The sequence below is a fragment of the Vicia villosa genome, unplaced genomic scaffold (genome assembly GCF_029867415.1).
Source record: "Vicia villosa cultivar HV-30 ecotype Madison, WI unplaced genomic scaffold, Vvil1.0 ctg.000655F_1_1, whole genome shotgun sequence".
Classification (NCBI taxonomy): domain Eukaryota; kingdom Viridiplantae; phylum Streptophyta; class Magnoliopsida; order Fabales; family Fabaceae; genus Vicia; species Vicia villosa.
Genome location: NW_026705293.1, coordinates 170,026 through 242,114, shown reverse-complemented (window position 1 = coordinate 242,114; position 72,089 = coordinate 170,026). Strand labels below are relative to the sequence as shown.

The 72,089-nt window shown below is 33.7% G+C and overlaps 2 protein-coding genes and 1 long non-coding RNA gene across 6 annotated transcripts in view; all 3 read right to left on the bottom strand.

Moving 5' to 3' along the window:
* Positions 1-1,767, bottom strand: part of LOC131630167 (uncharacterized) — a 4,501-nt gene extending 2,734 nt beyond the window's left edge. For 2 of the 3 annotated variants that reach the window (XR_009292262.1, XM_058900961.1), the window contains exon 1: positions 1,491-1,767. Coding sequence is in view for 1 of the 3 variants with exons in the window: in XM_058900961.1 (XP_058756944.1) it covers positions 1,491-1,595 (105 nt within the window). In the remaining 2 variants the exon portion in view is untranslated. The other variant, XR_009292261.1, reaches the window with a different exon arrangement.
* An 8,093-nt stretch (positions 1,768-9,860) lies between these two features.
* On the bottom strand, positions 9,861-10,962 carry LOC131630197 (uncharacterized). Its single transcript, XR_009292277.1, has 3 exons — positions 10,488-10,962; positions 10,049-10,153; positions 9,861-9,966 (listed from the first exon to the last, which is right to left on the bottom strand). It is a non-coding gene; the product is annotated as an uncharacterized LOC131630197 (long non-coding RNA).
* A 4,575-nt stretch (positions 10,963-15,537) lies between these two features.
* LOC131630166 (zinc finger BED domain-containing protein RICESLEEPER 4-like) lies at positions 15,538-40,824 on the bottom strand. 2 transcript variants are annotated; one of them, XM_058900959.1, is made up of 5 exons: positions 40,584-40,824; positions 40,368-40,444; positions 40,121-40,200; positions 39,893-40,034; positions 15,538-15,732 (listed from the first exon to the last, which is right to left on the bottom strand). In XM_058900959.1, the coding sequence occupies exons 3-5, from the start codon at positions 40,169-40,171 to the stop codon at positions 15,683-15,685; spliced, it is 243 nt and encodes an 80-aa protein (XP_058756942.1). In that variant the 5' UTR covers positions 40,172-40,200; positions 40,368-40,444; positions 40,584-40,824; the 3' UTR covers positions 15,538-15,682. The 2 variants fall into 2 exon arrangements, with proteins under 2 accessions (XP_058756942.1, XP_058756941.1); XM_058900958.1 differs by lacking the exons at positions 39,893-40,034; positions 40,121-40,200; positions 40,368-40,444; positions 40,584-40,824 and adding an exon at positions 38,434-38,707.
* Positions 40,825-72,089: the final 31,265 nt, after the last annotated feature.

Genomic DNA, 72,089 nt, shown 5'->3' with positions numbered 1-72,089 from the left:
TCCGATTGGCTAATACTAGATACATTTTCCTAAACAACTATCAAATTTTGACCTTCTTTTGAACACAAATTCGATAAGTAGGTGCTGGGCCATGGTGTTTCACAAATTTGATGAGTATTCCATTGCTTAGCTAGGGAAAGGTATTATGTGAGATGAAAACAAATGGATTTAGTTGTTTAAATAATAATCCTCTAACAGGGAATGTGATAATATTTAATATAATATATAACTATAATTTGTAAACATGAAAATCTAGAGGACAAGGTAAGAAATATAAATATAATCTATAACTATAATGAAATTGAAAAAAAAATTGAGTGAGTTCTTTTTAATTTCATTTCAATACAAGAAGATAAGTAGGGGTGGACAAAAAACCGAATCCAATCCAAACTGATTTAACCAACAATAAAAACCGGTTTAACCGACAACATATATGGTTTGGTTTGGATCTCAAAACTGTTTTACTAAAACCGGTTTATTTTTTTAAAACCGGTTTACATATGATTTGGTTTGGTTCTAAATCGGTTTACATGATGTAGTATAATTGACAACTCTTTAGTTGTTATCTACAAGTTTAATAATAATTAAATAATAATATATTAAATGAAAAGATCTCGAAACTCAAAATTTACTATGACTATATTGATTGAACAAAACAATTAATACTCTGAATTTTGACAGAATAATGTCCTTTGCTTTGGAAAGTTGAAGTGACAATTCAACTATTTTATTAATTAACCTTCTCAAAGATTCATTTACCCAAACTTTTATTTTCTGCTTTTCCACTTTTCATTAGTTTCTAGTTCTACACTCCACCACACATTGTTTAGATAAAATCTAATTGAAATCACTTCTCTCTCTCTAAAGCATATGTTTGCTAATTGCTCATCAATTTCTTCTACTGCTATTTTCTAAAAATCCAGAGACAAATAAACTTCTTTTTCTCACTTGATTTTTCCTACAACATGGTGTGTAAGCAACCAATCAACACATACCATTTCACTTGATACTTTTGCTTGTTAACTTCTTCTCCTGTTATATTCTAAAAACAAGATCTAAGTGAATTTCTTCTTCTGAAATTTGTGTAATGTTATCCCTCCACTGTGTGTTACAACCCTACTATGCCACCATAATTCTACCAAATCTAATGCAAAACTAAGAGCTATACAAAAAAGATGAACCTCTTAAGTGTATTTTGTGAAAAAACTACAATCAGAGATCAGATCTGCAACTTAGAAACCCAGAAGATGAAAACGAAAAATCTATGTAATAAATTGAACTAACCTAACCGAACCACAGTAAATCCTGCTTTTTCCGCAACACTCAAAACCAGTATACATAATTTTTTACAGAACTTATATTTTCAGCAACTACTAGTATAAGAAAGATTTTCACATTTTAAAAATTTATTTATATAGAGTGGAAATTATTAAATCAGATCGATCTTCAAACAGAGTGACAGGTAAAGAATTTTAGGGTTAGTTTTGTACCTGAAGCTTCAGACCTTGATGTCGATTACAAAGCAAAATCCCTTGTTTTAAATACCTAATTGTCAAAGGAAGAATGATAACAAGAGTAATTAGGGCAAGACTCATCACAAACCACTAAGATAAACAATTGTTTCTGATGTGAGGATGGCAACACGTGAAGCAGGAGAACGGTAAGGAAAATCAAAACAGCGGTGAGAACATGAGAGAAAACGAGTTTTGATAATCTATTTTGATTTTAGATTTGTTTGGGATAGAAAAGTTTTTGTTAGGAGCGAAATGAAACGTGGAAATATGGGTCAAGGAGGGAAATCAAAAGACATTAGCGCATATATTTTGGCGGAAGTGGAAAATAAAAAAATAAAAAAGGTTTTCATTATTGTGTTAAAAATAAAGGTACATAGTTAATTTAAAATATAAGTTAATATCCATTTTCTTTTAAAAATTTATTAAATATATTTATTTTATTTATAAAAATTAAATATACTAAAATAATTTTAATTTTTAATTATATTTATAGGTAAATAAATTTAATTTTAAATTATATTGTATTATATAATTAAAATACTAAAAAAATAAGTGAAGATGAATTTTCCTACCATGGAACCTATACCCACGGAACCTTATAAGTTATTTTCTAACATATGATACTGTCATACCCCAAAATTTTCCCAACATACTTATTCATATTTCAGTCCATCTGACTTTCAAACGCTCAAAGATACAAAAGAAGGAAGCATGCAATCTCTCTCTTGAACAACAGCCTCTAAATTAGGGTTTTTGATTTAATCAAGGAATTTGAACTTCTGATACCTCAAGTGGGTTCTATGATCTCTCATATGATTCAAAGTACCCTCATACCAAGTTTCAAGCCCTGATTCAAAAGATTTCTCACTCAAGAGGTTTTGATCCAAAACGATTACGCCATGGTGTTCGCAAGGCTTGGTTTGATGGATCTGGGTAATCTTTGTTTGTGTTTGGTTCACCTTTTGTAGGTTTCAAAGTCGTATGCATGTGGAGGAAGAACCTGCGGAAAAATCCGCAGGTAAATCCGAAGAAAATTTTGCGGTTAAATCCGCATCGTTCAAGGAGGAAGAAGGTGAACAGTGCGAAGCTTCCTCTCAGCCACGCGTGGAGCGTCTGTATTTGCTGGTCAAAAGTCTTGATCCTCTCTCCATTTCTGATTCGCTATTCAGCGCCACATAAGCCCAGTTTGACTCGGTTTGAACCAATAATTTACCTTTTATATTTTTGTATATATTATTCTGAAGTGGTATTTTTAACAAGGAAAAAATGCAGCGCATGTGGTAACGCGCGTGTTTAGGTGACTAAAGGGTCCAGGGATTGATCCCTGGCCCTTGTTTGTTTTTTTTCATGAATTAACATTCTGCAGATCCTACGCAACAAGCCTACGCGCGCTCACCATACGTACTCACATCCAGACCATAGGATCATATCACAATCAGATCTAAAGGCCAGAAGCACGCTTCCCTACCATGCATCTTCAAAGCGAATCACATAGGATCACTCCCAGGTTTATCTTTTTATTTTTATATTTTATTTATATAATTATTTAATTTACTTAATATATTTTTAATATATATAAAATTTTACTTTCAAAATTAATTAATAATAAAATTAATATTAAGATTTTATTTATTATTCGTTTCGATCGAATTAATCGGTCACGATGCTTAATAATCAATTATTTAATTAACTAAATAATCTATCTAAATAGGGTTATTTACTAAAGGGTTTTAACCGATTCAATTGGTTACGATGATTAGTACTCCCTCCTTAATTCGTTATTCGTTTTAATCAAACCTATTGATTATGATGGTTAACGATGAATAAATTACTTCAAAGAATTTTAAATTTATTTGCTAATGGTGATAATCGAATCAATCGGTTAGAATAATTAGCAATACTTTATTTTATTTGTTAATTATGGTGATCAAATCTATTGATCATCGCGATTAATAGAAAATGTTATAATTAGGGTTGTACGCCATATTAAAACACAATTTCTCTTACAAAATTACAAACTACAAATTTCAAAACTGCGATAAGGTAATTCAAAATACCTTGCAAACTATGAATTTCAAAACTGCAATAAGGTAATTCTAAATACCTTCATACCTTCATATTAAATCTAAGGTGTACAACCCTACCCCGAACTACGTAGACTCTGGTCCTCCCTAAGGAGGTACGTAGGCACTTGGATAACCAAGGCGAGTTCCCTTCCCCAAAATTCTAATTACGTTCTAATTTTACCATTCACTCTTTAGCCACGAACCTTTGCCTTAAACTTAAAACCTTAGGAAAGGATTAAGGGTGCCTAACACCTTCCTTTGACCTGATTTTAATAACTCACCCAGAATTGTCTATAACTTCGTAGGGTTTCCTATTCACCCTGGTAGAATAGGTGGCGACTCTAAAAAGCTAATTTTTTAGGGCAGGTTGCTACAGTTATCGCTGAGGCTTTAGGCATGATTGCTGGTGTACTGGGAGGAAATGTCGATGGAGCTGGGATCAGTGCTGACAAGTAATTGGGGAGTTTTCAGATGAACAATCCTCCATTGTTCAAGGGCACTCACGATCCAGAAGTTGTCAGAAGTGACTGAAGGAAATTGAAAGAATCTTCAGAGTCATTGATTGTGCTGATAACCTGAAAGTGAGGTATGGTACTCCATTTTCATTTGTTAAGTAGTGAATAATTAAATACTTTGATGTTTTTAACCCCTAATTCCCCTTTCAAAAGGTAAAATTACATTCTTCCAACTAACCCAAAGAATCTTCCTTTTCTCTTCCACCCCACCGCCTAAAAAAAAATTGCGTTGGATCCTATTAAACTCTTTCACCTCCTTCTTTGGCATTTTGTAAAAAGACATAGTGAATATGGTCAAAGCAGAAATAATAGACTGCAATAGAGTAATCCTACCTCCCAAATTGAGGAAGCAATTTTTACAACCCCCAACCGATTCTTCATTTTCACCAATAAAGGATTCCAAGTCGTATCCTTCCTAGGATCAAAACCAATGGGAATACCAATGAAATAAAATTTTCTCTCCTCCACTTTACAAGTACTGGTGCGGCTTCTAAAAACGGACCCCTTGAACTAATACCTATCAATTTACTTTTATGACAATTAATTCCAAGGCCCGACACAATTTTAAATGCCCGAATCACCGCCTTAATCGCCCAAACATGCTTCCACGTCCCTTCTCCTACAAGAACCTTTTATGGATAAATCCCCAACTTCAGTGGATTTCCTCACTAAGCCCGAAAGACCTTTCGCCTCTAAAAAATAAAGAAAAGGTGAGAGGGGGTCACTTTGTCTCAACCCTCGGAACACTTCGAATTCTTTGGTAGAACTACCATTAACAAGAACCGACATCTTACTATTAAAAACCAATAACTCAATCCATCCCATCCATCTTCCCCCAAAACCCATCCTTTTCATCATATATCGCCAATAACTTCAACTAACTTTATCATAAGCCTTCTCGAAATCCAGTTTAATAAGCAAACAGTCTCTTTCTTCTTTTCTATCATAATCCACCACTTCATTCGCCACTATAAGGAAGAAGATTAACACAATTTGGTTCGCTACTTCTTGGTGTATATGGATTATGTGAAATGCAATAATCTTTGATAATGTTTCATATAGTTTTGATAAGGTGTATTTCAATATTTTGTATTTTTCTTGGAGTTGGTTTGCTAGTTCTAATCCGCTTTCGCCTCCTAGTTTCTACAATTGGTATAAAGTACCAATGGATTGTTTCAATCATGTGTAACTTCTCTGTATTGTAAGGGTTTCACCCCTAGTGCGAGTTCTTATAATCAATTGCCTATTAAAAAAACAGTACTTTGTTATCATCAAAACTCAAGGAGTATCAATAGATTTTGTTCTTACGATAATTTATTTGATTAAATTCTTTGGTAAATTATGCGCGAGATTTAGGGTGTTACAAGGTAGGAGAAGGGTTATATATGATAGACGATATTGGTTTCAAACAACTTGGAATGAACATTTGTGAAACAATAAATATGATTCTTCAGCTTTAGATATTTGACTGGAATAGAACAACATACATTATTTTTTATTTATATTTTCTAAGATGGATAAATTGTAAAACTAAAATAATTATTAATTTTTTATTTGAACAAATTTTAATTTTGGAATTGTTATGATAGATCTGCAATTTATTATTTAATTTATAAATTAATGATAGACACAACTCATTTTACATTCCAAAATGAATTTTTCATTTAAACTAAATCATTATTTTTTGATATATTAAAAGAATATCCATAAAATTTTAGATGATTAACATTGTATTGAAAATAATATTATAATTTAAAAATCATTAAAAAAAATAACAAAAGTATAGGCCGGTTCCTTTTAACTTTAAAAAAATGAACTTTTTTATTTTAAAATTATTTTATAAAATAATTTTATAAAAATTTTAAAAGTATTTTGAAATTTATTTTTTATAAATTGAGAAATTTTAATATCCAAAATCTTACTTTATTTATAAAAATATGTATCTCAAAATAACTTTTAATGAAAACCTATTTTAAAAATGTTTACAAATTTAAGAAATTTTAATATCCAAAATAATAATAAAAATATTGAAATATTCTAAATAATTATTTAAAATATGTTTTTAACAAATATTTGTAATTTTTAAAGAAGAGAAACATACAACACCATACAAATTATTTTTAAAATTTTGAAACGAAAAAATCTTATATAATTATTAAAAAAAATAGCTGAAACAAATTAGAGCTATATATGATATTAATTCATTATTTTCCTTAAAAAAACAAATTATTATAACCTTAATTTTAAAAGTGTAACAAACTAATCCTATAAAATCCGCCTTCTATGTAGATTAAATATTAGACATTCAATCCAAAGTTTTAATAAGGAGTGTTACTAAAAGACTAAATAATAAAATAATATTTGAAATTATTGTAACAAACTATTCCTATAAAACGAGTGTAACAAATTTTTTTTGTAGACTTACTAGCTAAAATACTAAAAAATAAATACGTTTAATATTTTTTATTCAATTTTATAAACCAAAATTCTTTTGAAGTTTATTTTAAATTAACAGTGAGGTAGCAACGACAAACACAGTGTGAAAAAAGATGGTTACATAATTTAAAAGTCAAGTCAATAGATTTCAATTATTTATAATCTTAGTTTCATATCTCTTTAACAAACTTTTCCTTAAAAAAATAACAGCCTTTATCTAACTAATCTACCTATTTAATGGAGAATCACAAAATTATAATTCATTCTTTAAACTCATTTTCATATAAAAAGTCACAAGAAAAAGCCTAATTCAGATAGTTACTACTCGCATACAGTAAAATGAATCCATCCAAAGTAACGTTGTCACCAATATCAAAACCAAAGAAAAACCATGATTACAAAATGAAAGGTGAAAATATAAGTTACACAAGTAACAACATGATACTCTTAAAAACGGCAATGAAGAACTCAATGAAGAACAAAGGAGGGTTGGAGGCTAAGCTTGCAAATAAAATGTTTATACAATCCAAACGTGTATCGAAAACTCAATGTTATCTTCGTCGTCAAAACTTTCAAACCAAGCCGTCTAGATTATCCATCATGTCTACCGTACAAGAAGAAGACCCGTCCGTCTCACCGATGCCATCTAAGATACACAAAGGTGAAAATATAAGATACACAAGTAACGACATTATACTCTTTAATACGGCAATGAAGAATTTAATCAAGAACAAAAGAGTGTTGGAGGCTAAGCTTGCAAATAAGAGGGCTATAGAGTCCAAACGGGTATGGACAACTCAATGTTATCTTCGTCGTCAAAACTTTCAAACAATATCGTCTAGATTATCCATCATGTCTACCATCCAAGAAGAAGACTCGTCCGTCTCACCAATGCCATCTAAGATACACAAGAGTGAAAATATAAGTTACACAAGTAACGAAATTATACTCTTGAATACGGCAATGAAGAATTTAATGAAGAACAAAAGAGTATTGGAGGCTAAGCTTGCAAATAGGAGGGCTATAGAGTCCAAAAGGGTATCGACAACACAATCTTATATTCAAAACTTTCAAACCAGGACGTCTAGATTATCTATCATGCCAACCATCCAAGAAGAAGAAGAAGACTTGCCCATCTCACCATTGTCGTCTAAGCTATGTTAAGTAGACTTAGGAAAGTTTTGATAATATTGGTACCGTCCTAACACCCAAAATTCCCTAAGTATGTGTGTCCGATTTGAATAACCATTATGCCGAGACCTCGAGTTCTAAGTTTTGAAGTAGCCTCTTAAGTAGTTTATACTAGCAGTCGGCACCATCTTAAGCACGTCTACGTTTGGCGGTCGATGAATATAAGTGAATGATCCTGAAAAATAACGAATGAATGTTCGATTAAATTGAAAAAAAAAAGGGAATACACCTTCTAAGTTAGGTGACTCTCACCCGGTCATTTAGCCCAACGGTTGTTGATTCTAAAAAAAAAAAAGTAACGCCCATTGTTAGTTGGTCCATTGGTCTCTGGTATTGGACTCGGTAGGGCGGATTACGGTCCGATCCCCCACAATTGCGATGGGTTATAAAAAGGGGTGTGCCACTTTTGTAACCAGAACCCTGTGCTAATGAAAAGGATCATAGTCGTAAACGGTTTCCTTACTATGATTGTGTACGGATAACGGGCTTAATGTGATTGCACTAGAATGAAAAAGAGGTGAAAAAGAACAAAGAGTGTAGGTCGAGTTACAATGGCATAATTCGGATTGGTTTTGCATAGGAGGGAGTTTTTGTCTGCAAAATGCGGATATGTGTCACTACGGTATCCTTGTTATCAATATCTATTACCTATCTATTTAGCACTAGCCTGACAGCCTCGGGAGAGTTTGGTTTGTTGTTGTTTTTCTAGTATGGAACCTATGTAATGTGCATAATGAGATGAAATAAATTTGTAGAGTTTTATTGGTGAGCCACTTTAATTTTTTATTTAATTTTTTATTAAGCTTGCAAATGCAACCAACAACTTTTATTCATCGAATAAGCTTGGACATTGTTATGAAAGAGTGGAGAAACCATATATAATAAAATGTGTTTTTTTAATGAAATTTGAAGAACACACAAAAAAAGAAAACATTAGCAGACTTGTGGCCTCGCCCTCATGGTTGAAAAACATGATGACTTTGTGAATGAAAAGTTTCCTTAAAAGGCAACATCACTAATTTTGTTTGCAGTTATAGATATCAATAATAGATGTTCCATCCATAATGAAGTTATTCACCGAAAATTGAACGACTTTGTAGCAGTTGAACTGTTAACTTTTAATTCTAACGGAAAAAGCTACAATAACTAACTAATGAATTTGAACACTCCTCGTGCCAAAAGCCAATGCATCTAAGTGATTCAAGAGTTCAGTAATAAAATGCTGACAAATAGAACCGATGATATGCAGAATACTAGCTCGCACTCAACAACACAAACAGCATCATTTAGCCCTTATCAACTTCATTCTACCATACAATAAAATCCAATTTGTGGCAACAAACAATACTTCACATTATTCTCACTTCCCCAACCCAAGACTAAAAATTGCGTAAGTAACATTCATTTGACAATACATCACCTTTCACATTACAACCTAACAAAAAAAAAAACTTGAAAGACTTTACAAACCACCAATTTCAAAAACATGTCAATTTTTGTAATCTGACAAACTATGCTATACTTCATCTTACCTAAACACCAAGAAACAGTTAATGGCTTACCTTAAAAATAAAATTTAATAGGTACATTATATGTTCATACACCAAAACACACTCACCTCTAACCAAGCAAAAAACGAACAATTTTTAAGTCTCTAGTACTTTGGAATGTTAGCATAATATATTTTACAAATTGGAACTCACAATTGTTGAAGTTTTTTGAATGTTGCATAACATACAGAACAAATATATGTTGCACCTCTTATATTCATAAATTTTAACTTAATGTTAAAATGTTGAAGATTGGGAAAATGTTGGAGTATTTCTAACAAGGACCTACACTCCCTCTTCAATAAGCTAATTCAAAAAGTAAGTTCCATGTGAGTCAAATTGTGAAACATGGGAAGTGGTTTCCAAGTCATCCCCCATACCTGCGTGACTTTCACACAATAGAACGTTAAAAATGTATACTCTATTTGATATCTTATGAGCATATAGATTAAAAAATTAGTTAATTAATGTATACTCAATGCAAATAGTGAATATTCAATAGGAAGCTGACTTTAAATCAATATTTTAATATTGGAATTTCGTTTGGGCATATAAAAATCTTAGTTGCAAGTATCAAGATGTTCATTTATGAGACTTACAGGTTACTACAATTAAAAATTGATATCTTCCAAAAGCGATGTGACCAGAATGCCATGCATTTCCTTTACTTGGATCTTTCGAAAGCTTCTCAAGCCTGCAGATAATCAACTAGTGTTTCAATAAATTTGCTTCCCCCACAATGAAAACAAACAAAAAAATGTACAAGTGATTTTCACCTCAAACCATAGAGAATTAACTTGATGAGATCATTTTATTTCAGCTTCAACAGGATGAGAGGGCTGGTCATCATCTGCATCTGTTGGTAAAGTTAATTTCTTATCCTGAAACAGAAAAATAAGACTTTTATACTCTCACAAAACACAAACTAAAGTAGCCATTCCTTCCATTAAATAGATTCATTTCCTTCTTTTTCATTCATTCAAAAGCCACAAAGATCAAGTTCAAAATCAGATATGACAGAATTTGAAAGGATCTTCTAGATTCCATATCCCAGTTTACATTAACACAATTCCGTTTCAAAAAAAAACAAAACAAAACATCATAATTAGAAATCCCTAATTATCAAAAACCCCAATTCCTTAAACAAAATAAGATGAATTTCGAGATATAATTTGGAAAGTACTGTGACATATTCATAGGTGAGGATTTACTTACATATTCTTTGTGTCAGAGTTGTAGTGATTGAGTATTGCAACAAAAGGGTTGTAGTGTTCGAGTATTGCAACAAAAGAGCTAGACAAGAGCGAGATTAGATGGTTTATGGGATTTCTTGTAAGAACAAAATGACGAAGCTCAACCAACAATAATGCAAATGGACAAGGACAACTACTATGGAGGGCAGCATGACAAAATACGGCTACAGAGTAAGGCGAGATCGAATACAGTAACGGCAAGACAGAGAGATACAAGAACCTTTGTAAATATTTCTAGAAACTAATCAAAAGATTTTGGAACGTAGATTGAATTGATTTTAGGATATTTGATTTATGGGTACAGTTCATTTTGGTTTTAGGGATTTTGAGTTTCAAAATTGGGGCTGAATTTGACGGGGAAAAGAGGGCTATGAGTTGAAATGATAAAGAAGGCGAGTGTTCTAAGTTTGAATGATGAAGAAGGTTTGATGCATGAATTTTTTTAGGTAGAAGGTTTAAGGATAGAAAGATGGAAGGGTGAAGTACGTAAACAAGGTGGAATGAAAAGAGTTCAATTCCTAAAGAAATTTGTTTCGTGAGTTTTTGTAGTTTTTTCTAGACATACATGTAATAGCGCTTTTAAAAATCGCTAACAAAGAGGCATTGCTATCATAGCGTTTTATTAAAAAGAGATAACAAAGGGGCATCATTATAATAGCGCTTGATCAAAAAGCGCTAATAAAACCCTTTCTTAATTATTATTATTTTTGTCAACACGCGATTTCAAAGTAAGGGTTAATATAGAGGCCGATATTTGATAGCACCCAACCAAAAAGCGTTATTATTGGTTTTCTTGTCAAATTTTTAATACCGGTTTACTAAAAAGTGCTATTAAAGTAGTGCTATTATAAGATAAAATTGCAGTAGTGTCCCCACAAGACCTTGTAATTTTCTGAACACTTAGCTACGGATGTGCTACGATTCCATTCGTAGCCAATGTACCCGCAAATCTTAAAACCCACATATACGCATATAAATGTTTTGCGACCATACAAATATGTTCGTCCAATTCCTCTGAATATGATGGTACCCCTAATTGCTCCTAATTTTACCTAAACCAGAAAACCCCAAATCAAACTTACTAACCCTAGCAATGGTGGATCACAGTTAAATCACGTAAACGACCAATTTACTGCCAAGAAACAATCAACACACAAAGACAAACCATAATATGCAAACCAATTTCACCATTATATGCAGGTGATTCTGGGGTTGTTGATGTAGTGCAACGATCCAAATAGCTTCAGAATCCTTCAAGGATTGTATTGCAGCCTTTAGAATGCTTCAAAACTCTCCGAAACTTCAAAACAGAATCTATGTTCTTGAGTGAATTTCTGCTTCTTGATTAGGGTTCTTTCTCCAGAAATTCCTCCCCTAATGCATTGCATATGTTATGTATTTATAGGAGAACATGTTAGGTCAACTAAATTGAATCAAATCTTCATAATTTGTGAAATTGATCTTTGATTAAAACTTGAATGAAATCTTTCTAAATTAGACCAATTTTGTTCTTTCTCTTTCCAATATCCTTTCACACGAATTTGATTCATATTTTGGCCCATTGAGTGATTGAAATTAATTGGAATATTCATCTAAACCAAATTTATGATTTTCCCTTGATTTATTTGACTTTTAATCACTTTTTAAATGAATAAAAATCATAATAAATCAAATAAATCATAAATATTCATGGCAATCATATTTGGAGTTTTGGATAACTTGGGGATCAAGATTAAATCCTAAAAAGTTAGGCCCATTTGCAAGAAATTCAATTTGAACCACTTTTGTTTCACATTTTTCCTTCAAATTTGCCCAACTTTGACAAGGCATATCTCCCTCAATTTTTAAGATATGGAAGAGTTCTATGACTTTTGGGAAACCTAAAGATGTCTTCTATAAGCCACTTTGGAAGCTTTTTTTTCATTTGAAGATTTTATCTTGATGATATGGGCTTTGACAAAAAACTGCTTTTGGTTGACTTTTGAAAAGGACCTATAATCTTTTGGACCATATCTCTTGAATGAAGCATCTCTGGTCTTGGCATGTGTGAGACAAAGGTGTAGAGAATCCAATTTACTTCAGAATATGCTTTGGTTGATAAATTTTTATACTCCATGTGAAAGTTATAGCCAGTCAAAGTACAGTTGACTTTTTAGACCAAAAACCCTAATTTAGCAACTTGGAATCTTATTGATTTTGAAGCTTTCCTTGATGAACCATGATAAACCCAAGATCAAATGATAAATGATACTTCAAAATGTTGATGTTGACCAAGAATCAGGAATTTTGACTGTCCTTTGACCATAATTGACTTTTAGGTCAAACTAGTCGACTGATGACTATCTAAGCACTTGAATGAACAATCTTTGGATTTGAAGCTTGAATTTTGGCATGGAGATAATTTTAAACCCAATAAGCTATATGAAATCCATTGGAGGCCTTGATTCATCCATTTTATTGAGAGGATGTAAAACCCTAGTTCAGGAGGTCTTTGGTTATGAGAGTGTGCCTTGAATTAACCATTGAGCCTTGAGTCATTGTATGAGCTTGAAAGTGAAATGAGATGGGAAAATTTTGGGGTATGACACTTGGTATTAAAAATACAATGGTTTTTAATTTAGCTCTTCTCAACAAATGGAGCTGTAGAATTTTCCAAGGGAAATATTCGCTTTAGTACAACATCTTAAAAGCGAGGAATGGTGACATATCTTTTCTTCTATTCTTTGGTGATCGAGGCTTTAAAGCTTTTTCTTCATCTTCATCTTCTTCTTTTTCTATTTGGTGGGGGGATATAGTTAAGATTGATTTATGCTCTTACAAGGATCTTATTGCAAATTGTTGTGGACTGGCATTGGTTCTTTTGTACACAAAAGGTTAGAGATAGTAAATTAGATATTGTTTGGTTGACTACAACTTGGACTTTATTGCTTTTAAGGAACGGAGTGTGTTTTCGGGAGGAGGTTTTGAACGTTAACGATACAGTTTGGAACATAAAGCTCCTTGTTTGGAAGTTGTCATTTTATGGAAAAATGACTCATTCCAATTATTTGTTTGACAAGTTTAGTAAGGCTCCGCTTCTTTTTCTCTCTTAATTGTAATTGGTTGATATATTTTCTTTTTTGCGGTCGAGTATTCCCGTATTTTGTTTAAATAGGTTGGAGAATCCTTAGTTCTCTATTATATTATATCTTGCTTACATAAAAAAAAAATTGTCAAATTGGTCGCATATCAAAATTACAAATAAATTTAAAATACATTTGGGTGTTCCAATATTGTTTGGAGTCTAAATAAAAAATCAACTAATAAAAGGTATTTAAAATATTTATAAAAAAACCATTGAAATCAAGTTTTATTTAAAACATTATTTTATTTTAACAAAACAACAAACATGAAGTGAAAAAATATTAATTATAAAATCTAAAAATCAATGAATAGATTTGCAAATCAAATCAAAATCTTAATATTAATATTTTTAACATACTTTTCCTTAACAAAAGTATCCACTTTTTCCTACCACTTTTATCTATTTAATGGAGGAGAACCACAAAATTTTAATTCATTCATAACACATTTAAATATTTCACATTACAAGAAAAAGCCATACATCATCTAGCTACTACTCGTATACAAAGACATGAATCCATGCAAAGCAACATTGCCACCAAAATCAAAGAAAAAGAATAATCACAAAAGTGAAGGTAAAAAAATAAGATACACAAGCAACAACATGATTCTCTTAAAATTGGCAATGAAGAACTCAATGAAGAATAAAGGAAGAGAGAAGGTTGTGTTTGCAAGAAACATGGTTGTAAAAGCTAAACGTTTATCAGAAAAACAATGGAATCGTCTTCGAAACTTTCAAACCACGCCATCTAGATTATCCATCATGTCTGATTCTCAAGATTTGTTCGTCAAGCCAACTATAATCGATGATCGATTTTCTCAAAATTTCTTAAGTAGTTCATTTGGTAGTTTACACTTAAATTGATCACTTTATCATTAGTCTTCAAAATTTTCTAAATAATTCATTAGGTTCTTTATACTTTCTAAATAATTGAATTTATAAATATTATAATTGACAATTAATTTAATATAATAAATTACTTCCAATAAATTTATGAAAGAGTTGGTTACACTTTATATTTTCTTTAGAGAACAACATTATATTTCTTAAACTATGTAATTTACATGATCCTACAAGTTCCATAGTATTAATATTTGAATACATGAAGGATTTCATTGCTTATAGATTTTTTTAATATATTTTCTTCATGTGAGAATTGTTTCAACGAGATCTTGTGATATTGTAGAAATATTGTTTTTTGTTTTTATTCATTTGTTAAATTTATTTTGAAAGTAATCAAAGGAGAGACATTTATTCATGAATATTCTCTTGTTTCAATATTGAGATATGATATTGTTGTATTTCAATTTGATTTTTTTTGTTGATTTATTTGTTTGATAAATTAAATCATCCTATTAAGTTATTTTTCAAATACTGGTATTATACCTAGCCGTTAAATTTTTATTTAAAAGGGAAATCGATTCAATAGGGGTGGGAAACGGTTCCGGCCCCCAAGAAAAAGTTTGTTTTACCTGTTATTTTTTCGGGCCGAACTTGACTTTTGAACCTGCATATTTAAGTATGTCTGTCTAGAGATGCTCGCGGTGTGACTTTGGCGGTTTTAGGTTAAAAAATCATATGAACCGCAAGAGAAAAAAGCATATGGTTCGGTTTGGTTCGGTTGGATTTAAATCAAACCAAACCAAATCAAACCAATACGGTTTGGATTGGTTCGATTGGTTTGGTTTGGTTTTTAAAAAAAAAATACAAAATTTTATTTGATATAATCTAGTAAGTTGTAATTTTTGTACCTCTTCATAATCAAAGCTTACACAATAAAATCTTACTAAGCCACAACAACAAAAGTATGCGGGCATTCAATATATTCTTAAACTACACAGTAAAATCTTACAACAAACCAAAAATTATATAATAAAGTCTTACAAAGTCACAAAACCAAGCAATTTTGTTAAAGTTTCAACATGTAGACAAAACTGCAAATTAATACATAAATTAAAGTTCAACCATTCAAATCATAAACCATTCAAAATTCAATTTAACCATCATGTTTGTTCCACCATTCAAAATTCAGTTCAGCCACTCCATAATCCATATTGCTTCATGTTATCTTCTAGCATCCATCCTGATTGTTCACAAATACAACATTTAGTCAAAATTATTTCAAATAAACATTTTCTACTGTCAATTGCAAATAAAGTCAATTACATTTCCTTCAATCAATTACATTGCCTACTGTCAATTATTTCAAATAAACATTTTCTATTGTCAACTACATATCCTTCCGTCAAAATTATTTCCTACTGTCAATTGCAAATGAACAATTACATTATACATTTCAAAGGTACAATAATAATTTACATTCAAGTTTCCTAGCCTACAGATTCTTAAATAAAACTTTAGGTTCTATATTTTTAGCCTACAGATTCTTAAATAAAACTTTAGGTTCTATATTTTTACAGGATAACAAAGGCTTTAAACAGTTGTAGTGCTAGCACCGGTGATGATATGAGTACCACGGAAAGGCTCAAACAAGAACTTGAACCTACTACACAAAGACAAGAAATTGTAACATGTTTCTTACGGTGATATTATAAGTACCATAGAAAGGCTCAAACAAGAACTTGAAACTACTACACAAAGACAAGAAATTGTAACATGTTTCTTACAGGAAATTGTAACATTTTTCTTACGGTGACATTATAAGTACAAAAATATTTTAATAAACATTTACATTCATCCAAAATATTTTAATAAACATGTTTGGTGGACTAAATTTGAGATCAAAATCTAATAAATTCGTACCATTTTTTTCAAGCACGTTTACTAGTACGATTCTGTTACCCTAGGATTTCGACTTATTAAATAATGGTAAATAATCCCTGAAACAGGTGAGATTATTAAAGAATCTAAAGAGAAAAGTCTGACTAAAAGGTCTTGTTTAGTCAAAGCTGACGTTCGACTATCTATAAATCATCATGGCCAAGGTTCGACTAGAATTAGTCAATATGCATGTTCGACTAGAACAAACAGAAAAAACTTAGACGTTTTGTTTAAGTATAGCCCTGAAGTCGGAAGGCATCAGAAGTTAAGAGGCAGTTTCAAGCAGTTTTCTGGCAGTTTTCACAGGACGCGTGGAGGTCTCACAGTTGAAGATCTTGATGTCGAAGACACGTGTTGACTGATAATCAGTCGACCGTTAGTAGTAGTTATTTTATTTTTACTATTTAAGCAAGTTCCATAGGAACAGTTTAGGGTCCGCATTTTCTACAAAACACAAGTAAACTCAAATCTCTGTGCAATAATGAGTGACGAGTGCAACTTTGGAATGTACGTATGCGTACCAGTTTGATTTATGCAATCATTTTACGTTAAATCTCATTTTCAGTGCACATTTACTGCTCTTTTATTGCTTTTATTTACTTTAAAGCCTTTAATTTCAGTGTTTACTTTTACTTTAAAGTTATTGCTGCATTTAATACAAACCAGATACACGTAATAAACAAATTAAAGCAATTAGTCCTGGAATATTCTAGTTGATTCCGCAAAAGTAACCTTTAAAAAGGAAACTAGCGCTTGTTTACCATTTTTCTGGGTAAACAAATTGGCACGCCCAGTGGGACCCGTCAATTGCTGTTTGTTTTATATTTGTTAGTGTAATAGTTATGCATGATACTAAGAAGTGGTCGAAAATTAACTAGCATGTCTGAAGTTAATGCAAATGATTCTGACCTTTCTGGAAACCAAGGAGTTGTTCTAACCGGAACAACATCACAAAATGCTGCAAATTCGTCGCCAGTTAGAACAACAAATATTAGTGGATCAACGGCAGCAACATTGGTATCATCACCAATGAATGTACGGTTACCGTTTAACCCATTACGACCGCCGTTTCATGGAATGCTACCTCCACCAGGTTTTAATCCTCAGTTTGGAATGCCTACGTCTATGATGCAAGGATTGCACACAAATCCTTCATTATATTCCGACAGCATGATGGCAACAAGCACATCAAATCCAGGGGGTCGACCTATGGGCATAGGTTACAATAATCAAGCTTTGCCATCGTTAAGTACTACGTCAATGTTGTCAATTCGACAACAAATAGACGAAAGTAATCATGAAATGGTGAATGCCCTTACTCAACAAATGGGAACTGTTTTTACTCCCATGATAAACAACACGAACCAAAGTTATGAAATATTGGCTAGACAAATGGCCAGAATAGCAGATTTCTTTGGAGCACCCCCACAACCAAACCTTTCGACTCCACAAGGGTCAAATGTTAGAGTAGTTGAAACTCCTAGAAATGGGGAACAAATTGAACAAGAAATCCCTAGAGTAGTACAAAGGCATCAAGATGCTGATCAGGTTCTTAGAAACATCCAGCAAGATGTCAATGTTGGACACAATAATATCTCTAATGTAGTCGAAAAAATCTTAGTTCAGAATGGAATAAATGTAGGTTTGCACAGACCAAATTTTGTTTCCCCATTGTCAGAGTACGTAAGGCAGACAGAATTGCCTAGGGGTTGGAAAATTCCAAAATTTACCAAATTTGCTGGTGAGACTGGCGAATCGACAGTCGAACATATTACTAGGTTCCAGACAGAGGCTGGAGAATTAGCAAACAATGAGAATTTAAAAGTGAAATATTTCCCAAGTTCTTTAACAAAAAATGCCTTTACTTGGTTCACGACCTTACCTCCACAATCTGTATTTTCATGGAGTCAGTTAGAACGATTGTTCCATGAATAATTTTATATGGGACAGTCGAAGATTAGTTTGAAAGAATTAGCTGGAGTTAGGCGAAAGGGTACAGAGACGGTCGATGACTACCTCAACCGGTTCAGGTTATTGAAAGCTAGATGTTTTACACAAATTCCTGAATATGAGTTAGTCGAAATGGCTGCAGGTGGGTTAGATTATTCCATAAGGAAGAAATTAGATACCCAACATTTAAGAGATATGGCACAATTGGCAGACAGAGTGCGCCAGGTCGAAAGGTTAAAAGCTGAAAAGGCCAGAGTTAGTAAATATCATAAGAAAGAAAAGATAGCTTATGTTACTACAAATGAGTTCGACTCTGATAGTGATAGTGAATACGAAGAGGGAGAGGTCAATGTGGCTGAATTGAAGCCGGGACCACCATATATTTGTAAATTACTCAAGCCCTCAAAAGATAAAAATCCGATTGAAAGTAAAAATGATAAATTTTCTAGTAAAACGTATTCATTTGATATAACAAAATGTGATGAGATATTTGATTTGTTAGTAACTGATGGGCAAATCATAGTACCCCCAGGACTTAAGAATCCTCCTCTTGAACAAAAGAAAAAAAGAGGATTTTGTAAATTTCATAATTTCCTGGGTCATAAGACTTCTCAATGTGTTCTTTTCAGGGATTTGGTGCAGAAAGCTTTGAAAGAAGGAAGGTTACAGTTTGGAGAAAAGCCAAAGTCATCAATGCAAGTGGATACTGATCCCTTGCAAGTCAAAGAGGCTCACTATACTGAACTTGCTGATGTGAAGATGGTCGAAACTACTGATGGTTTCGGCGGAAAGCAAGATGGTGCTACTGATGGCAAAATCTTGAACATGGTCTATCCTGAACCAAACGAGAGCCTTTTGAAATTCCTTGAGAGGTGTCACAACAACAACTCTCAAGTTGGATTATGTCCAAGGTGTGATGCTGTTTTCAATGTTGACGCTGCAAACAAAGTGAGGTTCGACCCTCGTCGAGGCAAGAATCGTCAGTTCATGTATACAGGAGAAAACAGTGGTCGAAGGGCTGGAGAGTACAGGAAGAGGTTTGAAAAGCCAAAGACTTTTCGACCCAAGACGGATGTCCCTGAGGACAAGTGGGTGAAACCTATTAACTTTAGAGGAGGTAAGCGTCCAGAATGGCAGATCCAAGGTACTGGAGCAAATGCTGAAGGCTCTTGGACTGATAGTGGATCTAAGAGGAAAGACTATATATCTCCAAATTACAAAGGAAAAAATCCTATGACTCGAACGCAGTGGAGGCGTTACCAAAGAAGCCATAAGAATGGCCAGGAAAACTCAAAGATGATGCAGGCAGGTTTCTCTCACTACCAGCCGAAACCTTTTCAGAGGAGATTGACTGAAGAGCAGGCCAAAGTGGCAAATGAGAGGTTGGCTGCAGGAATGATCCTGGGAAAGAAACTCATCAAAGAATTAGTTGATGATGATGCTCCGATTCTCAATACAGAAAAAGAGCCTGAGTATTCTCCACTGTCGGATGAAGAGGTCGACGACAACTTTGACATAGAGTCAGATGAGTTGTTAATTGACTGTGGAATTGTATCTGTACTTCTAGCAGAGTTCGACAGAGTATCTGAGGTGTCTGAGAATGAAGATTATTTTCTCCCTGACGAGAATGTAGAAGAGACGCCTGTTTGTTATTATGTAATGGGAAAAGGAGTAGTGGAAGAACAAAAGGCTGTGTTTGAGAAGCCAGATCGAGGAATGATGTATCATTTGAAGCCTTTATTCATAAGGGCAAAAGTGGATGGGGTTCCAATAAACAAAGTGTTTGTCGATGGTGGGGCTGCTGTGAACTTAATGCCCTATTCCTCACTTCAGAAAGTGGGAAAATCTGACAAAGATTTAAGACCCCACAATATGGTGCTGTCTAATTATGAGGGTAAGACAAGTGGAATACTTGGAGTGATTCAGGTGAAATTAGCCGTTGGTTCGACTGTCAGGTCAACCATCTTTATGGTGATTGCATCTCAAGCCAATTTCAAGTTACTTCTAGGTCGAGAATGGATCCATGGTATAGGGGCAGTTCCCTTTACTTTGCATCAGCGTGTGGCCATTTGGAGGCCAGATGGTATAGTGGAGAATGTTGAAGCTGACCAAAGCTATTACAAAACTGAGAGTGGTCGCAAGCATTTCGACCAGCATCTGGCAAATGTAGCTCCTTGCTACAAAGCAGAAGAGGTGTATTCTTCTGATGCAAGTGTGTCTAAGTATTTGAACTTAGACCCAAATTATGGTTTCATTTGGAATAAGGAAGATCCCAATGAACCATTAAATCATGAAAGTCCTCCTGAGCAGGGGACAACAGTCAAAGATGATGACCACTGAGTCAGAATACCTGGCTCGAATAACGGCTTATTTGGCCGAGAACAAGGAAAAAACGGCTTTAGAAGCCAAACTAGAGAAAAATATGGCCATTGAGGCCATGATGGTAAAAAATGCAAACAATCAGGAAGTCGATCACCAGGTCGAAAGGTTTGATGGGATATACGATGACGAACCTTTAGGCTTCGAAATGGATCCATTAGGATCGGTAAAAAGAATGCAAGCTCAAGATCCTCTTGAGGAAGTTGACTTAGGTGACGGAGTCACTAAAAGACCTACTTATATAAGTACAAAACTTACAAGTGATCTAAAGGTTAAGTTGGTTCGACTGTTGAAAGAATATAAGGATTGTTTTGCATGGGATTACAATGAAATGCCTGGTTTAAGTCGAAGTGTGGTCGAACATCAATTACCTTTACACCCAGGAAAGAAACCTATCAAGCAGCTTCCTAGAAGATTTGCGCCAGAGGTTATGGAAAAAATCAAAATAGAAATTGAAAGATTACTGAAAAGCAAGTTTATTCGAACTGCGAGGTATGTCGAATGGTTAGTTAATATAGTGCCTGTAATAAAGAAAAATGGTAGCCTCCGTATATGCATAGATTTCAAAGATTTAAATAAGGCTACCCCTAAAGATGAATATCCCATGCCTGTTGCTGAAATGTTAGTCGATTCCGCAGCCGGATTTGAAAACCTCAATTTATTAGATGGATATTCAGGTTACAACCAAATTTTTATAGCTGACGAAGATGTACCTAAGACGGCGTTTCGATGCCCAGGTGCTTTAGGAACTTATGAATGGGTTGTAATGCCCTTTGGTTTAAAAAACGCTGGGGCTACGTACCAACGAGCTATGAATTCCATGTTTCATGATTTTATTAACAAGTTTATGCAGGTCTATATCGATGATATTGTAATAAAATCTAACTCTGAAAATGGTCACTTAGACCATCTTCGACAGTCTTTTGAACGAATGAGAAAATATGGACTCAAAATGAATCCTTTAAAATGTGCTTTTGGTGTCCATGTAGGGGATTTCCTGGGCTTCGTGGTTCACAAGAAAGGTATTGAGATAAACCAGAACAAAACGAAAGCAATCTTGGAGCTAAAGGCGCCAGAAACAAAGAAACAACTCCAGTCATTGTTGGGGAAAATTAATTTCTTGAGGAGATTTATTTCAAATCTATGTGGCAAAACGATGATTTTTTCACCACATGTGAAGCTCAAGAATCAAGATCAATTCAAATGGGAGCCAGAACATCAACAGGCGTTCGACCAAATAAAAGCTTATTTAACTAAGCCTCCTATTTGTTAGAACAAGATTTGTTCTGATCAATTATCTTAGTTTTGATGATAACAATAATATGAATTTTGCTTAAGATAATATGGTACTCTAATCCAATGCAATTTCCTTTTCAGGAAATATATAAAGAGTATGCATAATTCAGCGCTCAGAAGCTTTGTCTCAAAGGGTTCAGCATGCAACATCAGAACATGGTCTGGCAAGACATCAGAAGATGGTCGAAGCAGAATCAGAACATGGGTCTATGGAAGCATCAGAAGAACAAGAGAACAGAAGCACTGAAGTTCTGATGGTATCACGCTCAGAAGCACTTCAAGGTCAGAAGATCAGAAGATGCTTTGCACCAAGCTGTTTGACTCTGATGATATTCAAACGTTGTATTCACAAACATCAGATCAGAAGAAAGTACAAGTGGCAAGCTACGCTGACTGACAAAAGGAACGTTAAAAGCTATTAAAGGCTACGTCAGTAGACACAGCGTGAACAAGGCTCGAGGTAGTTGACAAAAGCGTATAACATTAAATGCGATGCTGTACGGAACACGCAAAGCATTAAATGCACTCAACGGTCATCTTCTCCAACGCCTATAAATATGAAGTTCTGATGAGAAGCAAGGTTAACGATTCTGCACCAAAAACAACTCATATTAACTTGCTGAAACGCTGTTCAAATTCAAAGCTCAGAATCTTCATCTTCATCAAAGCTCACTACATTGCTGTTGTAATATATTAGTGAGATTAAGCTTAAACGTTAAGAGAAATATCACAGTTTGTGATTATAGCTTTTTAAGAAGCATTTGTAATACTCTTAGAATTGATTACATTAAGTTGTAAGGAACTAGAGTGATCGTGTGGATCAGAATACTCTAGGAAGTCTTAGAGGTTATCTAAGCAGGTTGTAACTAGAGTGATCGTGTGGATCAGTATACTCTAGAAAAGTCTTAGAGGGTATCTAAGCAGTTGTTCCTGGAGTGATCAGTGTGTGATCAGAAGACTCTGGAAGACTTAGTTGCTGACTAAGTGGAGAACCATTGTAATCCGTGCGATTAGTGGATTAAATCCTCAGTTGAGGTAAATCATCTCTGCGGGGGTGGACTGGAGTAGTTTAGTTAACAACGAACCAGGATAAAAATATCTGTGCAATTTTTTTTATCTGTCGAGTTTTTTAAAGCTACACTTATTCAAACCCCCCCTTTCTAAGTGTTTTTCTATCCTTCAATTGGTATCAGAGCACCGGTTCTAAGGTGCAAGCACTTAACCGTGTTTAGAAAAGATTCAGGAAGAGAAAAACGCTTCAGTAAAAGATGGTTGATGAAAGTGAAAAGTCTACACCTGCATCTACATCTGGCTCTGCTGAGCAATACAACGGTAACAATGGTTATACTAGACCGCCGGTATTTGATGGTGAAAACTTTGAATACTAGAAAGATAAACTGGAAAGTTACTTTCTTGGTCTAGATGGTGATCTATGGGATCTTCTGATGGATGGTTACAAACATCCAGTAAATGCCAGAGGCGTAAAGCTGACAAGGCAAGAAATGAATGATGATCAGAAGAAGCTTTTCAGGAATCATCATAAATGCAGAACTGTTTTGCTGAATGCTATCTCTCATGCTGAGTATGAGAAGATATCTAACAGGGAAACGGCCTATGACATATATGAGTCCTTGAAAATGACTCATGAAGGAAATGCTCAAGTCAAGGAGACTAAAGCTCTAGCTTTAATCCAGAAGTATGAAGCCTTCAAGATGGAGGATGATGAAGACATTGAAAAGATGTTTTCAAGATTTCAAACTCTTACTGCTGGATTGAGAGTTCTTGACAAGGGATACACCAAGGCTGATCACGTAAAGAAGATCATCAGAAGCTTACCCAGAAGATGGGGTCCTATGGTGACTGCATTCAAGATTGCAAAGAATCTGAATGAAGTTTCTCTGGAAGAGCTTATCAGTGCCTTGAGAAGCCATGAAATAGAGCTGGACGCAAATGAGCCTCAAAAGAAAGGTAAGTCTATTGCATTAAAATCCAATATCAAGAAATGCACTAACGCTTTTCAGGCTAGAGAAGAAGATCCTGAAGAATCAGAATCTGAAGAAGAAGATGAACTGTCTTTGATCTCCAGAAGGCTAAATCAACTCTGGAAGACCAAGCAAAGGAAGTTCAGAGGCTTCAGAAGTTCAAAGAAATTTGAACGTGGAGAATCTTCTGATGACAGAAGATTTGACAAGAAGAAAGTCATGTGCTATGAATGCAATGAGCCTGGACACTTCAAGAATGAATGTCCAAATCTTCAGAAGGAAAATCCCAAGAAGAAGTTTCATAAGAAGAAAGGTCTTATGGCAACCTGGGATGAGTCAGAAGATGATTCAGACTCTGAAGATGAGCAGGCCAACTGTGCGCTGATGGCGACAGAAGATGACGGATCAGAATCTACATCAGAATCAGATTCTGAAGAGGTATTTTCTGAACTTACTAGAGATGAGTTAGTTTCCGGTCTAACTGAACTTCTGGAACTCAAGTCTCAGATTAGTCTCAAATACAAAAAGCTGAAAAAGCTATTTGAATTTGAAACAAAGAAGCTTGAGTTGGAGAATTCTGAATTAAAAGAAAAACTTTTAAAATTATCCAATAATGTTGGATCTCCTTCTGATTCAGAAAAATCCACTCCTAGTCTAAACCATATTCTGAAAGAATATGATTTAAGTTTCAGGAAGTTCTTATCTAGAAGTATTGGCAGAAGTCAGCTAGCCTCTATGATATATGCTGTGTCTAGAAACAAAAGAGTCGGCATTGGTTTTGAGGGTGAAACCCCATACAAACTTGAACCTGTTGATGAAATGAAATTCACATACAAGCCATTGTATGATCAGTTCAAGTATGGCCACTCCCATGATATTAGGCACACTTCACATGCTCAAAGTTTTCACATAACACACACCAAAAGGCATGTGACACAACCTAGGAAATATCATGAAACTCACATTAAAAATTATCATGCTGTTCCTCCTATTGCTTACAATGTTAAACCCAAGTTCAATCAGAACTTGAGAAAATCTAACAAGAAAGGACCCAAGAAAATGTGGGTACCTAAGGATAAGATTATTCCTATTGCAGATATCCTTGACTGCAAAAAGGACAAAGCACAACATGTCATGGTACCTGGACTCTGGATGCTCACGACACATGACAGGAAGAAGGTCTATGTTCCAAGACCTGGTGCTTAAGTCTGGAGGAGAAGTCAAGTTTGGAGGAGATCAGAAGGGCAAGATAATTGGCTCTGGAACTATAAAGTCTGGTAACTCTCCTTCCATTTCTAATGTACTTCTTGTAGAAGGATTAACACATAACCTCTTATCTATCAGTCAATTGAGTGACAATGGTTATGATATAATCTTTAATCAAGAGTCTTGCAAGGCTGTAAATCAGAAGGATGGCTCAATCCTATTTACAGGCAAGAGGAAGAACAACATTTATAAGACAGATCTGCAAGATCTTATGAGTCAGAAGGTGACTTGTCTTATGTCTGTTTCTGAAGAGCAGTGGGTCTGGCACAGAAGATTAGGTCATGCTAGTTTGAGAAAGATTTCTCAGATTAACAAACTGAATCTGGTCAGAGGACTCCCTAATCTGAAATTCAAATCGGATGCTCTTTGTGAAGCATGTCAGAAGGGCAAGTTCTCCAAACCTGCATTCAAGTCCAAGAATGTTGTCTCTACCTCAAGGCCATTAGAACTCTTGCACATTGATCTGTTTGGCCCAGTCAAAACAGCATCTGTCAGAGGGAAGAAATATGGATTAGTCATCGTAGATGATTATAGCCGCTGGACATGGGTAAAATTCTTGAAACACAAGGATGAGTCTCATTCAGTGTTCTTTGATTTCTGCATTCAGATTCAATCTGAAAAAGAGTGTAAAATCATAAAGGTCAGAAGTGATCATGGTGGTGAATTTGAGAACAGATCCTTTGAAGAATTCTTCAAAGAAAATGGTATTGCCCATGATTTCTCTTGTCCTAGAACTCCACAGCAAAATGGAGTTGTAGAACGAAAGAATAGGACTCTGCAAGAAATGGCCAGAACCATGATCAATGAAACCAATATGGCTAAGCATTTCTGGGCAGAAGCAATAAACACTGCATGCTATATTCAGAATAGAATCTCTATCAGACCTATTCTAAATAAGACTCCTTATGAATTGTGGAAGAATAGAAAGCCCAACATTTCATATTTCCATCCTTTTGGATGTGTATGCTTTATTCTGAACACTAAAGATCATCTTGGTAAGTTTGATTCCAAAGCACAAAAATGTTTCCTTCTTGGATATTCTGAACGCTCAAAAGGCTACAGAGTATACAATACTGAAACATTGATTGTAGAAGAATCAATCAATATCAGGTTTGATGATAAGCTTGGTTCTGAAAAACCAAAGCAGTTTGATAATTTTGCAGATTGGGATATTGATATATCAGAAGTTGTTGAGCCAAGAAGCAACGCATCAGAAGCAGAGCTTCTCAGAAGCAAAGAATCTGAAGATCAAGTATCAGCTTCTCTGGAGAATCTAAGCATTTCTGAAGAACCATCTGTCAGAAGATCATCCAGACTCATTTCTGGTCATTCAGAAGATGTCATTCTTGGAAAGAAGGAAGATCCAATCAGAATAAGAGCATTCCTTAAGAACAATGCAGATTGTCAATTAGGTCTTGTATCTTTGATCGAGCCAACTTCTATTGATCATGCTCTAGAAGATCCAGACTGGATAATTGCTATGCAAGAAGAACTGAATCAGTTTACAAGGAATGATGTTTGGGATCTTGTTCCTAGACCAGATGGATTCAATATAATCGGTACAAAATGGGTCTTCAGAAACAAGCTCAGTGAGAAAGGTGAAGTGGTAAGGAACAAAGCCAGACTGGTGGCTCAGGGTTATAGTCAGCAAGAAGGGATTGACTATACAAAAACCTTTGCACCAGTGGCCAGGTTAGAATCTATTCGTCTATTAATTTCATTTGCCACTCAACATAACATCACTCTCTATCAAATGGATGTTAAGAGTGCCTTCTTAAATGGTTATATAGATGAAGAAGTTTATGTCCATCAACCTCCTGGTTTTGAAGACTCTATGTCTCCTAATCATGTTTTTAAATTAAAGAAATCGTTATATGGATTGAAACAAGCTCCCAGAGCTTGGTATGAACGCTTAAGTTCTTTCCTTCTGGATAATGGTTTCACTAGAGGAAAAGTGGACACTACTCTCTTTTGTAAAACCTTTAAAAGGGATATTTTAATTTGTCAAATATATGTAGATGATATTATTTTTGGAACATCTAATGCTACACTTGGAAAGGAGTTTGCTGAGTCTATGCAGGCTGAGTTTGAAATGAGCATGATGGGAGAACTTAAGTATTTCCTTGGAATACAAATAAATCAAACATCAGAAGGAACGTATGTTCACCAAACCAAGTATGTGAAGGAACTTCTGAAGAAGTTTAATCTTCTAGACTGCAAAGAAGCCAAAACTCCTATGCATCCAACATGCATCCTAGGTAAGGATGAGGTAAGTAAGAAGGTAGATCAGAAGTTATACAGAGGTATGATTGGATCTCTTCTATATCTGACAGCTTCTAGACCTGACATTCTGTTCAGTGTTTGTTTGTGTGCTAGATTCCAATCAGATCCTAGAGAATCTCATTTAACTGCTGTTAAGAGAATTCTAAGGTATCTGAAAGGTACTACTAATGTTGGCTTAGTTTACAGAAAATCTAAAGAATACAACTTAGTAGGATTCTGCGATGCTATCTATGCTGGAGACAGAATTGAAAGAAAGAGTACTTCAGGAAGTTGCCAATTTCTTGGAAGTCATTTGATCTCCTGGTATAGCAAGAAGCAAGCAACTATTGCTCTATCAACGACAGAAGCAGAATATGTCGCTGCTGCTGGTTGCAGTACACAGATGCTCTGGATGAAGAGTCAGCTGGAAGATTATCAGATATTTGAGAGTAACATTCCTATATTCTGTGATAATACTTCTGCTATATGTTTATCTAAGAATCCTATTCTTCATTCAAAAGCTAAACATATTGAGATTAAACATCATTTCATAAGGGACTATGTTCAGAAGGGTGTTATATCTTTAAACTTTGTTGATACAGACCATCAATGGGCTGATATCTTTACAAAACCCCTGGCTGAAGATAGGTTTAAGTTCATTCTGAAGAACATCAGTATGGATTTATGCCCAGAATGAGAAGATGAGAAGTTCTTACGTATGAGTATCTTCTGAAATGAATGTGGATTTCTTTTTATATCAGAAGTTCTGATTGAAATCTTTTAGAAATTATGATTCGGTTATTACTAACGTTTCATTGTCTAAGTTGATTCAGAACCTCTTTTAAAGCAAAACAGCTGTAACGTTTTATCTCGGGATGGTAAACCTGTCGTTACTGTTCATGGATAAGTGCGCGTGCAGTTGAAGGGACGCCGACCATAGGTAACTGTGCTAGTCACCTCATTCGTCTTTATTATCTCTCCTCACGTCACGTAACATTAAATGCTTTTCATCATTTACTCTCTTTCAGTTTTTTTTTTATGTTCTTCAAACGTTTCTTTTCCCTCTTATATCTCTCTCACTTTGCATTCCTCATCAAGTTATTTCTCTCTCTCTTCCGTTTTCTTCTCTTGCTCAAACAAGTTTTTCTTACTTTTAAAAAAAAAAAAAAAAAACTTAGCTCAAACCTAGCGTTCATCCTAAGTCTGTTGAGGATCTATGACTCAAAGGCGACAGATCTCTGCATATCTCGGGATGGCTCTCCTAATACCTCTCAAGTCAGACCTCTTCTTTGATGTTGTTATCAACTTTCACCCAAAGACAGAAGACTTTCTTGAGTTATGGGAGGAGGTTAAGAATGATATTCTTAACTTCTATGTTAAGGGAAAGCCCCGTTTGCAACATTAGCTCTCTGTCTGTGAACTGTCCCTCTCTTCCTCTTTGGTCACTTGGATCTCTCCTACAGTGGAGGTTCTAGTCTGGAAGACAAGAGTCCACAGGGATTCTTGATGGGTTGACACAGAGTGTGTCCTGCTAGGGTGCTGTTTTTAATTTTTGTAGTCATTTCCTCTTGGGATGACTTTTTATGTATTTGCTAGGAATGTTTCTCATCTTGTTAAACATAGGAACCTTTTGTAATATCTTTTGATTATCAATGAAAAGTTTCTTTGTTTTTACATTCCAGTGATTTTATTTGTCGTTTTATTCATCTGAATCTTTTGAAATATTCTTTTTGATGTTATGACAAAAAGGGGGAGAAGATAAATGATAAATGATTTGAGTAATCTATCAGTTGCTGGGTAAAGCTCCCACACATTCACTAACAAGAACTGCAAGTTCTATATGGTTTAAGTGTTTTGCAGGTATAAAGAAGTGAAGAGAATCTTCAAAGCAAACACAAGAAGCAAAACCATGGAAACTGAAGCAAGCTGAGTGCTATCAAGCTTCAGAGATCAGAAGCAAGAAAGAAGAAGGAATCAGAAGCACTGATAATAGAATTTGATCCATATTTGTCTATTTGATCTGACAAAGTTCTATTTGCTCTGATACATATAATGTGTTCAAATATACATTTTATGTTCTGACTCGTTCATGCTGACTTTTGTCGTTTAGTTTTTGTTCTGTAACATTTCAGGATGTAGAAGATGCTCTGATGATGCTCTGGTACATTCAACAATGTTCTGATACAAATCTAGCATGAAGTGATGTTGGTAGAAATTCAAAGCTCTGAAGCTATCCGAGGGAAGCAGAAATCAGAAGCTGCGAATGTTCTAAAGATCCAGAAAACTCAAGTTCTGAAGCTATCCTAGATGGAAGCAGAAGTCAGAAGCTGTGAATGTTCAGAAGATCAAAGAAATTCAAGTTCTGAAGCTGTCCTAGATGGAAGCAGGAATCAGAAGCTGTGAGTGTTCTAGGGATCTAAAGAAATTCTAGTTCTGAAGCTGTCCAATGGAAGCAGAAGTCAGAAGCTATGAATTCTCTAAAGACAGAAGCTTATATGATCGTCTCTACCGAAATAATCAGGGAAGTCTTTTAGTTCTTCGAGTATTTATTTCAGGGGGAGATTATTTATCTCAGGGGGAGATTGTTAATCTCAGGGGGAGACATATTCATATGCTTATGCTATAGCTGTGTAATTTGTCTTTTGCCGTCTGCTCTTTCTGATCGCAAATTCATATCATTTATATATGTTTTTGTCATCATCAAAAAGGGGGAGATTGTTAGAACAAGATTTGTTCTGATCAATTATCTTAGTTTTGATGATAACAATAATATGAATTTTGCTTAAGATAATATGGTACTCTAATCCAATGCAATTTCCTTTTCAGGAAATATATAAAGAGTATGCATAATTCAGCGCTCAGAAGCTTTGTCTCAAAGGGTTCAGCATGCAACATCAGAACATGGTCTGGCAAGACATCAGAAGATGGTCGAAGCAGAATCAGAACATGGGTCTATGGAAGCATCAGAAGAACAAGAGAACAGAAGCACTGAAGTTCTGATGGTATCACGCTCAGAAGCACTTCAAGGTCAGAAGATCAGAAGATGCTTTGCACCAAGCTGTTTGACTCTGATGATATTCAAACGTTGTATTCACAAACATCAGATCAGAAGAAAGTACAAGTGGCAAGCTACGCTGACTGACAAAAGGAACGTTAAAAGCTACTAAAGGCTACGTCAGTAGACACAGCGTGAACAAGGCTCGAGGTAGTTGACAAAAGCGTATAACATTAAATGCGATGCTGTACGGAACACGCAAAGCATTAAATGCACTCAACGGTCATCTTCTCCAACGCCTATAAATATGAAGTTCTGATGAGAAGCAAGGTTAACGATTCTGCACCAAAAACAACTCATATTAACTTGCTGAAACGCTGTTCAAATTCAAAGCTCAGAATCTTCATCTTCATCAAAGCTCACTGCATTGCTGTTGTAATATATTAGTGAGATTAAGCTTAAACGTTAAGAGAAATATCACAGTTTGTGATTATAGCTTTTTAAGAAGCATTTGTAATACTCTTAGAATTGATTACATTAAGTTGTAAGGAACTAGAGTGATCGTGTGGATCAGAATACTCTAGGAAGTCTTAGAGGTTATCTAAGCAGGTTGTAACTAGAGTGATCGTGTGGATCAGTATACTCTAGAAAAGTCTTAGAGGGTATCTAAGCAGTTGTTCCTGGAGTGATCAGTGTGTGATCAGAAGACTCTGGAAGACTTAGTTGCTGACTAAGTGGAGAACCATTGTAATCCGTGCGATTAGTGGATTAAATCCTCAGTTGAGGTAAATCATCTCTGCGGGGGTGGACTGGAGTAGTTTAGTTAACAACGAACCAGGATAAAAATATCTGTGCAATTTTTTTTTATCTGTCGAGTTTTTTAAAGCTACACTTATTCAAACCCCCCCTTTCTAAGTGTTTTTCTATCCTTCACTATTTTGTTACCCCGCAATAGGACAAAGAGTATGAAATTGTACATAGCTGCATCATGTTCGACAATTGGGAGTATGTTAGCCCAAGAGGATGATAATGGCTTCGAAAGAGCTATATATTATTTAAGTCGAACCTTAGTGGATGCTGAAACTAGGTATAATGATATTGAAAAGTTATGTTTATGCTTGTATTTCTCCTGTAACAAACTTAAGCAATATATAAAGCCTGTTGATGTGTATGTGTCCTCTCATTTTGATGTTATTAAACATATGTTGTCTAAACCAATTTTGCATAGTCGAATTGGTAAATGGGCCTTAGCGCTAACTGAATTCTCCTTAACATATGTTCCTTTAAAAGCTATGAAAGGACAAATCGTGGCCGATTTTATAGTCGAACATGAGTTAGTTGAACTATCAACAGATCTGGTCAATCAATCTAACTGGAAGTTGTTTTTTGATGGTTCTAGTCATAAAAATGGATCAGGAATTGGAGTCCTGATTATTTCTCCTGAAGGACTTCCAACCAAGTTCCACTATAGAATGAAGGATGTATGTTCTAATAACGAAGTCGAATACGAAGCTTTGATAACTGGTTTGAAAGCCCTAATAGACTTGGGGGCAAAGCGAGTTGAAATTCGAGGTGATTCTGAGCTGGTAATTCGAAAAATCAAGAAAGAGTATAAATGCATCAAAGAAAATCTAATAGTGTACTATGCAATAGTGGTACGCTTGTTAGAGAAATTTGAACATATCGAGATCTTGCATGTACCAAGATCTGAGAATTACATTGCTAATGAATTGGCACAGATTGCTTCTGGTTATAGAGTTTCTAAAAATAAGTTAGAAGATATGGTCGATATCAAAGAGAAAGAAACTCATGAAATATCAGACAAGTTAGGTCAATTGTCGATGTCAAAATTTGGGGGGGTAGATGACAAAGTTGAAAGTAAAGATTTGTATGCCTTAGAAATTTTTGCCATCGACAATATGACAGATTCTGACTGGAGAAACCCATTGGTCCAATACCTAAATAATCCAGTCGGAGGAACCGATCGAAAGATTAAATACAGAGCTCTAAACTATGTGATATTAGGAAATGATTTATACAAGAAAACAGCTGAAGGTGTATTGTTGAAATGCTTAAGTGAAGTTGAAGCATATTTGGCTGTGTCAGAGGTTCATAGTGGTGTTTGTGGAGCTCATCAGTCAGGCCATAAGATGAAATGGTTGTTGTTTAGACAAGGTTTATATTGGCCGACAATGCTAAAAGACTGTATTGAATATGCAAGAGGATGCCAAGAGTGCCAGAAATTTTCAGGCATTCAACATGTTCCAGCCAGTGAATTGCATGCCATTGTCAAACCTTGGCCTTTTAGAGGATGGGCTTTGGATTTAATAGGAGAAATCAAACCTGCATCTTCTAAGCAACAAAGATTCATTTTAGTGGGAATAGATTATTTTACTAAATGGATAGAAGCAATTCCACTAGTCAATGCTGATCAAGAAGCAGTGATTAGTTTCATACAAAAACACATTATTTACAGATATGGGATTCCAGAAACTATTACTACTGATCAAGGATCAGTGTTTGTTGGTCGAAATATGCAAGCTTTTGCAGCAGAGACAGGATTTAAATTGCTAACATCCACTCCATATTACGCTCAGGCTAATGGTCAGGTCGAAGCTGCTAACAAAGTTATTATAAATTTGATAAAAAAGCATGTGGGGAGAAAGCCAAAAAATTGGCATCAAACGCTCAACCAAATCTTTTGGGCTTGTCGAACGTCACCAAAGGAAGCAATAAATACTACCCCATTTTGTTTGACTTTTGGGCATGATGCTGTGTTGCCTGCAGAAATTCATTTACAGTCAGCTAGAATTCAACGACAAAACAGTCTTTCGTCTGATGAATACTGGAGTATGATGTTAGACGAATTAGTATAATTAGACGAAGAACGACTAATAGCGTTGGATAGGTTGATAAAACAAAAGAAAAAAGTGGCGAAAGCTTACAACAAGAAAGTCAAAGAAAAAACATTCATGATAGGTGATTATGTATGGAAAGTTATTTTACCCATGGATCAAAGGAATAAGTTATTGGGCAAATGGTCCCCAAGTTGGAAAGGACCGTTCAAAATTTTGCAAGTATTTTCAAACAATGCATATGAAATTGAAGAACTAAATTCAGATGGTCGAATCTTGAGGATAAACGGTAAATATTTGAAGAAATATAAACCTATACTTCAAGAAATTCGCATAAAAGAATAAAACCAAAAGATTATATTAAAATGGCTAAAAATTTGGCCAATCATTACAAAAAGTTCCTTATAAAGAGCATTGGCAGACATTACAAAATATAGCCAGTTAGTCGAAAACAAAATTACAAAGTTGGAAAGTTGTTCCTAAAATAAGCTAGCTTGGCTGACTCAAAGTCAATCTTAGAATCAAGTCGAGACAAGTTTTGCTTAAGTTGTCGAATGTTGCTTTCCAACTTAAGGGCATTTTCTCCATGACCAAGTCCTTTCAAGACTTCTTGGTTAATAATTTCAGGCGAAGGGATTTCTTCAGTTTGGGCTAAATTGATTTTCTCTTGTTCAAGACCTTGAATCTTCTTGTTGAGAGCATCAATTTGAGCTTTGTAGTCAGCAATCTTGTTGTCGATCTCTCCTTTCTTATCAGAAAACTTTAAAGTTTTCTCCTGAAATTCTTCAACCTTTTTGGTCGAAGCTGCACTGGCATCCCATTCCCTCTCCATTTCACGCTCTTTGTTCTTTGCCTGACGAGTAATGTTCTTCTTCGTCATAAGGTCCCTCCAGAGCTGGTCGAAGTACGCCTCAAAATCAAAGAAGAATTGAACAACAACTGCTGGAAGAGAAGCTTTGATTAGTAAGTCTAGGATCTTACGAATTTCTCCACCAAGATGTTCAGAACTCTCAAGAACAGCGAGGAACTCAGGTTCGTTCAGATGGGTTTTTAGCTGGCATATAGCTTCGACAAGAGAAGCATCAATCTCAGCATCAGGATTGGTCGATTGAGCAGGAATCTCAAAAGAACTTGGTCGCAGCTTCTGAAGTCGAAAGAGAGCTTCTAAAGGATTAGTCTTCTTTAAGTCCAGAATTTCCTCCTGACTAAGAGAACTGTTGGAGTTAGTATCATCAGCAATAGGATGTTGTCTGGACTGAGAAGCTGCATTGTGTTCTGGTCGAGGGACATCTTCAACATTTTTTGTGACAGGTGTTTTTTCGACGATGGGTTTATCCTGAGGATCTGTTCAACTTCGACCTGGAGTGTTAGCCGAATCAGTGTTACTTCTAAAAGCATCAGTCCTCTGAGGGCTAAAAGGGTTGGAGTCAGGAGTAGCTTCAGCAATCTTTTCAGCAACCTCGACAACTTTCTCCTGAGTGTGGTCGATGGTTGGTGCATTCTGTTCAAGAAAAGTGTTAGAAAATAGAGATATTGAGAGATTTATTGGAAGAGAATGTTAAGTTACCTCAGGAAGAGTTTGAGACGAAGAAATTGTTGGAGCTGTTTGAGGATTGACAACCACTTTGGGAATGTTCTTCACAACTTTTCGTCTTTTTGGTGGAGTCGGAAGCGGGGGTCGTGAAAAGATCTCACTTTCCTGATTTGGTGGAGATGTAGTTTCGTCTGATTCAGTAGGAACTACCAACTGAAAAGGAAGAATAACAATTAATGAAGGTTAAGGTAGATTTGACAAGATTAAAGATCAAGTTAAGTACCTTTCTAACAGTTTTGTTTTTCTTGGTGGTGGTGCTGTTCGATGTACTGGGGCGCTTTCGACCTGGCTTAGGAGCAGGAGCTTCGATTTGATTGGTAAGATCAGGCCCTGAAAGGTCTAAAATTGATATTAGAATATTGCTGTTGACAATGAAAAGAAAATGAAAGCAGATATAAAATACTTACTTATGGTAAGTTGATCCTCCAACTTGTCGAACGCAGTATTCAGTTTCTTAATAAAAGAATCTCGATCAAATAGTTAGTAGTATTCAGACCACCACTCACTAAACTCTTTAGTTGTAAAATAGGAATTTTGAAAGGTTAAAGTTGGGTGTTCCAGAGATTGTTTGTTATGAAACTTTAAACAGTCAAGGTGTTGACGAGATGTAAACGGTCGACCGGAGTAACAAATGTCATTGTCATGAGAATATAGGCTTTTGGGCAGCATCTGGCTCAAACCAAATTGTCGAGAGACCAAATTTGGTTGATAACTTACAAACCCAAAGCACTTGCCTGTCGACTCAATACGATGAGAGAGAAGTGTTGGGGTCAGAAAAGCAGCCCAAATAGCATTCAGTTGAGCTCGAAGGGTTGGAGTGTTCCCAGGGAAAATAGCTTTGAACCAAGTTGGCCCAAAACATCGATTGGAAAAAGGGGCCATAGAAGCTATGAATGTTTTACATTCAGAAAACAATCTCACATATTTGAGAAGGTTGGGCCTGTTAGACTCATCTTGAGGAGTTTGAAAGGCAAGTTTGATGCCTTCGACCCTCCTGTCATACATGACCTCTAGAATGGACCTGGAAACAGTGTAACCTATATGTGACTCGCAGGTGGCATTCAACCAGTGTTGCAAGAGCCAATAAGGTTCCGACAAAGAGAGTTGTTTTGGAGTTTCGTGCAGACGTTTGATCCTTAAAGATGCTATGCCTAGAGTATGGTAAAGATAAGCAAGGAGAAGCTTACCTAAAGAGACCTTTCGACCTTCATGAATCTGAATAGCCAAAGGTATGTAAGCTTTGGCAATCTGAACTGATCCTGGACAAAACAGATAGTATGAGAGCCAGTAGGTGAGGAAGGCAACATGCTCTTCGTCAGAGACTTCTTCTGTCGACTTGTCATAATGATATTGCATATACTTGGTGATGGTAGCGTTGGTGAAGTTGAAATTCATTTCTGTGGGAAGAGTTGGGTCGAAGATCTCACCCAATGGCAAAAGCCCTGTGATGGCAGCCACGTCGAAGAGAGTGGGAGTCATCATTCCGCAAGGAAAGTGGAAGGTGTTAGTCGAACCTTCCCAGAAAAATATCGAAGCAAGTAACATTGGAGGACAAACCCTATGACCAGTTCTGGATAGTTGTATGGCGTCGAAGATGCCCAATTCCTCCCATCTTTGTTGCTTTTTCGCTTGAACTTTGTTAAGCCAAGCCAAATACTCTTTGTTGCTAGGAGCTGGAGTCGAACGAAACACCCTAAGTGAAGGGTCCATAAACTTCAAGTCGAGGGGACGTGGTTTGTCGAAAGCTACAGGCATAGTAGTTTGGAAGCAAGGAAAGAAACCAGTGGTTTGTTCTGGATGATAACGGTGATCTGGTAATGGCCCTGAGAAGGCCATTAATCTATCAGTAATCTGAAAAGGGATTAACATCTAGTGTTGCCAAATAATGGCTTTGGCCTCTGTGAGGTTGGGTTGAGGAACAAAATCCAACCCTTGTTCTTCTTCTTCACAAGACATAATAAACCCTAAAGGGTTAGTACCTGTAGCGTAAACGGTTGTGTTGGTGGTTGCAGCAGCCATTGTTGTGTATGGAAGGAGAAGAAGAAAATGGTGAAAGGTTAGAAAAGAGGGGTATTTCTTTCTGAAACGTTTGAGAAGAGAAGGAAACGAGAAGAAAGAAATAAAAAGGAGAAGGAACCTGCACATATACATAAGCTGGTAGGGACGTCAGCAGAAAACGTGCAAAAAGAAGTTGTAGAAATCAAAGGTCATGTCAAAGAAACACTTTGGAAACTGGTTTTTAGAAAGTGGGGAGCAGTTATAGCCCACTACCTAAGATTTAGGTAATAATTAGTACCTAGGGATGCGCAAAGTAATCATGGCGTCAGAAGGGAACAAAAGTCGAAACCTAAGAAAGAACTGAAACGCCATTTTTTCTCTTTCCTGAAGTCAGTCGAAAGAAGTCGCTTGGGGGGCAATTTGTTACCATAGGATTTCGACTTATTAAATAATGGTAAATAATCCCTGAAACAGGTGAGATTATTAAAGAATCTAAAGAGAAAAGTCTGACTAAAAGGTCTTGTTTAGTCAAAGCTGACGTTCGACTATCTATAAATCATCATGGCCAAGGTTCGACTAGAATTAGTCAATATGCATGTTCGACTAGAACAAACAGAAAAAACTTAGACGTTTTGTTTAAGTATAGCCCTGAAGTCGGAAGGCATCAGAAGTTAAGAGGCAGTTTCAAGCAGTTTTCTGGCAGTTTTCACAGGACGCGTGGAGGTCTCACAGTTGAAGATCTTGCATGTCGAAGACACGTGTTGACTGATAATCAGTCGACCGTTAGTAGTAGTTATTTTATTTTTACTATTTAAGCAAGTTCCATAGGAACAGTTTAGGGTCCGCATTTTCTACAAAACACAAGTAAACTCAAATCTCTGTGCAATAATGAGTGACGAGTGCAACTTTGGAATGTACGTATGCGTACCAGTTTGATTTATGCAATCATTTTACGTTAAATCTCATTTTCAGTGCACATTTACTGCTCTTTTATTGCTTTTATTTACTTTAAAGCCTTTAATTTCAGTGTTTACTTTTACTTTAAAGTTATTGCTGCATTTAATACAAACCAGATACACGTAATAAACAAATTAAAGCAATTAGTCCTAGAATATTCTAGTTGATTCCGCAAAAGTAACCTTTAAAAAGGAAACTAGCGCTTGTTTACCATTTTTCTGGGAAAACAGATTCAATGTCAGAAAGTCCCTCATTTAATTGTGGGATCGGAGCCATTTCTACAAACATATTAACAAACATTAGACAAATGAAACAAACATATTAACAAACGTTAGACAAATAAAACAAATATATTAACAAACATATATATATATATATATATATATATATATATATATATATATATATATATATATATATATATATATATATATATATATATATATATATATATATATAACATATATACCTTGTTCGAGCTGCTCCAATACTTCCAAGTGCTCTTCAATATCCACTTTCAAAAGGGAGGATCTTAACCAATTTTGTACACATATTAAAGCTTCAACAGTGTGTGGTGTAAGCGAGCTCCTATAACAACTAAGAACTCGACCCCCGGTAGACATTGGCATAGCCAAGATATCTCTAGCCATTATACCAAGCGTAGGGTATTTGGTGGAATTTACCTTCCACCAATTCAATATGTCAAAATCTGGACTTTTCTTATCCCTCGTCTCCATGAGATACAAATCCACTTCGTTTTTATTCAAATTCGGATCTTGATCCATGTCCTTCTCAAATTCATTATCCAAATGATCAGAAGATGTAACAAATTCGGATGGTTCTATTTCTTGTGGTATACCATCTTTTAACATCGCATACTCAACACATTTCTCGCCTAATCTCTTAAAGGCCTTTTGAAACTTCAATGCACTTTCAAGCATAAGGTACGTGGAGTTCCACCTAGTGGGACAATCATATTGCACTGTAGACCTGTCTTGTATCCTAACTTCTTTAATACATGTTCTAAACCTATCTAAACGGCCAGGTGACTGACGATCATATCAAACCGCACTCCTAATTTTGGAAATTAAATCATGCATGAACTTCAACTTCACCCCATCATTGAAAACAAGGTTAAGAATGTGGGCACAACATCTAATGTGCAAATGCCCCCCTTTTAAAGGATGAGAATTCCAATCCTCCATTCTATGTTTTAGGTAATTCCTAGCAACATCATTTGAAGACGCGTTATCCATTGTGATGGGGAAAACCTTATCTACCATCCAACCCTCCGAGCACTTTTCAATGTTATATAGAACCCTTATGAGATGTTATAGGACAAAAATTAAGAATTTGTTTATGCATCTTCCAATCTTGATCAATAAAATGTGCAGTAAGAACCATATAATTAATATTTTGCACAAATGTCCAAGCATCAGTTGTTAGACAAACACTTTGTTTTGTTTTAGTAAACATGCTTATTAACTTATGTTTCTCACTCACGTAAAGACTCAAACAATCCCTAGCAATTGACATACTTCCTGGAAGTGGGAACCTAGGTTGTGTAACACTCGTAAAATGATGGAATCCTTCATTTTCAACAAAAGAAAAAGGTAACTCGTCCACGATTATCATTCTAGCTAAAGTTTGCCTACACTATTCAACATCAAAATGAATACCAACAAGTGCAGTAATAGATCCTTTAGAGCCTTCTTGAAGGAAAAGAGTGGTTTGTGTAGGATCAAGAACACTCTTGGGAATTTTTTCACATTGATTCATCAAATGGTTATTTAAATTTGTGGTTCCATTCTTATGTGAATCAGCCGCATAAGATTTCGTACACCAATTACATTTAGCCCGAGTACCCGAATCATTTCTTGTAAAATGATCCCAAACCTAAGATTTAGGCCTACAAGGTTTTTGTTTACCTGAATTTTCTGCATTAGCATTAGAATCATCGACATTAGAATCCTCGGGTTCTCCAACTTTCCTTTTCTTCTTGTTTTGAAGATTGTCAAAGTAAATAGTTTGTGGTGGATTTGTTGTTGGCGTCGGTGGATCATTTTGAGTCTGCAAGTACATAATGGACACCAATCAATTACACCAAACTTATGTAATTAAAGGACATTCAAAACAATAATAATAACAAAAGTTACCTGATTTTCTGCCATAGAAATGGAAAAGGATGCATCAAAATTTAGAACCATCCTACTTCTTTGTCAAAAGCCGTATTTAACTATAACAGTAGATGAAAATATTGCATCACTTTAAAATCATGCATCACTTTGTAGATGAAAATATGCAATCAAATACTAGGATTTGACACAGAAGAAAATGGTGCAGAATTTCAAATAACACAAGCACTGTTTTTCAAACAAAAACAGGGCAAAATTTTCAAGGTACCTGTTTTGATAATGATTGAATAAAACTGTGAAGATTTCAAAACCTTCTTCCCACCGCAAGATCGAATCGAACAAAGTCTAAAAGATAATAAAAAATACATAATCAGAAACGGAAAGTTAATCGAAAACGAAAGATAATAGAAAGATAATCGAAGTTGAAAGATAATCGAAACCAAAAGTAGATCGAAACCGAAAGATAATATAAATTTAAAATAACCTTCTGTGTTTCGATTTGGAGCTGAAGATAACAGAAACTGAGGTCACGAACTTTTGGTTTCGAAACATAGAAATTGTGTTTCTTATTAACAGAAGTCGAGGTCGCGATTTGGACTCGAGTTTCTATTTTGAACGATTGTGCTTGTTTCGTCTTTGGTACTGAAGGTAACGATGGTGATGGAACGGTTTGGAACGATGCTTCGTGTTTGTTGTTTGTTGTGGAACGATGGTAACCTAGTGTAATACTATAAGCTACGCAATGGGTCGGTTTTGGAAACTATGGGCCTTGAAGTGTAAGCAATGGGTTGTACACTGTAGTTAGTTACTAGGTAAGTATATAATTAAAAGCAAAAAAGTTAAAATATGGGGTATTATGTAAGTTCAACGGTTTAGTTTGGTTTGGGCCGGTTTCAACATGTAAACCGCAAATCAAAACGAACCGCACGGTTTTGCCACAAAATGATCCAAACTCATCCGAAACAAATGCGGTTTTTGCGGTTTTCGATCTGATTTGGTTCGATTTGCGGTTTTTTATTGGGTTATGTAATACGGTGGCAGAACTGACTTTTTTAAAATGTTGCGGATAGCAAGAGTCGCCACCGACTTATATTTTATCCAATATATAGAAAGGCTAAAAGAACGAAAAAAAACCTTTTTAAAAGACTTTGAGTTCGGGGGGTAAGTTATACAAAGAGAAGGTGTAAGCACCCTTTGTATCCATGGTTATCTGTAACACCCTTCTAAACCCCACGGCAATTAAATAAATAAATCAGAGTAACATGCACAAGGGCGTCACAATTCATAATAAAATAAACACCATCTGTCATATGTCATGCATTCACTGAGAAACATTTAAATCATAACTCATAATTCCAGATCTCGTGTTTACACAGCGGAATAGATCATCAACTAGCATCACGTCATCGATACTTTAATCCTCACAATAAATCAAATAAAACAGAGTTATTATCATAAACTTAAAAACACGCGTTCCCCAGTGTTACATCAATCAGAGCACGACACCTAACGCTAACACACGTATTGACTCATGAGCTAATCCTCACCAAGTCGAAGCCGCTATCCTCAATCTAAAAAATATAGTGTAAGTGTGAGTCTCATTCGCAATTAACAAATATTATTGCATTATAAATGACAACACATCAATAGTTATATCATTCACCCAATCCATCTATATCAAGATAGTCCACCATCACACAAACACACATTACCAATCATAATAAATGAAGTACATTCAATCATATTATCAAATTCATGCATATGGATGCAACTGACTATATGCATGTGGTACCAAACATCATCAATGGGAATAACCCACCTACCGATCTAACATCGTCCAGATACGGCCCTACCAACACAAATTCCACACAATGGGAATTATGCCCTTCACTGAATCCTCTCATCATTAGGATTCACCCCTCATCAAATGAGTATGAAATGAATGCAACATACACAACATGCTTATATCATCATCATCATCATTAAGCATGTTCACATGTATATCAGCAATCATTCAATATAATTCAAATCATTATTAAACACAAGATTACATCGCAAGGTTCATCATCATCAAACAACACTCAAAACAGGCCTACAGATCAAAAGTTACACATCATTGAACTTTCGAAGAAAAATCACAAAACATAAAATTTTAGCACACAGCGGACATACGCGTATCACCTAGCCCATACGCGTATCTCCCTTCATCATACGCGTTTCACCAAAATAAAATTTTCCCAGAAAGCATCTCATACGCGTATCAGCCTCTTCATACACGTATCATCAGAACTAAAATCCTCTTTAAAATTTCTCATACGCGTATGGCCACTCTCACACGCTCCTCATACGCAAATCACTAGCACTTGGCCTTTGGGACGGAGCAGTTGCGTATCATAGGCGTATTGCCCATGGGGATTGCCACGTAATTGGTTCAGTCTTCGATCTTTAAACCTCGTAGGTAAAGTCTCAACCATCAAGTTGTCTTTCACCTGTATATCATCTACTTGGATCACATGGGACGGATCTGAAATGTATTTCCTCAACTGAGACACATGAATACATCATGCAAATTTGCAAGCATCGGCGGTAAAGCAATACGATAGGCCACTTCTCCTACTTTTTCAGAAATTTGGAACGAACCAATGAAACGCGGTGTCAACTTCTTTGACTTCAATGCCCGACCAATACTTGTCATTGGAGTAACCCTCATAAACACATGGTCTCCTTCTTGAAACTCAAGTGTTTTCATCCTCTTGTCATGATAACTCTTTTGTCGACTCTGAGAAACCTTCATCTTTTCCTGTATCATCCTAATCTTTTCTGTAGTCTGTTGCACAATTTCTGGCCCGATCACAACACTCTCACCAGATTCATACCAACATAATAGTGTTCGACATCTTCTACCATACAAACCCTCAAACGGAGCCATACCAATAATCGAATGATAGCTATTGTTGTAGGTAAACTCAACCAAATGCAGATAACTATCCCAAGCACCTCCTTTTTCCAACACACAAGCTTGTAACAAATCTTCCAACGATTGAATCGTCCTCTCAGTCTGTCCATCCGTCCAGGGCCGGCCCTGGGCCAGGGCAACCAGGCCCACAGCCCAGGGCCTCAAAAAATGAAGGGCCTCATAATTTCTTTTGGGCTTTAGAAATTTTAAACTAAAGCATTTATATATACATGGCCTCTTGAAATGGAATAAAGCAGCTTATCTGGCGCAGCGGTGCAACGCTTTTATTTTCAACTTTGAAACTTGTGTTCGACCCATGCACGCTGCCACAGCAATATGCAATTTTTTTTCCATGTGGTTGCCAAAAGAAAAGTTACAACAACCAAAGTCTAAGTCAATAAGTGTGATATACTGTATTATTTTATAGTCACATAAATTTTATAATAATATTATTTTTAATTAAATCATTATAAATAAGTATATATAAATTAAATTAATAGATTTAAAATATTTTTGAATTAGAACGAATTTAGTCTAGGTCTTATAATTATTTTAATCAGTTTTATTTTCTTCACGTAACTCTAACAAAGTTTTAAATCATTTATCACGTTGTCTCAAATTATTGAAAGTCTCATAAATTTAAGTGTATATATATATATATATATATATATCAAAACTGAGCCTTACTATTTGAGACGGTCTTGCAGTTGAATATTAATAAACATAAAACATTTTTATATTAATTATACGAATAAATGATTAATTTTGATGTTGTTATTATTTATAATTTAAATAGATGATGTTTTTTCTTAAAAAATTATATATTTTATTAGAGGTCCATTTTTATTATTGGCCCGGGGCCTCTAAAATGTCGGGACCGGCCCTGCATCCGTCTGTGGATGAAATGCAAAACTCAATCTCAACTTATTACCCAAAGCCTTCTGCAAACCTTCCCAAAACTTAGACATAAATCTCGGATCTCTGTCTGACACGATGCTCGAAGGAATACCATGTAAACTAACTATCTTCTCAATATACAACTGAGCCAGCTTCTCCATCGGATAATCCATTCTTACTGGTATAAAGTGTGCAGACTTCGTAAACCTGTCCACAACGACCCAGATAGCTTCACAATTCTTAACACTTCTCGGCAATCCAGAAACAAAATCCATTGATATACTATCCCACTTCCACTCAGGAATAAACATCGGTTGCATAAACCCAGATGGCTTCTGATGCTCAGTATTTGACTTCTGACACGTCAAACAAGAATACACAAACTCAACAATTTCTTTCTTCATTCCCGGTCACCAAAACAACTTTTTCAAATCATGATACATCTTGGTAGCACCAGGATGAATACTTAAACTACTACGGTGTCCTTCTTCCAGAATACTCTTTCGAAGCTCAGCAGCATTGGGAACACAAACTCGAATACCAAACCTCGATATACCATTCTCGTCGATTCTGAATTCACTGCCTTTACCTTGGTTATTCAAAGTCATCTTATCGATTAACTCAACATCAACTTTCTGACCTTCCCTAATCTCTTCAAGAATACCGCTAGTCAGTTTTAGCATACCCAACTTAACACTCTTAAGAGTATCTTCACACACCAAACTCAAGTCTCTGAATTGTTCAATTAAATCCAATTCCTTCACCATTAGCATAGTCATGTGCAAAGACTTCCTACTCAACGCATCAGCAACAACGTTTGCCTTACCAGGATGGTAATTCAAACCAAAATCATAATCCTTAAGAAATTCCAACCACCTCCTCTGTCTCATACTAAGCTCTTTCTGATCAAAGAGATACTTCAGGCTCTTATGATCACTGAACACCTCGAACTATACAAGTAGTGTCACCATAACTTCAAAACAAAGACTACAGCCCCTAACTCTAAATCATGAGTCGGATAATTCTTTTCATGCACTTTGAGTTGCCTCGACGCATAAGCGACCACTTGTTGATTCTGCATCAATACACCACCTAAACCCATATAATATCTCTCGAGAGTTCTTGTGTTCAGAACCTGTTGATTTTTTTATTGATTTGGTGCCTGTTATTAATAGATTAAACAACAAAGAAAGATAAGATATTATGCTAAAAATCTTATCAAAGAAGTCAAATATGAAGAGCTACATAACAGAGACGAGGAAATAATCAAAACGCAAAAGATAGCTCCTACCGTTGCTTCACTTGTTGTTTTCAAAGGGCTAAAATTTGTCTTACTTTTGAAATTGATCTAAATTACAACATAATAGTTAAAACTACAATGCTTCAAAACTACTCCCTCCGTCCCAAATTATAAGAGAAAATCACTTTTTAGATTCATTGAAGAATTAATGTATCTGGTCTTTATATAGACCAAATACATTAATTATTCAATGAATCTAAAAAGTAATTTTCTCTTATAATTTGGGACAGAGGGAGTATTTATTATGGGTGGCTTTATTAATATTATTGGGAGGGAGAGTATAATAAGATAATTCTTTGCTTAAGTTGCATATATATCATGGGGTTTAGCGATGTAGAAAACTTATATACACTTTTGTAATGTTTTGTATTTTTGTTTCAATGCTGAAAAAATAGAAAAAAATGACTAATATTTGTTATTGATGCATAAAATAAAATAAAAGTTTATTTAAATATCTAAATAAAAAAATTTATATTTTTATTATCCACTATTTTAAAAAAAATCTACAAAATTATAACTTATAGATAAATATTCAATTTTATTAATTATTGTGAGTAAAAATGATTTTTCAAGTATAAATAATGTGTCATTAAAATTGTAAGCATTTAATGACATTAAATTTATATGCTAATATAAACAATACATAAAATAAGAAGTGTAAAAAAGGAAAAGCAATCGATAAAAAAATGGATTAAAAAGTGAAACCACAATAAATGCTATTAAAAATTAAATATATGGTAAATTAAAGAAATTATTTTAGAGTTTAAAGGTAGTACAGTGACATGTAAACTAATTTTACACATACAACCAATCAAAATACTTACACTTGCCATGTCATATTAGTTTTTTAAAATTAAAATTGTGTTTTAATTGGATACATAGTTGTGATTGGGCTTTGACTAATATGCCTAAGGATTTTTCTTATGCACCATGCATAAGCCTATATAAGTCATTGGATCATGTTTTTAATCCAGTATTGAGTATTGAGTGGTGATTATTGAGTATTGAGTAATAATAATTGATGTCTAGAATTTGATCTAACGGTCTATAATAATCTATGCATGGTGCATAGATTTTTATCTATGCACGGTAACTGCACCCGTTGTGATTGGTTGACAGTGTAAAAAAATTTTATACTGTCAGTGCATATCCCTTTTCTCATTATTTTATATTACTTTTATTTACAGTAGTTTTAATTAATATATGATCTTATTTATAGGTTTTTAAATGAATTAATTCACTTATCTTTGAACATTATTATAATTTATTTTAAATAAAATTAAAATCTTTATTATAAAAATTACATTCCCATATTAAATTTTATTTTTTTGAGATTATAATGTAGGGAATTGGATCTCAACGATGATGCTTTCTACTATATGTTCGCTGCTTAATAATAATAATAATGAATGAATTATTTAGATTGGATAATAAATTTTATAAAAAATTTAAAATCAACCTTAATTAATTTTAAACTTAATTCTTTTATTTATTTTAAAAATTAATAATTAATATTGGTATATAAAAAATATATTTGCATAAATTTATATTTGTTAACACATATAAAAAATAAAAATAAAAATATTTTAAATAATGTATGAATTGAAACATTGGCAAAACGTATGTATTTATGTTACTAATATTAATTTATACAATTAAAATAATATTTTTAACTACTATGTTATTAGTGGATATTTATAAAATTAAATGATTGCGTAAATATTTTTATAAATAATGTAAAAAAAATTAATATTTAGCTATGGAAAAATATACGATTGATCCAAATATTTGTATATATAGAAAAACTATATTTATATTTGTGATCCAAATATAAATAAAAATATGTTTTTCTTTTGAAAATAATAAATTTTTTTGGTTAAATAATTTCGTCTTTCTATTTTTTCATTCTTATTAATTTTAGAAACATATGTGCGTAACACCAGTACCCGTACGAATGCACGGGTATCCATACTAAAATTCATACGAACCCACATTTTATTACATTTGTTGTACAATTAAAAAAAATAAAAGTAAATATATTTTAAATATTATATGAATCCAAACACAGGAAAACTGTATTTATTTACGTTACTAATATTTATTTATACAGTTAAATTAATATTTTCAAATACTAGATTATTACTTGATATTTATAAAATTAAATGATTGCGTAAATATTTTGATAAATAATGTCAAAAAAATTTGAATATTTACATATGGGAAAATATACTGCTGATTCAAATATTTATATATCTGATATTGGATAGTATTTTTTTTTGGTATAACAAAAAAATTTAATCTGGAACTACAGCCATAGGAAAGCAACGACATTAGTTTCTACATATGTGCATAATGGATATCTTTATACTAAGCATATTGTATTCTTCGTTTTAAACGGATGATCTCATTTCTGCGAAACATGTTTTAAAGCATGTACGAGTGTTTTTTGTTTGCAACTCTAAGAAAGAAAGGGTTGTGGATGATCGCAGTGAAGCCGACTCTTCAGCCGTTGAAAACTATTGCACTTGGAGGAAGGAAGTGAAGGATCCGAAGACTTTTAAGAGAAATATTCGGGTAAGTTAGTTGTTACTATAATATCTAAGCTACATATTAGAAGTTATATATTATTATATAATCTCATGTTGTTTGATATGCAAATGTACAAGAAATACCTAAACATGTGATAACGACATGCGACTTAGCGGGAATCGTTTGCATACTGCTCTTTCACTCTGACATCGACAATTATTATAATGGTGTAGTTCACACATACGTGAGGAACAACTATGTCGAAAAGTATGTATGCCACGATTGGTATGAACTTACAAAGAAAAGACGGTCCGAGAAAGGAGGTATTGTGGAATTTAGGATCAGGTTACCTCCACGTGTCCACGTGTCCGTCTTGAACGGTTGACATGCTAAGATGTTTTTTTGGGTCTGTTAGAAGTTTGTATGGTAGTGTTCATGAAGAATGTTCAATGTGTTTGGTTGAAGTTGGTTCAAATAATATTGTTGTCCTTTTTGGTTCTCTGTTTTTCTAGCAACAAATTGACGAAATTGTTATGATCCATTTTGTTTTGATGCGTAAGTTTGAGATGTTGAATTAAAGTAATGCTACATTAACTTATTATAACCTAATGTTAGTAGAATTATGATTAAATTAGGATGTTTGACAATAGTGCTACATTAATTTATTAAAATTGGTAACCTTTGATGTTTTTACAAACATTTTTTTAATTTTTCTTATTTAATTTTTATTATTTACATTTTTTCTAAATTCAAATTATATATGTCTTATTAACTGATTTTTATATAATAGATTTATTTTTAAATTTGTTTTATTATTACATATTAATATATACTTTTAAATAGTATCCTTACTATTATTTAGGATTATTTTAAATATAAAATTAATTTTTGAATCAAATACGCGTAACATAGCGGTACACGTGCGAAGACACGGGTATGCCACTAGTTTAAAATTAAAATATTTACACATAACAAAAAAATTGTTAACATTGTTATAATAATAGTAACTCATGATTTTTATTTCTGCAGAAAAATTAAACATAAATAAAATTTATACTAAAATAAAACCAAAGTATAGAACTTGGCAAAATAAGTGAAAAACTCCCACTAATCTTAAGGCAGTTTGAAAACTAAGATTCATATTAGCAATATGTTCGTGAAATGTCTTTGGTGTCAAACCTTTAGTTAAAGGATCAACTAGCATTAAGTCTGTGCCCGAAAAAATGGAGGTGTTTGGGTGGAGAACAATTATGAACAAAATAGCAACAAAGGATCAATTAAGGAAGAGGGGAATAGCTTTGAATATTATTCATCCGGATTGTGTATTTTATTCGACGGTGGAGGAAAATCTCGCGCATCTTTTAGGCCGCTGTACTATAGTGTCGGCCATTTGGCGAAAGATATTGGAGTGGTTGGGATCGCTAAAGGAGTCGTCTTTGGCAGAATTCCAAAATTTATTTTTCCACTTTGACAAGGTGAAAAGTAATTCTAAAAGAGCGATTATGGCTGTTGTTTGGTTATCAACGGTATGGAGTATTTGGTGGCTGCGTAATGCGATCACCTTTAAGGGAGAGGCTTTTAGCTTCGATGATTGCATCTCTAAGATAGTCGGTGATGTGTGGGTGTGGTTGAACTCTTCTGGAAAAATCAAAGGTTGTTGTTACTTCTATTGTTGGAGTATTTTCCCGCTGTGGTGCTTTACGTAGTAGTCTTGTGTTGTTGTTGCTAGGGCCTGTTGTCGCCAAATATGCTTCATTTTGTAGCTTGGTCTGCGTGGCTTTTCTGTCTCGTTGTGTCAGTAGTTTGTCTTTGTTTTTGTCGTGGTTGTTCTCTTTGTTGGCTGGGCGTGGGACGGTGGTGTCATTACTGTTAGTCGGGGTGTTGTTGGCTATGTTTTCCTTTTCCCTAGTGGCTGCTGGTTTTTTCTTGTATGGGAGTGTTTTCATGTTTGTTTTACCTCTGCCTGCAGTGTGTTAGCAGAGTTTTCTTATTGTTTATAGATGTCTTAGGCTTTGTCCTTAGTCTTGGCTCTTGTTGCTTCCGTATGTTCGGAGATTGGGAGTCCCGAATTTTGTAAATTGGCGGAGTATCCCTTATACTCCTGTTATATATCATTGCCTATTAAAAATATACATATTCTATCAAAATTTTCTTCTCATGAACTCTTTCTTTCACAACATTGATATAAATAAACTTTGATTTTGTAGAACTCATATTGTTGTCGGAGTAGAGCAAAGTTTCATTATTCTCACTATCTTAGGGATAAGTTTAAGGGTATGACACCCTCCATTTTTTAAAATATTCTAATTATATCTTTTTTATTTATTACTTTTTTTTAAAATCGAAATTTTTTGTATCCCTAAACCAGTGTACTGCAGAATGTCACTTAAAAAATTGTCGTACATAGTTTCTCTTTGTTAAATAACTTACAATGAATTTTTTGATATTATAATTTTTTATTAAATTCTTGTTCATTGAATAACTTGCCATAAGTCTTTCACTATTATAATTTTTTAATCAAATTTGTGTTTAGTGGATAACTTGTTACAAGTTTTCTAATCTTTTTTTCATTTCGCAATGACATAATGGACAACGATTTGAAAATCGTCGCAAAAATTAAAGCGACCGTTTTACTTTAGTCCATAATTTTAGAAAATTTCTTTAGCCACCTCCCTATGGGGGTCACCCCCAGCAAAAATCCGAAAATACCCCTGCTTCGGAAATGAACTTCCGAAGCGCTTTTTTTTTAAAAAAAAAAAATTCCATAATTCGGAAGTGCATCTCCGAAAACACCTCATGGGGGGTGTCTTCGGAGATGAACTTCCGAAAACACCTCATGGGGGTGAATTCGGATGTTCATTTCCGAATTATGCAGAAACTGTGTTTTTTTTTATGTTTTTTCTTAAACAGTCTCGCATTTTAATTAAACGCAAACGGCAAATAAAATAAGCGACATATAAACAGAAAATACTAATATGATAAATAAAATCCAAAAACACTGTGCGAAAGATACAATCCGAAATCAAAACAAAACAAAACAAAACACGTCAAACAAAACAAAAACACGTTATTTTGCCCGACGAGCGTTAAAAAATACACATCAAACAAAACAAAAACACATTATTCTACCCGACGAGCGAACTCCTCCGAATGAAGATACTGATACCAATCGTCATCCCACTCAGTCTCAGAACCATCAGCATCAACCACGACTCTCACGCCAGATAGTTGAGCTTGAGGATCCGGGCCCCGGGCCCCTGGGAACGAGAAATAGAGCCGGTCGAAACCTTCTTCTTCTCCTTCACCTCCCTTTTTCCCTTAGCGCCACCCATTCCTGCGTAAAAATGAAGAAAGAAAGGTCCATGAGACCTCCTTTTATAAAAGAAGAAAGGGGACAAAAACGCTTGGGAAACGGACAAGTCATTAAAGAACAAAGGAGGTGAAGCAGAACGCATGCACACAAACTTTAAAGAAACAGGCACAATAAACAAAGGCGTTAAAAATAAAGTACTTGCAAATTAAAACGGACACTCCCTACCCTGTGTAGCCGACGCAGTCTGGGTCTCCCTACCCTGTCTGATGCATGCTGGTTGATTGCCTGACATGTTCCTGTAAACAATTGAAATCGATTAATATGCGAGACAAAATAAAAAACTAAAAAATTTGAACTTCTGATACAATTCAGAAGTTCATTTCCGAAAACTCCGAAAACTGGGATGGAGGTGTTTTCGGAAATGAACTTCCGAAACATCCGTGCGATGGAGTTTTCTGAAACTTCCATGGCAGACCCCAAAATCAAACATAAAACCAATTCAAAAAGCTTCTAAACAACCTAAATACTACTAACAACCAGTCGATATATCATTTATGCAATTGAAACCCTAAATAACATGCATTTGAATAATGAATCTAACAAATTTAAAACTTACAAATTGAGTGATTTGTGGGCTTTTGAATGTTGTATAGCAATGTGATTGGAGCCTTGATGCAGCCTTGGAAGTGTGTTTGCACAAATTTTCGCCTTTGCTTGTTTTTTATTTGAGTTAGGGTAAATGAATGGTAAATGAATGGGGGAGGGGGAGTGTTTTAATAAATCTGCAGAACGCGCAGTATTTCGGAAGTTCACTTCCGAAATGATGTTTTCGGAAATGAACTTCCGAAATAAGACAATTTTTTCTAAAAAAAAGGCGTTTTCGGAGATGCATCTCCGAAAACACCTTTTTCTTGCATTTCGGAAATGCATTTCCGAAGTCAAGGGTAGTATGGGGTTTTCACCAGAGGTGGACTAGAAGGTAGGGAGGTTGGCAAAGAAATTCTCTAATTTTAACTGTTGACTAATGTCATCTTTGTTTTAGTCACTAGATACTTTAACATGAGTCATTCGAAAGTTCTATTGAGGTTGTGGAGCATTTGTTGGATTTTTCTACGGGGTTGCTCGGGATGGTTTGTGCGAGAAAGCGTTTGATTACGTGACTAGCCATTTTTTGGACAATATGAAACATGCAGAATGATATGTATTTTAATGCAGTGGTATTTCAAGTCGCCGAAGTGGTTCATAGGGTAAAACTTTTGTCGTGGTTATTGAACATTTGTAGGAATTCTGGGGAAAGTTTATATTGTACTTATACTCTTTGGTTCAATCGGCCCATCGACATTCTTAATTGTTGATTTTGTATGTGTCGGGGAGTATGTTTTGTACTCAATCGTTTCTAATGAATCTCATTGCTTATAAAAAAAATAAAAAATGAGTCATTCGAAATGCAATTTTTGTAATTCTTTTTCACATAATATAAAAGTATTTTGATCAAATCAAATAAATGTTAGGGTATGGCCTAAAAGTTTTCTGTTTATTATATGATGGGGGCTAAGTTTTGATACAGGTTGGATTATGAGAACCAATTAGGCAGACTGGTTGTAGACTGGTTGTTCTTGGTTTGATTTTCTTTGGGTAGTCTAGACCTATTTGCATTGGGGTGAAGTACCACATTTACTCGTGTTTTCAATATATTTTTTTGCTTATAAAAAAAATTCATCTGATATTCCAAAAAAAAAAACTTTATACACTGCTCCAAAATAAAACGAATTAACACGTTCATACTTTATTTTTTAAAAATTAACATATTCATGTGAACATAGTTATATACATATCATTGGTTCTTAAAAAATTAAATTAGGTAATAATAATAATAATAATAATAATAATAATAATAATAATAATAATAATAATAATAATAATAATAATAATAATAATAATAATAATAATAATAATATTAATAATAATAATAATAGTAATAATAATAACAATAATAATAATAATAATAATAATAATAAATCCTTATAATCAAAATATATTTTTTCAAAACAAATCCGAAAAGTGTGTAACAGCAACGAACATGAAGTGGCAAAATATATAAAATTAAAAAAAAATCAAATGAAAAGATTTGCAAATCAAATCAGAACTTTAATTTTGATATTCTTTAACAAAAATCTCTTTACCAAACTTTTCCTTACCACTTAATGGTCAACTGAAAAATTAATACTTTCAAACAGAAATCACGAGGGAGAGAAAATACATCATCTTGCTACTAATCGTATAGAGACATGACTTCATGCAAAGCAACGTTACCACCAATATCAAAGAATAATCACAAAAGTGAAGAGAAAAAGACAAGCAAAAACAAGAATCTTTTGAGATTGGCAATGAAGAATTCAATGAAGAATGAAGGAAAGGAGAAGGTCGTGTTTGCAAGAAAGATTGTTGTAAGACCCAAACGCTTATCGCCAAATCAATGGAATCGTCTTCATCGAACCTTTCAAATCATGCCTTCTAGATTATCCATCATGTCTGATTCTCAAGATTTGTCCATTATGCCAACTATAATCGATGATCAGCTTATTACTAATCCTCAAGATTTTCAAAGTTCTATTGGATTTGGACCCAACAAAAGTGAAAATAAAAAGATAAAATACTCAAGCTACGACATGATTTTCTTGAAATCGGCAATTAAGAACTCAATGAAGAAAGCAGGAGCTGAGAAGGTTGTATTTGCAAGAAAGATGGTTGTAAGAACCAAGCGCTTGTCGCCAAATCAATGGAATCGTCTTCATCGAACCTTTCAAACCATGCCTTCTAGATTATCCATCAAGTCTGATTCTCAAGATTTGTCTGATTCACAATGAAATTCGTATTCTTGCATATGAAATTTTTGTACAAACTATTAAAGAAAATTTCTTTCTTCACCTCCCTATGGAGATGACACAGCGAAAACCCCTAAATACCCCTATTTCGAAAATACATTTTCGAAATAACTTTTTTTCTAAATTTTCCCAGAATTCGGAAATGCATTTCTGAAATCCCATTTTTTGAGATTTCGGAAATACACTTCCTAAAAAACAAGTTTTGAAGTATACAATTATTTTGAAATAGTGGTTTAAAATTAAGATCTTCAAAGATTTATACTATTTATTAGTTAATAAATTGACAATAATGTTTCTTATGACAAATATGTCGATTTTAATTATAGGGAACAACTATTTCAAATTTTTCACCGATCAAATAAAACATCTTATAAATGGAATATTTTAGAATGAAAAAAGATATTTTAATAATTTTGGAAATTTGTTATATTTAATTAATAATGATACACAAAATTAGAATGAATTTATTATATTAGAATGACTCAAAAACTGTCCTATTCAATTCATTTTATTTCTATCAATTAATTTTTTTTTTATTTTGATGCTTTGTTACTTTATTCTTTTGAATCTATCAACTATTATTTTTAGTATATTAAAAAAATTATAAATTTTGATTCCTCTAAATTATTTGCTACTATTTTAATTAAAAATTTTTTTTGCAAAGTTTCACGTGGTGCACTTGTGTATTTCATATGATTTTTTTATGACCTTTCATCAATACAAATTTAAATTATTATTAGTTTAATAATTTTCTATTTAAATTTTAAATTTTATTAATTTATTTATAAATTTGAGTTAAGCTTTAATTGTTAAAATTAAAATTTTAATTGAATTTTTTAATAAATTTTATTATTTTTAGATATTTTATAATTAACGTAATAAATTTTAATTAAAGTTAAAATTATATTTTGTAATTAACTATTAAACTATTTATATTTATAAATTAGCTATTTTATAATTAACGTAATAATTTTTAGACAATCTCAATAGTTAAGTTAAATAGTTACAATTTTATATATAATTTATTTAATAATTCAACCTTTTACTTTTTAAATAGTTAACAATCGTTAAAAAATAAATTAATAAAGATTAAAGTTATAAATAATTTAATTAGTAAAATAATAATATTTTAAAGTTTTATCAATGATATATAAAATACTCACATTACTTGTATATTTAGTATATTAAAATATATATAAATTTTTTTGATTAATTATATGTTCTAATGATTATTTAATGACATATCATTGATAAAATATATATTAAAAAAATAAATGAAGATTAAAAAATAAACAATTAAATTAAGAAAATAATAATATTTTAAAGTTTTATCAAAATGAAAAGAATTAATATTTAAAAAGAAAAAATTGAATAATTATTTTTACTAATTTAAAGTTTTATGTATAGAATTAAAGTACCAAAATTAAAAAAATTAGTAATTGGCAGACGTAAATATAATTAAATACAACTTTTAATTTTTTTAAAGAACACTTAATATAATATTGGAAATTAATCAATTAATTTTATTAGGCAATTATATAATCAATTAATTTTAATCTAATTTTGGTAATTATATAATTTTAATTAATACAATTGATTCACCTTGATTTTTGTTTTCTGTATCAGACAATATTTCGGAAGTGTACTTTCGAAATATCCAGGGGAGGTGAATTCGGAAGTGCATCTCCGAATTCACCTTTTTATTGGAAAAAATGGTGTTTTCGGAAATACATCTCCGAAAATACTTTTTTTCATAAAAATAAAGTGTTTTCGGAAGTGCACTTTCGAAATCAGTCTTTTTTCAAAAAAAGTGATTTCGGAAATGCCTTTCCGAAATATAGGGGCATTTTGAAATTTTTGCTGGAGGTGACCAAGAAAGTTGGGAGGTTGATAAAGATATTTCCCTATTAAGAGCTGCTTTAATGAAATTCATATTAACTTTTGTTATTTTGAACTTGGTGCTTTTCACCTCCTTATTAATACTCCCTCCGTTTTTTATTATAAATCGTTTTAGACTTTTCACACAGTTTTACAAAATTATCCTTCATTAATGACATGTGGAAGATAAATTTATATAATTAAAAGGAGAGAAAATAATAAATATTTAAGGATATAATAGGAAAAATAACATTAATTATGCATTGGAATTGTAAAGCGACTTATATTTAAATACAAATTTTTTTTCCAAAACGACTTATAATAAAAAACGGAGGGAGTATTATATTTTGTCATTAAAAAAATTATTAACGAGGTTATTACTAATCATCAAAATTTTCTAATAATTAATTCATTAGGTTTTTTACAATTAAATTCTTTTGATGCACATTAATTTTTGCCTCCTTCGTAACATTAGGGAGATCATTGATTTGCATGAGACCGTTGTTGTTTCCCATGCTTATAGATCCACAAGTATGTGCGCAGTTGCTCTCGCAAAGTGTGGTTGTAACGACATGAGTCATACCCTGCACGAGGATTCAAATCTCCTAGTGACGCGCTCTGTTGCATCTATGGCCCTCTTTTAAATATTGTCCCTCGCCTTTCACATAACTGTATGCCCTAGCCGTGATTTTATTCATTGAGTTTGTGGAACTCTAGGCCGAGGACTTGTAGAAGTGTCCGACCTTAAGCCTATTTCGGAAAAATCCTAAGAATACCTGTTTGTTGAATTTTATCACATTGATGATGACCTTATATAATCTTGCCACGTATTCTTGTAGAGACTCAAAGTGTCACCGACATATATTTAATAAACTACAGGTAGACACCTAGAAGTGTTTGCTCGTCGGGACTTGATGGAGAAACTACCCAATAAGATCTTAGTATTTGGTCACGAAACCTAGGATTGTTCATGTATTAACGCAAGACTGTATCCTCCAGCGTTGGAGAAAGGTGCTTATATTTGTCTAACTTTTCAGAAAGCGTAGTTCGTCCATAGTGGCCAACATCCTCGCTTGGATCTCATCGCTGCCAGAATTATATGTATTTCCCGTGTCCATCATTGAGAAACAATAGTGAAGTTAATCTAAATAATTATTTAAAAGAAAACATTGTTGTTTAGGTTAGTCTTACCAGACTCACATTCAGCTCCAGTTGTAATTTTGGTGAGTACAATAAAGGTGACTATTATGTGATTAAGTAATGTTGAGACCAAATTATTGAGTAAAATATTTATAGTTATTGTCCTTTCCAAAGAGAGACTGATTAATTCCTTTGCGTTATAAATTCAACCATATCCAGTCCAACCTTGACCTAGTAGTGAAAGTATTGGACAACTCATCCCTTTAATATATGAGACATGGATAATCAATCATTGAGGCTTGAAGTTCTTAGGCTATGATAAACAAAGCCTCATTAATTGCTTGAAACGCGTTTGACACATCATCCCTATAATGTATCTGTGAGTAATGAAGAGGCTCGGATGGCTGTTTTTGATATGAAACCTTGGAAGGCACCGGGTCCCGACGGTTTCCCTGCAGGGTTTAATCAAAAGTCTTGAGGAGTGGTTGGTGACAGTGTTTGTGCTTTTGTTAGTAATGTATGGGAGAGACCACATGAAATTTCTCAAGTTAATCAAATAGATATTTGTTTGATTCTGAAGGTGGATAATCCAACCATGGTGACTCAGTTTAGACCGATTTCTCCGTGCAATACTATTTACAAGGCGGTGAGCAAGATCATTGTGGGAATGTTAAAGCATCTGATGGATCGTCTTATTTCCCCTTACCAAACTGGTTTTGTCCTTGGAAGATTAATACATGAGAATATCATTATTGCTAGGGAGGCTATGCATACTATGGAAAGGAAGAAAGGTAAGGCAGGATATTTTGCTATTAAAGTTGATCTCTCTAAAGCCTACAATAAGTTAAGCTGGGAATTTATTTGGCGTATGTTGAAAGAGATAAATATTAAAGATACAATGATGAATGTAATCAAGAATGTTGTTAGTAGTGTTGAAACAAATGTAAATTGGAATGGAACTCGTAATGCCTTCTTTCGGCCTCAAAGAGGGATTAGGCTAGACCCGATATTTTCGTATTTATTCGTCCTCTGCATGGATAAGTTGTCTCATCTTATTTAAGAGGAAGTGGATCAGAATAGGCGGAGAGGTGTTAAGCTTGTAAAGAACGGTGTTTAGGTGTCACATCTCATGTTTGCAGATGACCTTCTCTTATTCGGTGAAACTACAAAACGATAAATGTCGTGTGTTACAAATACTCTTGATACTTTTTGAAGAATGTCAGGGCAGGAAGTAAGCCAAGATAGTACTAGCATTCTTTTCTCCATCAATGTCTTGAGAAGTATTCAAGCAAAGTAACTGAATTCGTCCAAGTTTCGGCGGACAAAAAATTTCGGTAAATATCTTGGAGTCCCCTTAAGTGATAAAAGACTTGTAAAGGAGGACATCCAATATGTTGTGGATCAAGTGGCGGCAAAACTAAGCAGCTGGAAGAAAAAAACATGACTTTGGCTGGAAGATTAAATCTAGCAATAATTGTTATCGAGGCAATCCCAATTTATCTGATGATGACGAACAAACTTCCAAAGAAGAGTATTGATGATATTCATGCACTACAAAGGATGTTTGTCTAGGGGGAAACTAATGAAAAGAAGAAGAAGAAGAAGAAGAAGATTCATGTTGTGGCGTGGGATACAATCCTTAAACTGAAAAAGTTTTGAGGCACGGGATTAAGGGATCTAAATATTTTTAATGATGTTTGCCTTATGAAGTTGGGCTGGAAATTATATACAGATTCTAATGAATTTTGGTGCACTATTATGAAAAGTAAATACAATATTGAAGCTGCTAAGGATTGTTTGAATACGAGGCCTTTGGACTCGAGTCTTTAGAAGGATATCTCAAATACTATTCCTCTCATGCTAACTATGGGACAATGGATAGTAGGAGACGGGAGAAGCATCAGTGCGTGGGAGGACAATTGGTTAGGCCATGTTTATGTTGTGAATAACATGGAGGTGCATATTCCTAATGATATATGTGGGGCTAAAGTTTGCAACTTAGTAAATGAGAGAGGAGAGTGGAGAATAAACAGTCTATCTCATTGGCTTCTGGAATAGTAGATTAGCAAGCTGAGAGCTTGTGTACCACCCTGTTCAGGGCAAACTTCTGACCTTTTTTTTTTGCAGGTGCGTGTGACGGAAAATTCTCGGTGAAATCTATGTACCAAGAGCAGGATGGCCATAAGGAAGATCGGGGCGGCGGTTCCGGAGAGCTGTAAAGGTTTTCTGTGGCTCCTTAATTATGACGAATTCTAACGAACTATAGTAAGAGCAGAAAAGGGATTGGAAGTGCTTGGTGCAAATTATATGGAAATGCGTGTGAATCTATGATACATGTTGTGTCTGACTGTCCTAAATGTTCTCATGTTTGGAGAAGTCTAGTTCCTAGTGAGATTAGAGGACATTTCTTTACAGCTGATTTGAAAAGCTGGATCCATATCAATTTAAATTAATGTGGTGCTGGGAATGAGGAGTTGAAGAATGTGTGTATTATTACGTGTCATCAGCTGTGGACTTGGCATAATCTGGAAGAGCATGATGTTTAGTTTGAGAGGCCACAGGATTCTATTTGCCATATTCTAAGAAGACACAAAGATTATAAGCAAGCGTTAGAAGCATCTAAGAAGATTATTGTGGTGAAGGATGGTAGCAAGTTCATGGGGTGGAATCCTCCTGTTGTTGGCATGATGAAACTTAACACAGATGGTGCGAGTAAAAATAATAGTGAAGTTGGTTGTAGGGGGATTATTAGGATCATAGAGGAGTTTGGAAAGGAGGTTTCTCCAAGTATCTTGGAAATTGCAGTGCAGTGCTCGCTGAATTTTGGGGTGTGTTGAAAGGTCTAAAACTCACTAAATTACTAAATATTCAATGAGTTGAACTTAATATTGATTCGGTCATTGTGGCCAAAGCAATAGAAGAGTTTAACTTATTATTATTATTATTATTATTATTATTATTATTATTATTATTATTTCCGATTATTATTATGTAATTAATTTAATTATTAATAAAAAATATTACAAATTGTAGTTTAAATTAATAATTAAAAATATAATGACATAAATTAACAATAATTTAATAATTTGTATGTCTTAAAAAATAACCATGTATATTAACAAAAATGATAAATAAATCATAGAGTAAAAATAATGAATATTAATTGAGTAAAAATAATAAAATTAACAGCGTAAAAAATATTTAAAATGTTGTCATTGTTATTATTGGTATAGAAAAAAATCCATATGCTAATTAACAACCAATAAATTTAAAAACAAATATAAATGTTATAGGTGGTATATCATAGTAAATTATGAGTTTGTAAAAATAATAACTATTACATTATTTGATCTATGATTTGACAAAAATCAATACTTTTTAACTTAATCAGTAGATAAAACAAAAAATAGCAATAATTTAATTGCTTGCATGTTTCAAAAATGAGAAAAAAAATTTATAGTGGGGTTATGCAAGTGAAAGATGTTGGTTTTTATTGTTTGTAACGGAGAGTTATTATTTATTTATTTATTTTAATATTATTATTATTATTAAATTATTATTGTTACAAATTAAATAAAAGGCGGGTAAAAAAATATCATAATCCACCTTCTATCACAATGCAATGTCTTTAGCTATCAAAAATCCAAAACTTTGACTTCTAAAAAATGTCAATGTATGTAAGATAATAAGTTGACTTCTAAAAAATATGTATTTATGAATTTTGGTTTATATACGATTTGATTTTTTTAATTATCTTATAAATATGTATTTTATTTTTTCATTTTACTCAAACTATTTAAAATAAATAGAACGAATACAATGTCTTTAATTATTGCATCGATCTATTGCATCCACCTTCTATCATGATACAACGTCTTTAGTTATCCCACTAATCTAAAATTTCTTTTCATTTTTTATTATTCTTTTCATTTTTCTATTATTCATTTCTTATTTTGTTTATCATGGTTTTTCTAATTATTATAGTTTAATTTTGAATTTTATTATTTAAGTATGTAAGATAATAAGTTGATTTTTAAAAATTAAATAGTATATGATTTTTTTATATACAGTTTGCATTTTTTAATTATCTTATAAATAAATATATATGTTATTTTTTAATTTAATTCAAACTATTAAAAAAAATTTTTTCATAAAATTTATACTTATTAGAAAATACTTAAATAATTTTTTTAATATATATATATTTTTAATAAAATTTAATAACATTTACCGTACATCACACAGGTAGACAGCTAGGTCTTATAAATATTCATATGTACATTATATACTATATTGAGGAGGGATATATTTACTCCAAGAGAAAGTGTTGATCACTTACTCCAAATCTTAACCATTGATTATCGAAAATATTTTCAAAAATAATTAGATTAAATGATCAATTAAAACCATTATTTTAATTAAAAAAATTGAAAAAATTTGAAATAAGTGTTCAACTCTTACTCTTGAAGTATATATATCTCTCCTCATATATATATATATATATATATATATATATATATATATATATATATATATATATATATATATATATATATATATATATATATATATATATATATATATATATATAATCCCTTTGGGAGCAAGACCACTCGAACAGTTCTCTAGACCGAGCAAGACCACCTTTAGGAGCTCATCCCTTTGAGGACCCTCCTCCTCGTAGGGTTCTTCAACTTCAATCCTCCGAATAGGGCGGAGTCTATGCGCTTTCAAGAAGACCACGTCTCCCCTGAAACTTCGGAGTGGTTGACCCAGGATGGAGACAACATGTTTGTCTTCACTACACACGTAGATCCTGGCAGTCTCCATCTTGAGTCTGGGCATCCTGTCCAATATGGAGATCTTAGCCCAACGTCAGGGACTATGAATACCCTCTTTCACTAGAGGGTCAAGTATTCATTCACCCTCACATATTCTCTATACTTGCACTCTTTTGCTCTCTTTCATACTTTTAGCATCGGTGTACTTTGCAGGTACATCCCCTCTCATTTGAAGTCCAGCAGTTGAAGGTTAGTGACGATCTACTCTGATCAGATACGATCAATAAGTTTCCTTAATTTAAAAAAACACTTTATAAAAAAATTCCATTATTTACTTTTAAATTTTTTTCAAAAATAAGACTAACAAATATTTAATTTTTTCTTTAAATTAATTTTTTAATTGATTCGTAAAATAGATTGAAAGAAAAAATATAAAACTCTACAACTTCAACAATCATTACATTAAATAAAAATTCATATCATATATTTTATTCAAATGTGAAAGGAAAAAAAAATCACAAATGGTAAAAGGCAAATTTTAACAACAAGTATAAAAATGCAAATAATTTATTAGTATCTTTTAATAAAATTTTAAAAATACTAACAAATAATAAATTTGATTTACTATATTTGAATTAATGTTACAAAATGAAAATGGTCAATTATATTTAAAACAAATAAAATATTTAAAATAAATAAATTCAAATAAATTAATAAATGAAATTAAAAAATATAAATTATCAAATAATAAATTAATACAACATATCAAATGAATAAAAATAAATAAATATAGTGATAAAAAAAATAAATAAATATAAAAATATATACACAATATTCGATTTAGTTTGAATTGGTTTTGAAAAATCAATTCAAATTTCGATTCAAGATATATTTTTGAATTCACATACAATAACATGGAGTTAAAGTAAGGGGAGACTCTTCCGATTATCATCTTTTATTGACTTGTAGATGATAGGATTGAAAAGGGTATATTGTTTGTGTCAATTATGATGTATGTTAGGTTTTGGGAATTTGGGGTTTTGGGAGTTATAGAGCAATTTTGGTGAAATCAAACTATTATAGAACATATATGATATTAGAGGACCCCTAAGTATGTTAGAAATATATTAGATTGTGTTATCTGGTACTATTTTGGTATTATATTGATGTTGGGATGAATTGGATTGAGTTGGATATGGGGAGGTGCTGTCAAAATGGTGATTTTATGCTACTGGGTACGCTGTAACCGGGAAACAGTCCTGTAGCAACCGATTACAGCGTGAGAAAATAGAGAAACTGTGAATTTTTTTGTGCTATAAACGACTACACGCGCGTTGTGGAAATAGCGAATAGAGTTACATAAACGTGTAACCGGGTAGCGCCTCTGCTGTAACCGATTACACCTGATGCTTATTTTTTAAATATTTTTTAAAATTAACAACTTTCAAATCGTTGGATATGGGGAGGTGCTGTCAAAATGGTGATTTTATGCTACTGGGTACGCTGTAACCGGGAAACAGTCCTGTAGCAACCGATTACAGCGTGAGAAAATAGAGAAACTGTGAATTTTTTTGTGCTATAAACGATTACACGCGCGTTGTGGAAATAGCGAATAGAGTTACATAAACGTGTAACCGGGTAGCGCCTCTACTGTAACCGATTACACCTGATGCTTATTTTTTAAATATTTTTTAAAATTAACAACTTTCAAATCGTTGATCTGTTTTTAGTGCAGTTTCGAGCATAGTGAAGCTCATGAGATATTCTATATGTTGGGATGATGAAACGGGGAGAGGCCCAATTTTATTTTAAAATCCCGATTTTATGAGTTGGTGAATTATATATTGTTGGCATGTATAATTGTATGTAACCATGTATAGTTGTGTTTATAACATGATTGTTGTGATCGGTTGGTGATTGTATGTAACCATGTATAGCTGTAATCGGTTGGTGATTGTTGTGAATATTATGGTGATGAATGATTTGTTTCGAATGATACTGAGACATGTACATACTTTATTTGGTGATGATAATGGTGAATTATGATGAGACGATGTAGTTCATCAGATCGGTGATGTTGTAAGTATGTTATATGTGTGCATTCATTCATAATTCATTTTGGTGGCCAAATCCAGGTGATGTGTTGGATCAGTGAAGGACATAATTCTCATTGTGCAGAATTTGTGCTGGCAGGGCCGTATCTTGGTGATGTTTAGATCGGTCAGATGGGTTAATCTCATGTTTGGTACCACATGCATAATGTCAGTACATTACATATGCATAATGTTATAATATGATTGGATGAGTTCCAATGTTATATTTTGGTGATGTATCTTTCGTTGTTATTGATGAATACTTTACAAATTAATTTAAATTAACTATTTTTTTTTCTTTTTAATGTTAATAATGTTTTTTAGTGTTTTGTTATGTTTTATTTTGTTAGGTTCTCTTCTTAGTTTTATTATTGTTTTCTAATATTTACTTATGTTTGATTAATATATATTTTTTAATTTTATCTAATAGGTTGTAAATGATCTTATTGATCTTTACAAATTGTTTTAAATTAATGATTTCTATTTTTCCTTTTTACTTTAATATTATTTTCTAATTTTAGTTATGTTTTATTTTGTGGTGTTCTTTTCTTAGTTTTATTTTTTTTATGTTTAATTAATAATTTTTTAAATATTTTATTATTGTTTACTAATGTTTTTATTAATATTTGAAGAAGTCGAGTTGAATGAGAAAGTAACTTAGAATTTTTTTTTTCATATGGTGTTATGTGAATAACATCACATACAATAACATGAATTAAGTTAACATATATATTTTTGAATTCACAATGAATTTTTAAATTTTAAATATTTAAAAAACTATGAATGGAACAATTCATTCTTAAATAGAGATAAGAAATAAACCCAAATATATTGTATTTCAAATTTCAATCTTCTATCCAATTTGATAACATGTTTATAGATGTCAAATTGAATAGCATATTTATAGATGTCAAATTTGTCGCATATCAAGATTACAGATTGTGAGATATTGGATTGAACTCTAGTATTGTCGAAGGGTAGCTTCTTGGTTCGACAGTTCGACAGAGTTAAGCATGAAGTCGAAGGATTGTTCACATGCTGGTGTCGAAGTGTGCATGCTGTAGTCGAAGATGGGTCTAGCATGCAGATGTCGAAGATGCTAGGGTTGTTAGCATGTTAAATTAGGTTTTAGTGTTTAAACCCTAATTTGTTAAGTTAGCTTGTTTATTAAGTTGGCTTGTGTAATGGGCCTTGCTGAAAAAGCCCATTAGTTAGTATGTTAGGTTTTATTATAAATAGCATACTAGTCTCTCATCATTGCCAAGCTGCAAATCCTAATTTAGGGTGAGAGAGGTTATTTGTTATTCTTGTAAACTTGTAATCTTGTTTTAAGAGAAAGTAAAAGAATAGCAGTTATAACCAATTATTGTGTTCTTATTCTCTTCCCTAATTCCCTATTATACTTTGTTATTGGTATCGTTTTTCACAACAAATTGGTGCGGTGAGCGTGGAGAAGATGCCTTCAACAAAGTATGAGATTGAAAAGTTCACCGGAGTGAATGATTTCGGTCTGTGGCGCTTGAAGATGAAAGCCCTACTGGTTCAGCAGGGTTGTTTGGAAGCGTTGAAGGGAGAGGCAGCCATGAATGCAGAATTGACGGCAGCGGAGAAGACGAATATGATCGAGAAAGCACACAGCGCAATTTTGTTGAGCCTTGGTGATAAGGTTCTCCGGCAGGTATCAAAGGAGACGACGGCATCAGGGTTATGGGTGAAACTTGAAAGTTTGTATATGACCAAATCGCTGGTAAATCGACTCTACCTGAAGCAAGCTTTGTATTCATTCAAGATGATTGAATACAAAGTATTGGCTGAGCAGTTGGATATGTTCAACAAGCTGATTCTTGATCTTGAAAATATTGATGTGAAGATCGATGATGAAGATCAAGCGCTGTTACTATTGTGTTCTTTGCCTCGATCACATGCTCACTTCAAAGAAACTCTCTTGTATGGAAGGGAGTCCCTGACGTTTGAAGAAGTTCAATCAGCCTTGTACTCTAAGGACTTGAATGAACGAAAGGAGCATAAACCTTCGACTGTTGGCGAAGGTTTGGCCGTTAAAGGAAAACTCTTACGAAAGGATGGTAAGTTCGACAAGAAGAAAGGCAAAAGCCAGTCGAAGACTTACAGTGGCGAAGCATCTGGCATTCGATGCTACCATTGTAAGAAGGAGGGTCACACAAGAAAGGTGTGCCCTGAACACTTGAAATATCATGGAGGTAAGGATAATGGCAACGCTGCCATTGTTCAAGATGATTTCGAATCATCTGATGTTCTTGTGGTTTCAAGCAGTGACTCTAAGAAGGAGTGGATTATGGATTCAGGTTGCACTTGGCACATGACTCCAAACAAAGACTTGTTCGAGGAATTATGTGATCAAGATGGTGGATCAGTATTGCTGGGAAACAACAAGGCTTGCAAGATTGCAGGTGTTGGATCTGTGAGATTCAAGCTCCATGATGAGTCAATAAGGTTGTTGACTGAAGTCAGGTATGCTCCTGATTTGAAGAGAAATCTGCTTTCTCTTGGTGAATTCGACAAGAAAGGATATGTCTTCCAAGGAGAGAAAAGTATCCTAAGAGTCATGAAGGGTTCGAAGGAAGTCTTGAGAGGCGTGAAGAAACAAGGCTTGTATACCCTTGAGGCTGAAGTTGTAAGTGGTTCGACAAATGTTGCATCCACGAAACCTTTGTCGAAAACAGAAATCTGGCACATGAGATTGGGCCAAGTCAGTGAAAGGGGTCCGGTCGAATTAGGGAAACAAAATCTGCTTGGTGGAGACAAAGTCGAAAAGCTGAAGTTTTGTGAACCCTGTGTACTTGGAAAATCTTGCAGAGTGAAGTTCAACAAAGGCAAACAAAGAACACATGGATCCCTTGATTACATCCATGCTGATCTTTGGGGGCCTGCAAGGTGTCCATCACATTCAGGAGCAAGGTATTTTCTATCCATAGTAGATGATTATTCCAGAAAATTATGGGTATTCATCCAGAAGACTAAGGATGAAACTTTTGAGAATTTCAAAAGTTGGAAGACTCTGGTTGAAAATCAGACTGGCAGAAAGGTCAAGAGGTTGAGAACCGACAATGGCCTTGAATTTTGCAATGAGGCATTCGACAGTTTTTGTGCTGCCTCTGGTATTGCAAGGCATAGAACTACTGCAGGTACTCCACAGCAAAATGGTTTGGCTGAAAGGTTTAATCGAACTATTTTGGAGAGAGTCAGATGCATGTTGACTAGTGCGGGGTTAACAAAGGTGTTCTGGGCTGAGGCTGTTTCGACAGCAACATATCTGATAAACAGATGTCCTTCGACAGCGTTAGATATGAAGACACCTGAAGATGTTTGGTCGGGACATCCACCAGATCTCGACAAACTGAGAGTATTTGGCTGCGTAGCCTATGCTCACATTAGGCAAGACAAGGTCGAACCTAGAGCTCTGTCCTTAGTCTTGGCTCTTGTTGCTTCCGTATGTTCGGAGATTGGGAGTCCCGAATTTTGTAAATTGGCGGAGTATCCCTTATACTCCTGTTATATATCATTGCCTATTAAAAATATACATATTCTATCAAAATTTTCTTCTCATGAACTCTTTCTTTCACAACATTGATATAAATAAACTTTGATTTTGTAGAACTCATATTGTTGTCGGAGTAGAGCAAAGTTTCATTATTCTCACTATCTTAGGGATAAGTTTAAGGGTATGACACCCTCCATTTTTTAAAATATTCTAATTATATCTTTTTTATTTATTACTTTTTTTTAAAATCGAAATTTTTTGTATCCCTAAACCAGTGTACTGCAGAATGTCACTTAAAAAATTGTCGTACATAGTTTCTCTTTGTTAAATAACTTACAATGAATTTTTTGATATTATAATTTTTTATTAAATTCTTGTTCATTGAATAACTTGCCATAAGTCTTTCACTATTATAATTTTTTAATCAAATTTGTGTTTAGTGGATAACTTGTTACAAGTTTTCTAATCTTTTTTTCATTTCGCAATGACATAATGGACAACGATTTGAAAATCGTCGCAAAAAGTAAAGCGACCGTTTTACTTTAGTCCATAATTTTAGAAAATTTCTTTAGCCACCTCCCTATGGGGGTCACCCCCAGCAAAAATCCGAAAATACCCCTGCTTCGGAAATGAACTTCCGAAGCGCTTTTTTTTAAAAAAAAAAAAATTCCATAATTCGGAAGTGCATCTCCGAAAACACCTCATGGGGGGTGTCTTCGGAGATGAACTTCCGAAAACACCTCATGGGGGTGAATTCGGATGTTCATTTCCGAATTATGCAGAAACTGTGTTTTTTTTTATGTTTTTTCTTAAACAGTCTCGCATTTTAATTAAACGCAAACGGCAAATAAAATAAGCGACATATAAACAGAAAATACTAATATGATAAATAAAATCCAAAAACACTGTGCGAAAGATACAATCCGAAATCAAAACAAAACAAAACAAAACACGTCAAACAAAACAAAAACACGTTATTTTGCCCGACGAGCGTTAAAAAATACACATCAAACAAAACAAAAACACATTATTCTGCCCGACGAGCGAACTCCTCCGAATGAAGATACTGATACCAATCGTCATCCCACTCAGTCTCAGAACCATCAGCATCAACCACGACTCTCACGCCAGATAGTTGAGCTTGAGGATCCGGGCCCCGGGCCCCTGGGAACGAGAAATAGAGCCGGTCGAAACCTTCTTCTTCTCCTTCACCTCCCTTTTTCCCTTAGCGCCACCCATTCCTGCGTAAAAATGAAGAAAGAAAGGTCCATGAGACCTCCTTTTATAAAAGAAGAAAGGGGACAAAAACGCTTGGGAAACGGACAAGTCATTAAAGAACAAAGGAGGTGAAGCAGAACGCATGCACACAAACTTTAAAGAAACAGGCACAATAAACAAAGGCGTTAAAAATAAAGTACTTGCAAATTAAAACGGACACTCCCTACCCTGTGTAGCCGACGCAGTCTGGGTCTCCCTACCCTGTCTGATGCGTGCTGGTTGATTGCCTGACATGTTCCTGTAAACAATTGAAATCGATTAATATGCGAGACAAAATAAAAAACTAAAAAATTTGAACTTCTGATACAATTCAGAAGTTCATTTCCGAAAACTCCGAAAACTGGGATGGAGGTGTTTTCGGAAATGAACTTCCGAAACATCCGTGCGATGGAGTTTTCTGAAACTTCCATGGCAGACCCCAAAATCAAACATAAAACCAATTCAAAAAGCTTCTAAACAACCTAAATACTACTAACAACCAGTCGATATATCATTTATGCAATTGAAACCCTAAATAACATGCATTTGAATAATGAATCTAACAAATTTAAAACTTACAAATTGAGTGATTTGTGGGCTTTTGAATGTTGTATAGCAATGTGATTGGAGCCTTGATGCAGCCTTGGAAGTGTGTTTGCACAAATTTTCGCCTTTGCTTGTTTTTTATTTGAGTTAGGGTAAATGAATGGTAAATGAATGGGGGAGGGGGAGTGTTTTAATAAATCTGCAGAACGCGCAGTATTTCGGAAGTTCACTTCCGAAATGATGTTTTCGGAAATGAACTTCCGAAATAAGACAATTTTTTCTAAAAAAAAGGCGTTTTCGGAGATGCATCTCCGAAAACACCTTTTTCTTGCATTTCGGAAATGCATTTCCGAAGTCAAGGGTAGTATGGGGTTTTCACCAGAGGTGGACTAGAAGGTAGGGAGGTTGGCAAAGAAATTCTCTAATTTTAACTGTTGACTAATGTCATCTTTGTTTTAGTCACTAGATACTTTAACATGAGTCATTCGAAAGTTCTATTGAGGTTGTGGAGCATTTGTTGGATTTTTCTACGGGGTTGCTCGGGATGGTTTGTGCGAGAAAGCGTTTGATTACGTGACTAGCCATTTTTTGGACAATATGAAACATGCAGAATGATATGTATTTTAATGCAGTGGTATTTCAAGTCGCCGAAGTGGTTCATAGGGTAAAACTTTTGTCGTGGTTATTGAACATTTGTAGGAATTCTGGGGAAAGTTTATATTGTACTTATACTCTTTGGTTCAATCGGCCCATCGACATTCTTAATTGTTGATTTTGTATGTGTCGGGGAGTATGTTTTGTACTCAATCGTTTCTAATGAATCTCATTGCTTATAAAAAAAATAAAAAATGAGTCATTCGAAATGCAATTTTTGTAATTCTTTTTCACATAATATAAAAGTATTTTGATCAAATCAAATAAATGTTAGGGTATGGCCTAAAAGTTTTCTGTTTATTATATGATGGGGGCTAAGTTTTGATACAGGTTGGATTATGAGAACCAATTAGGCAGACTGGTTGTAGACTGGTTGTTCTTGGTTTGATTTTCTTTGGGTAGTCTAGACCTATTTGCATTGGGGTGAAGTACCACATTTACTCGTGTTTTCAATATATTTTTTTGCTTATAAAAAAAATTCATCTGATATTCCAAAAAAAAAAACTTTATACACTGCTCCAAAATAAAACGAATTAACACGTTCATACTTTATTTTTTAAAAATTAACATATTCATGTGAACATAGTTATATACATATCATTGGTTCTTAAAAAATTAAATTAGGTAATAATAATAATAATAATAATAATAATAATAATAATAATAATAATAATAATAATAATAATAATAATAATAATAATAATAATAATATTAATAATAATAATAATAGTAATAATAATAACAATAATAATAATAATAATAATAATAATAAATCCTTATAATCAAAATATATTTTTTCAAAACAAATCCGAAAAGTGTGTAACAGCAACGAACATGAAGTGGCAAAATATATAAAATTAAAAAAAAATCAAATGAAAAGATTTGCAAATCAAATCAGAACTTTAATTTTGATATTCTTTAACAAAAATCTCTTTACCAAACTTTTCCTTACCACTTAATGGTCAACTGAAAAATTAATACTTTCAAACAGAAATCACGAGGGAGAGAAAATACATCATCTTGCTACTAATCGTATAGAGACATGACTTCATGCAAAGCAACGTTACCACCAATATCAAAGAATAATCACAAAAGTGAAGAGAAAAAGACAAGCAAAAACAAGAATCTTTTGAGATTGGCAATGAAGAATTCAATGAAGAATGAAGGAAAGGAGAAGGTCGTGTTTGCAAGAAAGATTGTTGTAAGACCCAAACGCTTATCGCCAAATCAATGGAATCGTCTTCATCGAACCTTTCAAATCATGCCTTCTAGATTATCCATCATGTCTGATTCTCAAGATTTGTCCATTATGCCAACTATAATCGATGATCAGCTTATTACTAATCCTCAAGATTTTCAAAGTTCTATTGGATTTGGACCCAACAAAAGTGAAAATAAAAAGATAAAATACTCAAGCTACGACATGATTTTCTTGAAATCGGCAATTAAGAACTCAATGAAGAAAGCAGGAGCTGAGAAGGTTGTATTTGCAAGAAAGATGGTTGTAAGAACCAAGCGCTTGTCGCCAAATCAATGGAATCGTCTTCATCGAACCTTTCAAACCATGCCTTCTAGATTATCCATCAAGTCTGATTCTCAAGATTTGTCTGATTCACAATGAAATTCGTATTCTTGCATATGAAATTTTTGTACAAACTATTAAAGAAAATTTCTTTCTTCACCTCCCTATGGAGATGACACAGCGAAAACCCCTAAATACCCCTATTTCGAAAATACATTTTCGAAATAACTTTTTTTCTAAATTTTCCCAGAATTCGGAAATGCATTTCTGAAATCCCATTTTTTGAGATTTCGGAAATACACTTCCTAAAAAACAAGTTTTGAAGTATACAATTATTTTGAAATAGTGGTTTAAAATTAAGATCTTCAAAGATTTATACTATTTATTAGTTAATAAATTGACAATAATGTTTCTTATGACAAATATGTCGATTTTAATTATAGGGAACAACTATTTCAAATTTTTCACCGATCAAATAAAACATCTTATAAATGGAATATTTTAGAATGAAAAAAGATATTTTAATAATTTTGGAAATTTGTTATATTTAATTAATAATGATACACAAAATTAGAATGAATTTATTATATTAGAATGACTCAAAAACTGTCCTATTCAATTCATTTTATTTCTATCAATTAATTTTTTTTTTATTTTGATGCTTTGTTACTTTATTCTTTTGAATCTATCAACTATTATTTTTAGTATATTAAAAAAAT

Coding starts and splice junctions, on each gene's coding strand:
- LOC131630166 (XM_058900958.1), bottom strand. CDS start 38,701: ATGGAGACGAGGGATAAGAAAAGTCCAGATTTTGACATATTGAATTGG. Junction 15,733..38,433: donor ATTGGAGCAGCTCGAACAAG/GTATATATGTTA, acceptor GTGAACAATCAG/GATGGATGCTAGAAGATAAC.